Source organism: Vulpes vulpes, chromosome 4, assembly GCF_048418805.1.
Source record: "Vulpes vulpes isolate BD-2025 chromosome 4, VulVul3, whole genome shotgun sequence".
Lineage (NCBI taxonomy): Eukaryota > Metazoa > Chordata > Mammalia > Carnivora > Canidae > Vulpes > Vulpes vulpes.
Genome location: NC_132783.1, coordinates 21,716,065 through 21,771,290, shown reverse-complemented (window position 1 = coordinate 21,771,290; position 55,226 = coordinate 21,716,065). Strand labels below are relative to the sequence as shown.

The 55,226-nt window shown below is 47.6% G+C and overlaps 1 long non-coding RNA gene across 1 annotated transcript; it reads right to left on the bottom strand.

Annotated features, from left to right (window-relative positions):
- Positions 1-6,218: 6,218 nt before the first annotated feature.
- Positions 6,219-34,607, bottom strand: LOC140598437 (uncharacterized). The gene is made up of 4 exons (XR_012000868.1): positions 34,477-34,607; positions 20,887-20,963; positions 6,728-6,886; positions 6,219-6,372 (listed from the first exon to the last, which is right to left on the bottom strand). It is a non-coding gene; the product is annotated as an uncharacterized lncRNA (long non-coding RNA).
- Between the last annotated feature and the right edge of the window lie 20,619 nt (positions 34,608-55,226).

Sequence of the window (55,226 nt, the reverse complement as noted above, 5' to 3'; positions counted from 1 at the left end):
AACATCAGAAAACTGTCCCTTTGCAGATGCCACAATGGCGTACATAGATATTCTATGTAGGGGAGGAAATAACTCTAGAACAAATGAATTCCATAAGGTCACTGGATACAAGATGAACATAAAAAACGTATTTCTTGGGGCACCTGGGTGGCTCAGTCAGTTGGGCCTCTGAGTCTTGGTTTCAGCTCTGGGCATGATCTCAGGGTCCTGGGATGAAGCCTCACATTGGGCCCCCTCAAGTAATCTGCTTGAGCTTCTCCTTCTCCCTCTGCTCCTCCCCTTGCTTGTGCACTCTCATTCTCTCTCTTGAAAAAGAAGTGTATTTCTTAAACTAATAATCAGTATGTGAAGACCAAAGTTAAAATTCAGTGACATATGTACTCATGGAGAAAAACGAAGTACTAGGTACAAATCTAACACGTACACAACTTGTATGCTGAAGACTATATGATACTGATGAAAGAAATCAATGATTTCAATGAACAGAGGGACACACGTGCTCATCAATGAGAAGACATGACACAGTAAAGCTGTCGATTATCCTCATACTGATGTGCACAGGTTCTTTAAAAAAAAAAGATTTTACTTGCTTACTCATGAGAGACAGAGAAAGAGGCAGAGACCCAGGCAGAGGGACAAGCAGGCTCCATGCAGGGAGCCCAATGTGGGACTCGATCCCAGAACCCCGGGTCAGGGCCTAAGCCGAAGACAGATGCTCAAACAATGAGCCACCCAGGTGCCCCGCGGTGCATGGGTTTAATGTAATTCTTATCAAATTCCTAACAGGAAATTTTGCATAGACAGGCTTATCTTAAATATAAATGGAAAGGGAAGGGGATGAGAATAGCTCATTTTTCTCAAAATCACTCAACCCAAGGTTAAGACTGATTGTGTAGCTACCCTGGTTGGAGCAGTACAGCACTTGTGCCAGGAGAGACACAGAGATCTACAGAATAGAGAGCCCAGAAACAGCCTCACACCAGTATGGTCAATGATTTTTTACTAAATGCAAAAGCAGTTCAATGGAAGAGGATAGTCTTGTCAACAAAGGGGGCTGGATCAACTGGTCGTCCATGTGCAAAGAAGGAAATTCGACCTAAAACTCACATGTTATAAAAAGAACTTATCAAACTTAATCCCAAGAAACAAACAATCCAATCCTGAAATAGTCAAAAGACATGAATGGAAATGTCACAGAGGAAGACATAGACGTGGCCAAGAAGCACATGAGAACATGCTCCACATCACTGGCCATCAGGGAAATACAGATCAAAACCACAACGAGATCCCACCTCACCCTGGTGAGGACGGTGAACATTAGCCAGACAGAAAACCACAAATGTTGGAGAGGAGGTGGAGAAAAGGGAACCCTCCTGCACTGTTGGTGGGAATGTGAACTGGTACAGCCACTCTGGAAAACTGTGGGGAGGTTCCCCAAAGAGTTAAAAATAGACCTGCCCTACGACCCAGCAATTGCCCTGCTGGGGATTTACCCCAAAGATACAGATGCAGGGAAACGCCAGGACACCTGCACCCCGATGTTTCTAGCAGCAATGTCCACAATAGGCAAACTGTGGAAGGAGCCTCGGTGTCCATCGAAACATGATGGATAAGGAAGATGTGGTCTCTGTATACAGTGGAATATTCCTCAGCCATTAGAAATGACACATACCCACCATTTGCTTCGACGTGGATGGAACCAGCGGGTATGATGCTGAGTGAAGTAAGTCAATCGGAGAAATATGGTTTCACTTATATGGGGAGTTTAAGAAATAGTGAAAGGGAATAAAGGGGAAAGGAGAGAAAATGAATGGGAAAAACCAGACAGGGAGACAAACCACGAGCGACCCCTAACTCTGGGAAACGAATAAGGGGTGGAAGAAAAGGGGGTGGGTGGGGGGTGAGGGTGACTGGGTGATGGGCACTGAGGGGGGCACTTGACGGGATGAGCACTGGGTGTTATGCTATATGTTGGCAAATCTAACTTAAACGATGAGATAAAATATATGTATATATAAATATTAACTCAAAATGCACCATAAGTTTAACCAGAAAACATAAAAGTATAAACTTTTAGAAGAAACATGATAATCTTTAGGGTTTGGGCTACATAGAAAATTCTTAGAACACCAGAAACACAGTCCAGAAAGGAAAAAATATCAGTAAATCGGACATCTTTGAAATTTGAAACCTCTGTCGTGGGAAAGACACTGTGAACAGAACGGAAAGACAAGCCACACGTGTGACAGTAGAATCAGATCCAGGATTCATCGAGAACTCCAAAAAGTCAACAGTACCAAGAAAAAAAAACACTCCAATTACAAAGCAGACATTTTGCCAACAAAGAGAAAATATATGGGCAGAAAACAAGCACTTGAAAAGGTGGCTGGCATGACGAGCCACCTGGGAGATGCCAATAAACACAAGTCACTAAACGTGTTAGAACAGACAAAATTTTCTAAAAACAGAGACAGCACAAAGCTGGCTGGACGCAGAGAAGCTGCGTCTCTCACACGTGGCTGCCGGGAACGTGGTATGGGACGGCCTTTCTGGAAACAGTTTGGCAGTTTCTTTAAAAAAAAAACAAAAAACAAAAAACAAAAACAAGACCCATCCGCAGTACAGCTGGGCATCTGTCCCAGATAATAAGCATTTTGGTCCCCACGAAAGGGAACGCAAGCGTATTTTGCGGTTTTATTTTTAACAGTCATGGTTGGGAACAAGCTAAACATCCTTCAACGGGTCCGCCAACGGTGGCCCGCCCGCCCCGCGGAATGCCAGCAGAGCACGGTGGGACGGGGGACCCGGGGCTCCATCCCGAGTGAGGAGGAGCCAGAGTCACGGGGCGCATCCCAGGGTCCGCGTCCACGATGTCCTCAGTGCAGAAGTCAGCACGGAGAGCCGTCCATGGGGGGCCCGGCGGCTGGGGAGGGGACAGTATGGCTCAGCAGAAGGGGGATCGTGGCGTGAGGGAACGTTCCGGGCCCCGAGTGTGGCCGCCAAGACACCCCAGGGCACAGCCACAGGCACCACCCAGCGGCACCCATCACTAGCTCGGGTGCATGGGTCCTGGGGAGCTGCGACCTCGGGGAGCCCGCCGGGGGCCCCAGTGTGCACACTGTGTGGTGCCACCACAGACATGCGTGCAGCCAGGGTGGTGCATCACCACCCCACTCCGGAACGCAGCGAGAACATAGGATGGGTTGGGACAGCAGGCCCAGCTCCTTCGAGGGCAGGACCTCCGCTGCACCCCCCGCCCCCCTGCCCCGCAGCGAGGCCACGCACTCCCTCTTTGTCGTTCTTCCCTGGACTTTCCACAACAATAGTGTTTCCTCAGAAAACAAGTCAGAGCCAAGGTCACAAGGAAACATGCCCGTTTTGGTGCAGACTCTGGCCGCCTGAGCCTGTTTCTTGACCTGCCAGAGGGCAGGCTCGAGGCCTGGGTACAGAGCCCTGGGTGCGGGGCAGCCGTGAAGCCCCGAGGGCGCACCTAACATCTCTGCTCCAGCTTCCCGGTCTGCGACCCACAACAAGGGTGTCACGGCGTGCTGCCAGCAGGAAGCACCAGAGTCCATGCAGAGACCCAGGTGAGGCAGAGCCGCAGGGAGCAAGAGGCCCTCGCGGGAAGTCGGGAGGCCTGGCTGGGCTGGCTGACCCCAGGCAGGAGAGGTGACCCCGACCCGCTCTGCTCGCCACCAGGCCTTGTGGGGATGTGGGCATGACGGGGGTGGGCAGGCAGTAGAGCCAGCTTGGGAGCCAACATGGACTTCCCTGCTCTGCTTCCATCCCGCCAGCTGAAACGAGGACTCAAGGACCAGAAGCCCCAGCATCCGTGCTGGCACACGTGGCGATGACGGCAGGCAGGCCGGAACAGGGTCACGGGTCTGGCTCAAGACGATCATGAAGCTGCCACGTGGGCTCCCACCTGCCTGCTCTCTGGGTTCACTTTAAGTGTAAGAAAGCTAACCTCTCTCCTGTTCAAGCAGCCACGACCACGGATTTGTACAACTGCACGATGCCCACGCTGACTCACAGAGGCCCTGAGCGCACACACATGTGACATGAATTTGGGGGGCTCAGCGGTTGAGCGTCTGCCTTCAGCTCAGGGCATGACCCCAGGGTCCCGGGATCGAGTCCTGCATCGGGCTCCTGTGTGGAGCCTGCTTCTCCCTCTGCCTGTGCCTCTGTCTCTGTCTCTCTCTCTCTCTCTGTGTTTCTCATGAATAAATAAATAAGCCTAATAATAATAATAGTAGTAATAATAATAGTAATAATACATAGTGGAAAAGAGATGCCAAAGTCATACCTACAACCATTCGTCCAGAAAACCGAGAGAGCTAACCCTGGCCATACACGAGGGTGCCTGCGCAGGACTCAGGCATGGAAATGAACGACCGGGACACAGGGCCAGTGAGAGACCCCATCTCAATGGGGACACGGGCCCCGGGGGGCAGTGGGGACAGTGCCTGTGGGCAGAAGGGCCTGCCCAGCAGGGTCACCCAACATCCACCTCCCCAGCTGCCCAGCTGGCATCCTGGCCCAGCCTCGGTGCCTGTTCCCCGCCCTTCGGAACCACCGGCCTTGTCACTGCCCCGTCTCCACCGCGGGGGCAAACCCAAGGTGGGAGGCCAGGACCCGCTGTCCCCGGCAAACAGACAAAGGACCAGAATCGGCAGGTGTGCACGGCCCCACCTGGGAGGCATCCCGCACTGCAGACAGAGGTTCAGGGGTCAGGGGCTGGGCCAGGAATCAGGGACGCGGCCCTGTGCTCCCAGGTAGGGCAGGAATCCAGCAGGGACATCAGACAACAGGGAGGGAGGGAAGGGCTGGCGCGCACGAGCACATGCATGCGTTCTCATGCACACACGGCCATGCACACGCATGTACACTCACTCAGGGACACTTACAGATGCACAAGAACGTGGTAAGAAAGGGAAGCTGCCAGGGGCCCTCAGGACGTGGGAACCCAGGCTGGGCAGGTGGCAGATGCACCAGAGAGCTCGCGCAGCCCGTCATCCTGACTGCAGCCACGCAGGGCCTGAGAGAGATGGGCAGGAAGCTTCCCCCCAAAACCCCACCAGGAAACACGGACATGGGGAGACCCTGCCCCCCGTGGGGGGGGATGGTGAGGACCATGCCCGCAACCCCCACCTGTGCCCCCAGAACCCACCTGTGCCCTACGGCCCCCCCTTCTGTGCCCCCTGCCCCTCACCTGTGCCCCCCAACCCTCGCCTGTGCCTCCATCCCTCGCCTGCGCCCCCACCCCTCGCCTGTACCCCACGACCCCTGCCTGTGCCCTGAGACCCCGTCCTGTGACCCCAGACCCCACCTGTGCACCGTGACCCCCTCCTGTGCCCCCCGCTCCCCGCTTCTGTGCCCCTCGCCCCCCACCTGTGCCCTGCATCACCCACCTGTGCCCCCCAACCCCCACCTGTGTCCAGCGCCCCTTGCCTTTGCCCCCAGCCCCTTGCCTGTGCCCCCTGCTCCCTGCCTGTGCACCACAACCCCCACCTAGTCCCCATGAACCCCGCCTGTGCCCCACGTCCCCCACCAATGCCCCCTGCCCCTCACCTGTGCCCCGCATCCCTCACATATGCCCCACACACCTCGCCCGTGTCCCCTGCCCATGCCTATACCCCGCACCCCCCACCTGAGCCCCGCACCCCCTGCCTGTGCCCCTGCCCCTCGCCTGTGCCCCGCACCCCTCGCCTGTGCACTGTGCCCCCTGCCTGAGTCCCCCGCTCCATGCCTGTGTCCCCCGCTCCTTGCCTGTGCCCCTCACCCTACCAGCCTGTACCCCGTGCCCACCGCCTGTGCCCCGTGCCCCCTGCCTGTGCCCTGCGCCCCCTGTCTGTGCACCACACCCCTCGCATATGCCCTGAGACCCTCCTCTGTGACTTGAACCTCTTGCCTGAGCCCTGGAAGAACTAGGCCCCCTTAATCACACCCAAATCCATTTCCTTGGGCACAAAACCTTTGAGGGCCCCCATGCAGGTCACGGGCCCTCCCACATGCACAGCACCCTCAGCCCTCAGCAGCCCCACCCCTGACCTGTGCTGCTGGAGAGGAGTTGAGGCCCAGGAAGGTCAGTGGGGGGAGGGTGGTTGCAGGGGGCCCCGCCCCCGAGAGGACCCCGGGCTCTGCCTGGGGATCCAGGAGCCCGTCCATCCCAAGGGCCTGGCCCAGGCCCAAACAAGGGGGGCCCCGTCCCCCTCCCGGAGCCTACCTTCTGCCGGTGAGACGGCACGATGAAGAACGTTTCGTGCCGTGTTGTGAGTTTTCAGGAAGCTGTTCCTCTTGTGCCCGTGATCCGGCACCACCTCGTAGTCACCATTCAAACACGCCAGCGTCATCCTTGTGATGTGGACCTTCCTGCAACACAGCAGCCCCGCCATGCCCAGGGCGGCCCTCCCCGCGGGTGCATCCAGGACTCAGGCTCCCCATGTCAGTGGCAGCCCAGGCACTTGGACACACAGTGCCAGGAGGAAGCCGGCGTGCCCTCCGGACTCTGAGGCCACGGGGCCTCCCTTCCTCACGTGAGTGCAGGGGACGAGCAGAGAGAAGCGACAGCACCAGGTGGTCCGAGCCTCGGACCTCCTCTCCGTCCACTGTGGCTCCTGCAGAGGCCGGGGGTCCTTGGGCCCCCCCGCAGGCCCCTCCCAGGTGGCTCCGAGAAGCACCTGCACCAGTCCTCTGGCCCGGAGCGCATCGCCTCCCCCCGACTCACCCAGGCAGGCCAGCGGCCTCCATGACACTGGCCAGGATCTCGTCGTTGGACCACACGTCGTATTGCCACTTGCGCAGGCCGAGGACCCCGCAGAGGACCCTGCCGGTGTGCAGCCCCACACACATGTTCCTGTACACCTCAGTGGCCTCGGCCACCGACCTGCAAAAAACAGGTCATGGGCATGAGCTGGGCCCTCGTGTACACCCATGAGGAGAGGCTCTCCTGAACAGGCGGGAGCACGGGGTCCCCGCCCGGCTCTGGGACGCACGGCCACAGTCAGGTGCCGGAGGGAGTGCTGAGCCAGGTGACTAGCCCCTCTGCCGCCCTGGTCTGTCCACAGGTGGCCCCCACAGCAGGTGTGTCCAACGGGCCTTCCGCATGAGCCCTCGGCTCCTGCCTCCTACAGCCCCACCCACACCCCACGTGAGACGATGGGGTGCCCGCCCGGCCCCCTTGGGCTCCCCCGTAGACTGCGAGCTGGCCGCAGGGATGTCCAGTTCTCACCATTCAGTCTCCAGAGGACAGCGGCAGCCACCTTTTTGGACCCCTCCAGCCTCCCTGCCTCCAGAAAGGAGCTCCCGCATATCCCACGGGAAGGCCATGCTGGTGGCGGCCTGTCCTCTGCTGGTGTTGGGGAGCCGGAGCCAGATGGCTGGAGGCAGACGCCCCCACCCCGGAAGAGCCGAGGGCCGGACCCCTGGGAGTCAGCCAGCCCGCGTTCCTCAGCCACGCTTGCCAAGCCTCCAGCCAGCAGGAAGCCCTGGGCTCTCTCCCAGCTCTTCCAGAGCGCTCACCCTACTGTCCCCATCGTCCCCAGTGGGCAGGCAGGCCAGGACACCCATGCAGGCCAAGGACAGGGAGCCCTCTCCCAACGTCCCCTGTCCCCAGGCCTGGGGTCCAGGGATGGCACCAGAGGCCACTGCCAAGCCTCGCCCGTCTCCTGGGCGTCAGGGCGTCCTCCCAGAGACCAGCCCGGGGCTGCAGACCCCCACCTCCGAGGAGCCCAGGAGTGACGGCACTATTCCTGCAGCCGGCCCAGGTCCTGGTACCTCAAGGGTGATGTGTGCCCATCAGCACCTCGGCAGGGCGTGCCTGTGCCTCTGGCTGTCTCTGGACCCCAGGTGTGCGACAGCCACAAGAAGGCAGGGAGGTGCCCACGGGGAGCCCTGGGAGTGAGCACGCTGCCCGCACGCCGACCTCCAAGTAAGGGCAAAGCCACTTAGCAGGTAGCGGCCAGAGGCCACAGCCTCCTAATTACAGGCTGTCAGCGGCAGATGTGTCCTTCATGAAGGTCCCGCCGCACAGCCTCCACCCCTCCCAGCTGCCTGGCCGCGGGGCAGGGCAAGGCACAGCGCACAGCAGACTGGGCTGAAAGCAGCGAACGCCTCACCTCGTCTTCTAACCTCCAATGTCCCGGCTGCCATTCGCCAGCTCGCGAGACAGAGGAGGTGCTGCATGGACTTGAGCGTGCTCCAACCTCAAGCCCCCTGAGGGGCACCCCTGGAGCTGGAGCCAGGCCTCTGCGATGACGACGGGACAGCGGTTTCTGAGACCTCCACCCACATGTCCACGCTGGGGGACACAGCGGCCAGCGAGGCCCGAGGGGCTGCAGGAGGATCCAGGCAGGAAGGCCACACGCGGGGCCTCATGGACAAGCTCTGACCCGCCGCCCGGCGGAGTGGGCAGCCGTGGGGCCCGGACCCATGACGACAGCCAGAGCGATCGCTGGGAGGAGGTGCGGACCACCATCCACCGTGACTTCCGTTCCTCCTGAACCGTCCGCACAGAATTCCCTTTACCCAGCCCTTGAGAGCTGGCTCCCGGCTAGGATGAGGGTCCTGTGTTCCCAGAGCCTCTGCCCACCGGGGGGGGGGACCGCACAGGAGCCATGTCTGTCAAACCGCAGAGAGGCTGTCAGCCCAGCACCGACTCTGCAGGCCCAGGCAGGCCCAAGACGGCCCCGTGCCCGGTGTGGCTCTGGGCAGCAGGCGGTCATCGTGCACGTCGGCTCCTGGTACTGGTACCGAGGGGACTGCCCAAGGCAGCACGATGCCCGACCCCGTGGGCGGGGTGGCCCTCCCTCCACGCACAGGTCTTGGGGTCTCCACCGAGGAACCAAGCCATGCAAATACTATACACAGTTCAAAAAATTCAATTGAGGGACACCTGGGAGGCTCAGCTGAAGCGTCTGTCTTCAGCTTAGGTTATGATCTCAGGGTCCTGGGATCAAACCCCATATCGGGCTCCCTGGTCAGCACGGAGTCGGCTTCTCCCTCTGCCCCTCACCTTGCTTGTGTTCACGCTCTCGCCCTCTAATCAATTTTTAAAAATCAAAATAAATAAATAAATAAATAAATAAATAAATAAATAAATAAATGTCAAGCAGCGATGCTCAAAACGCAAAACCAAAATGAAATAAGCCCTAAGGGTGACACCGTCGGGTGGGCGACGGCATCGGGATGGCGACCGCATCCGGGTACGGCGACTACGCGTCCAGTGGGACGTCAGCTGCAGACAAAACAAAGAAAGGCCTCGAGGAACCCAAAACTGCACGTGGGGTCCTGTCGCACGTTTCGAGCGGGCAACATCCCTCTGAGCCTTCGATGCACAGAGACATGAAAGAGGGAAAGGCCGTCGCCAGCGCGGGGACTTCCAGCCTCGGGGAGAAGGGACGTGCAGGTGAGAATCAAAGGAGCGGAGTGACTCAGTGGTCGGAAAGAGCAACACAAACACAGAACTCGCAATTATTCTTCTAAAACACAGCCTCACCCCTGCGTCCTGAGACGCCGGAGGACAAGGAGCTGGAAAACCAGTTCCCGTGGATGGAAGCAATTGCTGCATCTGTGTGCGGGGGGGCGTCTCGCTGTCCAGGGACATGGGCTGGGGGCGGCCTCGTCCCTGGAGGCAGATGGCACCAGCGGGGAGGCCCCAGAGCAGGGGGAATGCATCCAGGCACAGCGGGCACCCACAATCCCAGGAACGCCCGGGACGGAGGGGCCAGAAGGCGGCTCCGGGGCGCCCATTCCTCAGTCGGAAAGCACATCGGTGACAAAAGCCAAGCGGGCACCGTTTTTGAGGATCACCAATCAGCTGACGTGTGAACCTTCTTCAATGTAAAGAATCACGAGCCAATAAGTGCAGGAACAATGATGGCAAAAGTTCACCGCAGTAAGTTGCCAAGCGCCCCGCTTTCCGGGCAGCTGCCACGGCCCCCCATGGGACGGACGTCATGGGAAGCAGCCGGCAGGTGGGTCGCATGCATGCAGGGACCATGGAAACCATGAGCCTTGAACCACCTGGGAGCCGGCCAAGGGGCACGCCAGGGGACGAACAGGGAGACCGGCGGCACCCAGGAAGGCTCCCCAACATGAAGGAACCAGGCAGGGTCCCAGCCCCAGAGGCCGCGACGACCAGTCCCGCTGTCTCCATGGTAGCCCAAGGGTCTGGAGCCCCCACCCCACCCCACGTGCTCTACTTGCCCTGCCACCCAGGCTGGCTGCCAGATCACAGAGGAGGGGACACCAGAGCCAGGGTCCATGTACCGACTGTCAGGCCCATCGCCCGCCTCGCCCTTCCTCTGTGGAAACCCCGTGAAGGCCCCACCACGCAGCCCAGCCCCCTCTGTGCCCCGCATGCCTTGCCCTGCCCTCTTCAGGGTCTGTGGGGCCGTGACCAGTGGCACGAGCTCCGTGCCATCGGACAATGCCAAACATACATTAAACCCAGACACGTATCCCGCCTGGAACGACGCTGCCAAGGAGAGAACACCTGACATGATGAGCAGGTGCCACAGCCCAGAGAGACCCAGAGCTTCCATGCTGGCGGTCCACTGGGTGGGTGACAAAGGCATCACGGCGGCCTCGTCATTCTCGAGGGAAGGGCTGGGGCCCAACTGTGAGCACAAGGTGCGGTGACATCTAGAACCCGGGAGGAGAGCCGCCAGCCAGAGGGGCTACAGGGGTCAGGTGGGGCCGTTGTGTCCTCCCTGCCATCATGCATAGGTGAGTCCACGCGACACGTTCCCCAGCCCCCGAAGGCAGGGCTGGACCTCTCCCTGCAGCTTCTCTGAGCGTGTCCCCAGAAGCACGCAGGCACCCCCAGGGTCGCCAGGTGCCTCCAAGCTTCCCGGGGGCCCACACCCCACAGCCCTGAGCTGCCAGGGACGAGCAGTGATCGTCTCCTCCTGAAACGAAGCTACATCTCTGCACACAGAAGCAGGCGAAGCGGGGATGACCAGGTGAGTGACCCTGGGGAGGAGGACCCCAGGCCCCTGGGGGACTATGCACTGGGGACAGCCCGGCCCCCGGCCCCCACCCCCAGGGACTGCGCACTGGGGACCGGGCACCGGGGCAGCCCCCTGGGTACCACGCAGCAGGGACGGGGGATCGTGAACCGGGGCAACCCGGACTGCGGCTGGGCTTCCACCCACGGGAAACCCCAGTGGTCGCATTCCACACACCGCCTGCTGTTTCAGGGAAGTGTTTATTTCCTGCTCATTAGGGAAGAATTAAATCGGGCTCATCATAATGCAGGAAGCTCCAAAAAATTAAAACTCAGCGAGAACCCACAGCCCTGGGGCCCTCGTCCCCGCAGCCCACCCCCGACGGCTCGTGGCTGCATGTGCACATGCTCTGCAGCCGGTTTGTGCCCCTGGCCGTCATGCACATGCCTCCACAACGTCAAGGCTCGCCAGGGGGGACAGTCCCCCAAGCTGAGGGTGGACGCCGCCTGCTCTGCCCCCTCCTCCCTTGGGACAGCCGGGCCCAGTCCTGACCACACCGCCCCATGAGGGCCCCTCTGGCTTGGGACACTCCAGGCGAGCCACCACGTGCCCCACAGCCTGCCTGCGTGCAAGCCTGACGGCACGGGCATAGCACGTCAGCACGGGGCAGCTGGGAACGCAGCTGGGGACGCAGCTGGCCGTCGCACACACTCCCTGCCCGCAGCACGCTCCGGGAGGAGGCCACCTCCGGGGATGAGGCCACCGGGGCTCCTCATATTCACTGGCCAGGAAGCCAAGGCGCGAGGAGACCCAAGGACGCCACTGAGTCTTCGCGCTGCCTGCTGAGCCCAGGGGAGCCCGGTGAGGAGGAGGGACGTGGGCACACACTGCAACGAGCTCTGGCTCCCAGACTGGCTTCTGTGGCCACACGCAGAGGATCCCCGGGCACTGGAGATGGACAACCTCACCCTCATCGGTCCTCATGGTCACCTTCCGGCGGCTCCCGGGGGAGCACAGCACCGCGGCTTTGGCCAGCCTCTCCGTGTCCTCACCGCCCCGTCTTCCCTCACAATCCCAAACAACACGCTCCCTGCATTCCTATCCAGCGGGTCGGGGGGCCAGGAAGGCTCCCCACTGCATGTGCGGCGGAGATTGCGCAGACTGGCCAAGCCCGGGGCGGGGTCCCAAGGTGAGCCCCCGCGTGGACATCATGCGCCCTGACAGGAAATGCTTCCCAGGCTTGTCCAAGCTGGCCGACTGCGCTGGACCCCACGCCAGTCTAGTCCGAGTGTATACGCCTGCTGTGTGACAGGCACAGGCCGCCTGGGGGCTGAGAACCGACCAGAGTGCACCAAGCTCCGGCCGGGAACTCCTGGGGCGCAGCCCTGACGGAGGATGGTCTCCAGCTGTCAGCCCCGAGGGGCGCGTGGGACCCAGGCCGCCTCCAAGGCTGGCACAGCCAGAGTCTGGGCCTCCGCAGGGAGCCTGCACGCTCATGGAGCAACGTCTGCTTCTCCCAGTGGGGCTGCTCTCCCCGCATCCAGAGAAGAGCCCTGTGGTCAGAGCAGATGTAAACCTAAAGTGGCTCAAGCAATAAATACTGTGTCCATCTGCGGTCCGCTGGGCACAAGGGTAAATAAACATCCGGAGACCGTGGAGACCAAGCCAACACGCTCACCCTCGGTCTCACTGCTCACAGCGACCCTGGTAAGGCGGGGTGAGTCTGGGTGACCGCATGCAGGTGCACTCATGGGGCTCATTCATCACTGGCTGGCCCGCCCTCCTCCCTGCAGAGCACCCACATGCAGACCCGCTGGTGACCCGAACAGGCTGGACCCCACTTTCCCTCTTCTAAAGGGAATGGCTCGTTTGCCCAAACATAAATGGCAACAATGCAGAACAGGGTTTATAACAAGAAGTGAAACATGCACAGCAGCAACCTCACAAAGGCCAGGAAGGGAGGCACATGAGGAGGCACATCCGCGAGATCCTCGGACGACGTCAAGGAACCTGCCGCAGACCCTGGAGCAGCCAGCCCAGTGACAGAGCCAACGGTGCACACTCATGAGCCAACAGAGGTGCAAGGGCAGAGTCACAGAACGCACCCCCTACACCCACAGAATGGCAGGAAAAGTAAAACCACGACACAGAACAGATGGGACAAACCAGGGATCCCTGGGTGGTGCAGCGGTTTGGCGCCTGCCTTTGGCCCAGGGCGCGATCCTGGAGACCCAGGATCGAATCCCACATCAGGCTCCCGGTGCATGGAGCCTGCTTCTCCCTCTGCCTGTGTCTCTGCCTCTCTCTCTCTCTCTCTCTCTCTCTGTGACTATAATACATAAATAATAAATAAAAAAAATAATTAAAAAAAAAAAAAAAGATGGGACAAACCAAACCCGGGCTGACGGCACAGCACAGCAAACGCAGACGGTCAGATTCGAGGGAGAAAAGACAAACCCAGCCCGTTAGAGAAAGACATGAACCCCTTGGGGGAAAAGAAAGGGGGATGGAAAAGACATGCTTCCCGACAATAATCAAAGGAAAGCTGGAACGGCTATGCTCACACAGGACGTTAGGTCTCCAGGTAACGAGGGTCATTTCTTCATGAAAATAGGGGATTAGGGGAGCGTGGGTGGCTCAGTAGGTTGAGCATCCGACTCTTGGTTTTAGCTCTCCCTCTGCTCCTCTCCTGGCTCACACGCACACACACACTCTGTCTCTAAAAAACCAGAATGGGACCGCTGGGTGGCTCAGTGGTTGAGCGCCTGCCTTTGGACCACGGTGTGACCCCGGGGTCCTGGAATCGAGTCCCATATCGGGCTCCCTGCAGGGAGCCTGCTTCTCCCTCTGCCTGTGTCTCTGCCTCTCTTTCTGTGTCTCTCATGAATCAATAAAATCTTAAAAAAGTTAATTCATCAAGAGGACCTAAGAACCCTAAATGTTACAAATCAAATAGCAGAGCTCGAGAACACAGGAAGCAGACAGATCTCTAAGTATGTCGCAGACTCCATACCCCTCGATCAGGAACTGAGAAACCCGGGAGCCAGGACATAAGTAATGACGCAGAGTAAGAACGTGAGCAGCCCGTCCCCAGCCAGCCTCAGCGTGTGTACACAACACCCCAGAACACAAGGATGGCACGGAAGCACAGTGCATCTTGTTGCTCAGTTACTGAGGAGACCGTGTTCTGAACCGTACACTTAAGAGGACTCAAATTTTTGATAAAATGTGTTCTCTGACCACAACAGAATTAAACGTGAAGTCAAAAACAGAAAGACCTTTAAAAAAATCCCTCACAAAACATATCTCTAAATAAGCCATGGGTGTAACCACAATTAAAAGGGAAATTAGAAAGCATCTTGAACCAAGGGGAAATGAGGACACAGTGTCACAGCAATGCGGGGATGCCACCTTAGCCAGACACCTGCCTGGTCTGCGGCACCAACTCTTCACATTTGGAGGGAAAAGATCCTGATCAGCAGTCTCAGCTTCCATCTTCCCAAACTACAAAAACAAGAGTAAAAGAAAAACAAGGAAAGCACAAGAATCACAACAATAAAATATCAGAGCAAAACAATAAAACAGAGAAATCAATGAAACCAAAAGCAAACTCTTTACAAAAATCGATATCATTGATAAACGTGCAGCCAGAATGATGGGGGAGAGAGGGAAGATACAAATTAGCACAGTCAGAAAAGGAGGAGATGATGTCACTGCTGCTTCTGCAAATATTAGAAAGCTAACAGGGAAATACCATAAACACCTTTATTCTAACAATCTCGGTGACTTAGCTCACGTGGACAGATACCTTGAAAGACTATGAAACACAAAGCTCACTCTGATATATGTACATAGGCATATCGTATATGGATATATCACATACATATAAAAAAAAAACGATTCTAGGGACCCCTGGGTGGCTTAGCAGTTTAGTGACTGCCTTCGGCCCAGGGCATGATCCCGGAGACCTGGGATCGAGTCCCACATCGGGCTCCCTGCATGGAGCCTGCTCTCCCTCTGCCTGTGTCTCTGCCTCTCTCTCTCTCTCTCTCTGTGTGTGTGTCTCATGAATGAATAAATAAAATCTTTTTTAGAAAAGCCCTGATTTTATAGATATATATATATATAATAGCCCTATTTTAAAAAATTGAACCTGTACATAAAAACTTCCAGGGGTGCCTGGGCAGCTCAGTCAGTTAAGTGTCTGCCTTCTGCTCAGGTCATAATCTCAGGGTCCTGGGAGGGAGCCCCCAGTTGGGCTCCCCGCTCAGTGGGGAGCCTGCTTCTCCCTTTCCAGCCTACTTGTGCTCTCTCATGCTCTCTCTCTAATACATAAATTTTCTTAAGAATTCTTTAAAAGTTTCAGAAAGAAAATCTCCAGAAAGTGGAACAGGAGGAAACATGCCCAAACTCTTCCAGGAGACCAGCCTGACCAAGATTCCACATGAAGACGACATAAGGAAAGCCACAGAATAGCATCCTTCAGAAACATAACAGGAAGACATCTAAAATAATTTTAGCCCACATGCACATACTCACACATGGACACCTGCACACATATACGTGAACAAGCATGTCCATATGCACATGTGTGTGCACAACTGCATACGCACATGCTCTCATGCATGTATGCACTGCACTCGCGGATATCCATACACACGTGCATTCCCCCACACACACAGCTATATGGACATGTCCCACCACGTCCCACTGCAGCCCACCCACCACGTCGCTCCCACGTGTGCAGCACCCGCTGTCTGGTGTGCGCACTTCTCTCGATAAAGGTATTTAAGCCAGAGTCCCAAACACAAGCACGTGTCCTGGTGAAAGAGCCAAGTAGTGAATAAAAAGGGACACATCTTATACACCAGCAAACCTGACAACCTAGAAGAAATGAATAAATCCCTACAAACACTCAACCGACCAAGACTGAATCATAAAGAAACAGAAAATCTGCAGACATTTCTAGTACAGAGACTGAAGCAGTGATCAAAAGCCCCCAACACAGAAAAGCCCAGGACCGGATGGCTTAACTAGTGATCTCTACCAAACGTTTGAATAAGATCACCAACAATTCTTAAGCTCTAAGAAAGCTCCCAAATTCACTCTATGGGGCCAGCATTACCCTGAACCCAAAACCACTGGACCTGACCAAAAAAAGATGATGATCTTTTTTTTAAAAATTTATTTATGATAGTCACAGAGAGAGAAAGAGAGAGAGGCAGAGACACAGGCAGAGGGAGAAGCAGGCTCCATGCACCGGGAGCCAGACGCGGGACTCGATCCCGGGTCTCCAAGATCGCGGCCTGGGCCAAAGGCAGGCGCCAAACCGCTGCACCACCCAGGGATCCCCGATGATCTTTTACTAATACCAATACCCCCAATGATCACAGATGCAGAAATCCCCCCAAACACACGAGCAAGCCACTTCCAACAGTACATTAAAGGGACTGGACACCACAACCAAGTGGGATTTGTTCCCAGGATGCTAGGATGGTTCGATATCCACAAATCGATGGATGTGATGCATAGCATTAACAGAAGAAAGGGTAGAAATACATGATCCTCTCAGCAGATGCAGAACAAGCATTTGACAGGACGCAACATCCTTTCAGGATAAAAACTCCCAACACGGTAGGTGCAGAGGGCACGTTTCTCGACACAGTGAGGGCCGGGGATGCCAAGCCCACAGCACACATCGGCCCCGACAGTGAGAACAGGAGAGCTTCTCCTGCAGGGTCAGGAGTGGACAGGGAGGCCACTCCCATCCAACAGCATAAGTCCCAGCCTCAGCAACCGGGCATGGAAAGAAAATCACACACTATCTCCTCTGCAAATGGCTTAGTATCTACAGAAAACCCTAAAGATGCCACCAAGAACTTGTCAGAACTAATAACTGAATTCAGCAAATTTTCAGGATGTGAAATTAACACACAGAAATCTGTGGTGTTTCTGCACACAAACAATGAATGCTCAGAAAAGCGGAGAAAATAATTGTATTTACAACTGCATCAAAGAGAATAAAATACCCAGGAATAAATTCAATGAACAAAAACAGGAAGGCAAGTCTAATGACTTGAGAGATGTTTGGAACACGTCCTGTCCCCAGAGTAGGCCCAGCAGATGTCCACCGCGTGAGCCCCGAGTGGGTTGCCGATGCAAAGGGATGGTGACATCGCAGCTGGGGTGCAAGCCCGGGAGGCCCCGCCTGGGCCAGGGGGAGCCCAATGTATCCTGAGCTGATGAAGAAAGAACGGGACAGGACAGCGAGCCCCCACATCACACATTTCATCCCGAGAACAAGACCCAGACCATGCATCCCTGGGACAGCCTCTCTGCCCTCCACCCTGTGGTCAGGGAGGCCCACAATGTAGCCCCCACCCCGAGCAGAAGTGGGCCAGCCAGCACACCCCTCCCTCACACTGGGGATGCCATGGTCCACACGAGAGGACACTGAGAAGTGGGCTGCACTCAGAGTCACACGCCATGTAAGTAAACTGGCGGAAGCCAGGGAGAAGACATCTGCCAACCGTGTACCCACGGAAGGACAAGCTAAGACTCTACAGACTCCTGTCATCCTGGGGTCGGGGGCTGTTGTAAGCGACCCAAGCAGGGGCGGGGGTTGGCGGTAGCCTGGTGGCACTGCTGACCACTGAGTCACTGAGGGAACACGTCCCCTCCGGGACCAGGAAAGACAGATTCGGACAGTGGGGGGAGGGCACACCCCTCACATCAGCAGCCTGTCTTCAGAGCCCCAGTGGCCAGTGAATCCTCATCCAGAAGATTCTTCGTGGAGGGGCAGGGGAAAGTCGCAGGCCCTGGAAAGCTTAGAGCAGCACCCAGAAAGCCCCGGGCCACCAGGCACCCCGGCCTCGGACAAAACACATGTTCTGACTCTAATATGGGAGGCCGTGTCCGTGAGCTCCACACGCCACACGGGACTCGTCACCCTGACTCCTCCATCAGGCTTCCCCAAAACCACAGGTGTCAGGGAGGGAGGAGGTCCCGGAGGCTCCGGAGGCCGAGCCTCAGCTGCTCCCCAGGGCACGAGGCCAGCACCCCTGCTCCCAGGCTTCCAGGGCACCTCATGGCCCGGCGCGCCCGCAATGGACAGAGCCGACCCCCCCCTTCATCCTGGTGAAAGACCCAGCAGCCTTCCCCACACGGGGTCCAGCAGAGCCCACAGCAGCGGGTGCCTCAGGAGAAAGGCCTCCAGTGCCAGCCCGGTCAGAGCAAGTGGCGAACTCCCAACTGGGCATCTCAAGATCCTGACCAGCCTCCAGGAGACTCCGGGTGGAGGGCGAGGGGCAGCGTCCAAGGGCCGCATGCCGGCCCCCTCAAGGCCCAGTGGTCAGCTCGTGCCACTTGTTCCTGAAGCCACGAGTCGGGGGCGGCGGGCAGCGTGGGTGTGGGAGGCCGCGGACAGGGTTCTGCAAGGTCAAGGTGCTTCATGTGCCCCGGGCGCAATCGTGGGCGCCTTTCCACCCCCATACGCTGACAGGTTCCCGTGCGGAACACACGTCTTTTCCAGGCCAACGCACGACCCGTCTAGCCTCTCTGTGCCCCCGCACGGTCTCGACTGCACGTTTGGCAGCAAGGGGACCGGCGAGCCACGTGCCCCCCCTTCAGCCCGGCACCCCACAGCCCCCATGCGGGCACCCCGCTCGGAGGCACAGAGTGGGAGGTCGGGACCCCACGGGCTGCCCTGCCCTGGGCCAGAGGCGGGACACGGGCCAGCGGGAGGCCAGCGGACCAGGGGAGAAGCGGACAGCAGAATGGCAGGGCCCAGGTCACTGCCCTACACGCACCTCATCACTCCTTCCCTTCCCCCCCGCCACGAGGATCCACCCTGGGAAACTGAGGCCCCCTGGCTCGTCAGCCCCGTGAGCGCTGGTGAAGCTCCCTGCGTGCAGGAGGAATCTGTGTCCAGCAGGCCGGTGGTGGGGCTCCTCTGCCTGGCGCTCTGCATGCACCCGGCCCGGGGCCTCCCCGCACCCCCACCTGCTGGCTGGCGCTCCCCTCCCTCCTGGCGTCGCCTACACCCTCTAGTCAGGCACAGCCCTGCCCGGTGGGCCGCAGGGCGCCCTCAGCGTGGGCCACGTAAACAGCCACCAGTGATGGGGGTGATGCCCGGAGGTCACCTGCTGACAGGTGGGACCAGGGGCGGGGGGGGAGTTCGCATGGGGAACTGTGGGGTTGGGGGACAATCCGAGGCCGGGGCAGGGCATATCGGGGTCCAGATGAGCACCCCAAGACCCACAGGTTGGCAGGGCCACAGGGCAGTGGGGCAGGAGCCACAGGGCCGGCCAGGGAGTGCCCGGCGTAATCTGCTGCCTCTCTCATTCGGCCTCTGGGTCCCCACCAGGAGGCCGGCCCGTGGAGGAGGGTGCCCCGAAACCCTGCTCATCCGTGCCAGCCCCCTCCCCCCGTGAGGAAACACTGCCCACTCGGGCCCCCGGTGCTGCCCTCCTCGTTGCTCCACGGCCAGGTCAGAGCAGCCATGCCCACTGCTGCCCCACCTGGCACCTGGCGCAGGCTGGGCCAGGCCACAGGAGCGGGACGTCTGCACCCCTCACGCACTAATGCTCTGGCCTCCCTTGCTGCAGCGCTCCCCCAGGGGGGCTCCAGGCAGGGGTCCCAGGGAGCGAGGCCCCGGCCCTGGCCACTTCCAGACCACTGCCCCATTCACCAACTGCAGAGCGGTGGCACCTGGCCGCTCAACCACAGGGGTTCCTGGCAGGTGACTGGTCCTCGCTGCCCCCACCGTCATCGCCACCAACGGACACAGCTGCGCTCAGGATGTGCGGCCCTGGGCTGAAGGGACTGCTGCACACTCTACAGCCCTGAGCTTCTGGCCTCTGCACACCTGCCCCACGTCCCCGGCCTCCTGTACCTGCCCTCACCCCCCGCCTCCTGTACCTGCCCCACACCCACGGCCTCCTGTACCTGCCCCACGCCTCCAACCTCCTGTACCTGCCCTATGCCCCCGGCCTCCTGTACCTGCCCCATGCCCCTGGCCTCCTGTACCTGCCCCAGGCACCCAACCTCCTGTACCTGCCCCATGTCCCCGGCCTCCTGTACCTGCCCCACACCCGTGGCCTCAGCACACTGGCTCCTCAGGACTGTCCCGCCCTCTGCTTTCCAAAGCCCACACTGCTCTGGACACAGGGCCCTGTCAGGGCCTCCAGGCTACAGGTATCCCGCCCTGGAAGCCCCAATCCGTATTCTCTCCTCCTCCCACCTACCCCCTTCCCGCCACTCTCCTACTCTGGGAGGAAAATGCAGTCCACGTGACGGGCCCTGCTCAGTCTACACCAGGGCTCTGGGTGCACCTCGTGTGGCTGGAGAGTCCTGCATTTGCCCCTCCTCCCTCGGGGCCCGCACCTGCCACCCAGGCCACAGGACTCCCTCTGCCCTCCGGGCGGGACACATGGACCCGGCTGCATCCCCTTCGGCAGCTAACACACCGAACTGTGGTTCTTCCTCTCGTCTGAGGACAACACGCTTCTCCGGGCCCCTGCTGCCCCTGCCAGTTCTGCACCATCTGCCCGCAACAAGCCAGGAAAGGCCCCCGCCCCCTAGGCCCCCCCAGCCCACCCGCCCTCGCGGCGGCCCAGGCTCTGCCCAGGTCAGGTCCCAGCACCCAGCACCCCTCCCTGCCCCTTGGGCCCATGCACATGCCTGGGGCCTCTACACCGACAGCACCCGTCCCCCTGCCCTGTGCCTCTGCACTCCACGTGGGACCCGACGCCTGGGCCAAGGAGCCACACCTCCAGTCTGGCCCCATCCCAGCCTGCTGCGCCCTTAACTCCAAAACCCAAGAACCCACCAAAAGGGAGAATCCTGGACCGACATCCCTGATGAACATGGAAGCACACCTTCTCCACAAGACACGACCCAACAGGAGGCAACGGGACATTATTAAGAAGTTACTCACCATGACCCAGTGGGGTTTATCCCCGGGCTGCAAGGCTGCTTCAGCACTCGGCGAGCACTCGATGGGCTTCATCAGATCTGCCAGAGAGAAAACAAGAACCAGATGATCCTCTCAAGAGACAAATTCAGAGGAAGCATTTGACAAAATACTGCATCCATGCCAGATCCAAACACTTCAGAGTACGGGCACACAGGGAACGTTCATCAGCCTCTTGAAAGCCATCCCCGAGAAGTCCGTGGCAAATTATCATCCTTAATGTGGAAACACTGGGAGCCTTTCTTCGAAGATCAGGAATGAGAGACAGGGATGTCCACTCTCACCACATCTATACAACATACTAAAAGATATCTCGGCCTCAGCAATCAAGCGACAGAAAGAAATAAAAGGCATTCAAATTGGCAATGAATGAGTCAAACTCTCCCTCTTCACCGATGACATGGTACTGTACCTGCAAAACCCAAGAGACTCCACCCCAAGATTGTAAAACTCATACAGCAAATTCGGCAGCGTGGCCGGATCCCAAATCAATGCCGAGCAATCATTCAACTCTTTATACGGCAATGATGAGACTGAAGAAAGAGAAATTAATGAGTCCGTCCCAGTGACAACTGCACCCAAAAGCATGAGATACGTAGGATTACACCTGACCAAAGACGTAAAGGATCTCTACCCAAAAAACCACGGAACACATCTGAAAGAAATTGAGGAGGACACTAAGAGATGGAAAACTATTCCATGCTCCTGGATTCGAAGAATTCATATATTGGGAAAATGTCAACGTGACCCAGGGCAACTTACACATTGAACGCAATCCCTATCATCAAAAATACCAAAGGCTCCCTTCAGAGAGTTGCAACATATCATCTGAAGATTAGTGTGGAATCAGAAAAGACCCCGAATGGCCAGGGCAGTATTAGAAAAGAAAACCACAGCTGGCGGCATCACAATGCCGGACTTCAGGTTGTGCTACAAAGCTGTGCTCATCAAGACAGTGTGCTACTAGCACAAAAACAGACACACGGACCAATGGGACAGAATAGAGTAATCCAGAAGTGGACCCTCAACTCTACAGTCAAGACCATATATTCAACCAAGCAGGAAAAACCATCCACTGGAAAAAAGACAGTCTCTTCACTAAAGGCTGCTGGGAACGTGGGATGGGACAGCCACATGCAAAAGAATGGTACTGAAGCATTCTCTCACACCATACACAAAGATAAAACTCAACATGGATGAAGGATGTAAATGTGAGACAAATTCCATTAAAACCCTCCAGGAGAACACAGCCAACAACAACACCCTTCTTGAACTGGGCCACAGCAACTTCGGGCAAATTACATCAGCCACCAAGGCCAGAGAAACAAGAGCGAAGATGGATCGCTGGGACTTCATCAAGATGAGCAGCTTCCGCACAGCAAAAGAAACACTCAGCAAAACTCAAAGACAACGTCCAGACTGGGAGAAGATACGTGCACATGACCTGTCACATAAAAGGCCTGCATCCAAGATCTCTGAAGAACTTCTGCAACTCCACAGCAAAGAGACCAACCATCCAATCCAGAAATGGGCACAAGACAGGAAGAGAAAAGTCACGCAGGAAGACATAGACGTACATGGCCAAAAGCACACGAGACCATTATCCGCATCACTGGCCGCCAGTGAAATACAGATCAAAACCACTATGAGATCCCACCTGACACCAGTGAGAATACTAAGAAGACAGGAAACACCAAATGTTTGGAGGCTGTGGAGAAAGGGGAACATTTTCAAAATGCAAAAATTTCAGAAGTAGCCGTACTCACCTGTAAGGGACCAAGGAGGGGGGGCGGGCTCCCGGCCAGGCTAGGGAGCTTAGGGGGGGACCTGAGAGCGGGGAGGGGGGCAGGGGCGAGGTGCGGGAGGGGGGCGGAGGAAGAGCCAAGGGCCTTGGTGGAGCTCCTGGGGCCCCGCAGCCCAGGCCCTAAAGCCACCGCCCCAAGGCCCTGCCCTGACAGTGGACGGTGCCTGCATCCTAACCCCTCTGAGCGAGTGGATGGGTTCGGGGGCACCTCCCCGAGCCCGGGGGAGGGGCCCCGCACCCTCCCTGAGCCGCCCATGTGAGACCCGGCCTGACCCATAGGAGGCCCCACCGCCACCCCCTCCGCCAACAGGTCCCACCACTCCTCCCCCGCACAGCCCTCCGCCCGGCACCCTGGCGGCCCAAAGGGTGTCGGCCCAGCTCGCCACGGGGCCGCCTGCATGCGGCCCCCGAGGCCCACTGTCCCCTCCCGACCCCTCCCTGGCACCCGCCGCGCCACCAGGGAGGGCCCGATGCCTCTCGCACAGCCACCCCGGGGTCCCTCACGCCTCCCGGGGCCCACGCTGACCTGCGCGCCAGGGGCCGAGGCCTGCAGAGCTGCTGCTGGGAGCCCGGGGCGTGGGGAACCGCGGGCCTGGAGCGGCGGCACGGCCGTGCAACCTCCTGCCAAGGCCAGGTCCGCATCTGGGCACAGCTCCTCCTGTGGCCACGCCCTGGCCCCCTTCAGGTCACTCTCGGGTCAGGCACGGGGCAAGCTCCTGGCCACGTCCCGGCCATGCCCCCCCCACAAGGCCCGCCGCAGAGCCTCTGCACAGCGACCCCCTCCACGGAGCCTACAGGGGACCCGAGACCGCCTCTGCCTCCACCCGCTAGTCTAGTTGGGGTGCCGGGGTCCGAGGCTAAGAATGCATTTAACCAAGGAGGTAAAAGACCTATACTCTGAAAACAATAAAACACTGAAGAAGGAAACTGAAAACGAAACAAATGGAAAGATATGCCCTGCTTATGGATCAGAGGAATTAATATATTTAAAATGTCCTTACTACCCAAAGCAATCTACAGATCTAACACAATCCAAATCAAAATACAAATAGTACTCTTCACAGAAGGCAAACAAATACTGCTAAAATTTATATGGGACCACAGGAGATCCCAAATAGCCAATGTAATTTTTTTTCCTGGTTTGGAAGATGCATTTTTTAATTTTTTATTTAAATTAAATTAATTGGAAGAGGCAAGATGGCAAAAGGGGAGGGATCCTCCTTTCATCTCGTCCCCTTATTTAGCTAGATAACTCTCAAATCATCCTGAAAACTATGAATTCAACCTGAGATATAAGGAAAGAATGGCTGGAACAATACAAATAGAAAAGTGAGGGGATCCCTGGGTGGCTCAGTGGTTTGGCGCCTGCCTCTGGCCCAGGGCAGGATCCTGGAGTCCCGGGATCCAGTCCCACATTGGGCTCCCGTCATGGAGCTTGCTTCTCCCTCTGCCTGTGTCTCTGCCTCGCTCTCTCTCGCTCTCTCTCTCTCATAAATAAATAAATCTTAAAAAAAATAGAAAAGTGACCATTTTTTGCAAGGAAGGAGTGTGGGGAGAAGAGAAATGGAGGGGCCATACTGGAAGACAAATGGTGTGGGGGTGTGGAGGAGCCTCTGTAAGCTGGTACTGGAAAGTGATGTGGCCCTGGAGCTCAAAATTGGGACCTTTAGAAATCTGCTCCTGTGAGAGACTTGTCTGCCTGAAAGATACTCAGGGGTGAAGTGGGGGCAGAATTAAAGGTGGGACAGTGGGGATCAATATCCCTGGAAGTGCAGAAAGAACAGGAGTGTCTCAGCTGAAGGAATTCCAAGCATTGCTGCAGGGAAATGGCTTTAAATAACTGAGCCAGGGAGGGGACCCTCAGCTTGTTTTGCCCTAAACAATGAACCAAGGCTGGCTTGGGTGACTGCTCTGGGTGTTGGGCCCCTGAAAAGGATGGGAATGCAGCAACCCTCTGTCTTCTTTCAGGAAAGGCAGAGCGGGTGCACACTCAACCAGATGAACACTCTGTGAACACTCCTGCAATGGACAGAAACAGGGTGACCCTCTCCTTCCTCTACGAGGGGGCGTGCAGTTCCATGCCCTAGTGGGGGAAGCTCTCCCTGCCAGAGCCCTGCAAATCACACAAATCAGTGTCCCTCCATCTTCCCCCTGGAGGATGTGAGTGGGTGGGCACCATAGCAGTCTGTAGAGTTTGACACACACCACGATCTTTCAGCTCTGGGGTTGGAGATGGGGGCCAGTCATTTTTATTTCCACCCTCTTAAGTGCTGTGGAAAGCCTTCAGGGAACAAAAGCCACAAACAGCAAACAGCTTAAACTGAGCCCAGCCCCCTGGCAAGGGGCGGGCAACTCTGCCCAGGCACAGACACCTGAGAACCAGCACAGCAGACCTCCCAGACCCCAGAATACTGGCTGGAAGAACACGGGAACAGCAAGTTTACTGACCAACCAGGACTGGAAAACTCCAGTGGGAGGGTAAAATAATATATATAAAGAACTCAAGGTTTTTTCTTATGGTTTGTTCGTCTTTCAGTTCAAAATTTTCCTGTGTTTTTTTTTTTCCCATTTCAACTAGTTTTTTTAATCCACTTTTTCTTTTTAAATCTTTTTTTAACTTTCATATTTTACAATTACATGTTATAGATATGTTTTTCATTTTTGGCTTCCTTTGACTCTATTCAATTTCATTTTTATAAAATATATGTAATATATATAATAAATATATTTTTATAATATATATATATATATATATATATATTTGTTTTCTTTATAACTTTAGAATTTAGGATCTTCTAACATATAGACCAATATACACTCAGGACTAAGTGGATCATCCTGTTTTGTCCACTCTGAGGTTATATTCTCTCCTCCCCTTTTTTCTTTTCTTTTCTTTTCTTTTCTTTTCTTTTCTTTTCTTTTCTTTCTTTCTTTTTTTTTTTTTTTTGGTGTGTGTGTGTGTGTGTGTGTGTGTTTCTTTGTGTTTTTTTTCTTTCCTGGTTCCTAACCTCTTCAGATTCTTCTAGTGTGTATTTTGCTTGGGTCGTTGTTGAAAATTTTAGTTCTGTTGACTCATACAGCCATTCTTCACTGGAAAAATGACTAGAAGGAGGAAATCACAACAAAAGAAATAACAGGAGAGAATATTCTCTGCCACAGATCTAATGGATATGAATTTAAGAAAATGTCAGATGGAATTCAGGATAACAATTATAAAGTGACTAGCTGGACTTCAGAAAAGCATAAAAGACTCTAAAGATTCTCTTACTGCAGAAATGAGATCTAATCAGGCCAAAATTTAAAATACTCTGAGATGCAGTCTAAACTGGATGCTCTAACAGCTAGAGTAAATAAGGCAGAAGAGAGAAAAAGCGACATAGAAGACAAGTTGATGGAAGAAAGGAAGCTGAGGAAAAAAGAGAAAAACAACTAATAGCCCATGAAAAGAGGTTCCTCATGGGCATAAATAATACTATTTAAAAAAACAAAAATCTGAATTACTGGAATTCCTGAAGGCACAGAGCGCGGGAATGAGGGGGAGGCAGGGGATATATTTGAGACAAACATAACTGAGAACTTTCCTAATCTGGGGAAGGAAACAGGCATTCATATCCAAAAGGTAGGGAGGACCCCTCCTAAAATCAATAAAAATAGATCAATACCCTGACATAGAATAATGAAGCTTGAAAATTTCAGAGATAAAGGGAAAATCCTGAAAGCAGGTCCAGAAAGAGATTCCCAACATACAGAGGGAGAAATATCAGACTGACAACAGACTTCTCCACAGATACCTGGCAGGCCAGAACGTGCTGGCATGATATATTCAGTATACTAAATGAGAAAAACATGCAGCCAAGAATACTGAATCCAGCAAGGTTGTCATTCAGAATGGATAGAGAGGTGAAGAGCTTCCAAGACAGATAGAAACTGAAAGAATATGTGACCACAAAGCCAGCCCTGAAAGTAATATTAAGGGGGATTCTGTAAGCAAAGAGATACCAAGAGTAACACAGACCACAAAGAATTGGAGATAATCCGCAGAAACAGGGATTGTACAGGTAATACAATGGCACTAAATTCATATCTTTCAATAGTTACTCTAAACATGAATGGGCTACATGCTCCAGTTAAAAGATACAGGGTATCCAGATTAGATTAAAAAAAAAGCAAGACCATCCATAAGCTCTTTAAGAGAGACTCATTTTACACCTAAATCTATCTGTAGACTGAAAATGAGGGGGTGAAGAAACATGTATCATGCAAATGGATCTCAAAAGAAAGCTGGGGTATCAATCTTCGTATCAGATAAATTAGATTTTATTTATTTATTTTTAAGATTTATCTATTTATTTACTCAGAGAGAGAGAGAGAGAGAGAGAGAGGCAGAGACACAGACAGAGGGAGAAGCAGGCGCCATGCAGGAAGCCTGACGTGGGACTCCATCCCAGGTCTCCAGGATCACACCCCAGGCTGCAGGCAGCGCTAAACCACTGCACCGCCGGGGCTCCCAATAAATTAGATTTTAAACCAAAGACTGTACGAAGAGATGAAAAGGAGCACTATATCATACTTACAGGGTCTATACAACAAGAAGATCTAACAATTGTAAATATTTATGCTCCAAATTTGGAAGCAGCCAATTATATTAACCAATTAATAACCAAAGTAAAGAAACACATGTAAGAAACATCAATGTCCTTTATCTTAAGTACTACAGCAAACACTAGTGATTTGGTTTTTGACACAGACAAGATACATTTATCTCCACTACAATAAGCAGGAAGATGCAAGGCTCATATACTAGCATAGGAACTAGGACCCTGAATATATGACTTCCTACCCATGTCTAGAAAATAAAGCCATAGCTACATAACATCTTGAGGTCCTGCGGGAAAATGAAAGCTGCAGAGATTATTAATAATCTTGGGTTTCTAAGAGGAAATGTAATAAGCTCATTTTTCCTTAATAGTTCTTCATCTAAACCATCAGAGACTCCTATTAACAAGCCAAATCCTCTGATCTGTCGCTGAGGAAAAATAACGTGTTTTTTTTTTTTTTTGAAAAATAATGTTTAAGAATTTTGCTACTCAAGCAATAGGGAAGATTATAAAGAAGAAACAAAAAGCACCTGAAACCTATAATTGTTAATATTTTGGTGACTATCCTTGCCCAAATATCCCCATTTATTCATTCATTCAGCAAATGGTTTTTGAGTGCCTACTGTGTGCCATGGGACACAAAGCCTATGTCCTCAAGATGTTTATATTCTAGTCATATGCCAGGTGGTAATAGATGCTAAAAGAAAAGTAAAGAAGGTTATTAGTATCAGAGATGTTATTTTGGGTAGCGTTGTCAGGAAAATCCTTTTTAAAGAAGTGACATTTAAGCAGAAGTATGGAGGAGAAGGCAGGAAGATGGAGATGGCAAAGGGGATTGCAAAAGCACGAAAGTTGTGAGGTGACATGGCATTCAGCACATCCGAGGAATAGTGAAGACAAGTGTAGCTGGAGTGTCCTGAGGGAAGGGAGAGAATGACCTGAGGTTAGAGAAGCTACAGGGGCCACATTCTACTCTGAGTGAGATGGAAAGTACTATCATGAACTACCATGTACTATCATGTACTCAGAGAGTACTATCATGCAGTACTCATCAGAGAAGGATCTGATTTAGCTTTTCAAATAATCACTCTGACTGTGTGCAGAGTGCTGCATGAAGGCAAGCATGGAAGAGGGAAATGAGAAAGAAGATTCTAAAGGGAATCCAGGAGAAGAGCTGATGTTTGGACTTGGGTGGGAGCGGTGGAAGTAGTATATACACAGACCTATACATAGACATATATGTCAATTATTTTTCGTGAATGGGACCATGTATATGCTGAATGTGTTCTTTAAACTTTTCTTGTGTACTCCTTTTTCTTTTATTTTCCCGCTCCCTAGTCCTGCGTCCCACGCTCCACACTCCTCCCTTCCAGTAACCAATGTAAGAAGCCAGCCATTTATGCAACCTTTCACATTTCTCTCCATTTCAAAAATCATCCATGGAGGACTGTTGTTTAATGTCTTGCTTTATGAAAACTGAACTATATTATCTTATTTTACTGTGTGAACTGCTAATACCTTTGCTTACTTTTCTATTTGGTTAGTTGTCTTTTTCTTACTTGGTAGGCACATTATAAGTATTGACTCTTTTTTGTGTTTTGTTTTCCTTTATCATGTGAATTCCATAACCCTGGCCTTCAAACTCCTATGTGATCACCTCCTCCCTAGAATGACCTAGAACCCTACATGGTAGAGGCTTCCTGGGGCTACTGATCTCTGGTTAGTCTCACGGTCCCTTCTTTGTCTTCTCAGCATTCTCATCACTGAGTAAACGAATTCCCTGCTTTAAATTTCCTATATTTTCTTGGTTCAGCCCTGATACTCTTCAATAGTATTTATCCTTGTGTCTCGATCAGAGGAAAAGCTGAAATATTTTTTTAAGCAATGATTATCATGGACGGCCTCCCACACGTCAGCAAATTAGTGGGAACTGTTCATTCTTACTTATTCAACACCCCATGCATCATAATCAACCAAACCATGTTGACTAGTATCACTCAATCACCACCTCCAAAAATACAGTGTCAAGTTTCCCCATCAACACAATGCTGCTACCATCCTCTTAGGGGCCAAAAGGCAGACCACCCCAGGACGGATAGCTTCTTTGAGTTCAAATGCAATCAAAACGTAGAAGATTCAGGAAAAGTTCATCTCCCCCACAACTGACTAAAAATACTTTAGATAGACACTCTGCTCCAGGAAGAGAGCTATCATCAGAGCTAACTACAGTACACTACAAACTAGATACGGTAGACAGGAAAGAACATAGCAGGGCCTGTTTGATCAAAGTCCTTTCTGTCCCATTGTTTCTGAGTGGTAAACAACAGTTTACCAAACATCAATCCACTTATGTCTTCCTGAGAATTGCATTCCTTCCCTTTGAAGTACCAGATCCCTATCTCTTTTTTCTTAGTTCAGAATGACATATATATACCTCCCTTGGCTTGACTATCTTTGGTATTTCCGAATGTGTGGATTTTCCATATGTAGGAAATTAAATTTTATTTCCTTTTATTAATCTGTCTCATGTCAAGTTGATTTTAACCCACCTAGAATAACCTACTAGGGAACAGAAAATTCTTGCTCCATAACACCTCATTAATAGATTCTGAGGATTCCAGATTTAGTTCAAAATTTCTCTGTCCTTCATTGCCATTCAGAAACATTTTTTCACCTAAGACTCTACTGAACGTATTGGTTATTAAGGTTTTTTTTCTCTCTTGACCTTCATGGTTTCTACCACCCAAACTCAACTGTCAACATTTATTAAGTCACCGAGCAAGTATCTAGTGAGAGTCCGATATCTGCCAAGCACTATGCAAAGCACAAGCCAGGTCCACCAAGAGATAGTACTTCAGGGATCTCAGCAATTTGGCAATTATAATGCAATGTGATAAAGGATATTTTGAGATGACTGATGTCTCAGTCATAAAGCAAAAATGGCAGAATTTTGAGATGACTCCCTAGATCCCCTACCCTTGGTATATACACACAGTATGATCCCCTCCCGCTTAAGTATGGGCAGAATTTGTGAATATGATGGGAAAGTCACTTCCATGATTATTTAATGTTACATAAGCTCCTATTTTAGCAGATTCCCTGCTGGCCCTGAAGTGCCACACTACCGTGTTGTAGAGGGCCACATGGTAAGGACTTGAGTTGAGAGTAGGTCCCAGCCTACAGCTATTAAAGAAATAGGAACCTCAGTTCTACAGCTGCAAGGAAACAAATTCTTCCAACAAGCTAAGGAAGCCTGGAAGCCTAATTTTCCCTGGTCAAGTCTCCAGATGAAGACACAGCTGGCCAACATCCTGATGTTAGCCTTAGTTCCTGAGCAGAGTGTCCAGGATACCTAAGGCACAGAAACTGTGAGAAAAGAAATTTTGTTGTTTTAAGCTGCTACATTTGTGGTGATTTGTTACAAAGCACTACATGAAGAAAACAAACTTCACAGGGGTAAGAGGAGGACATTAGTAGTACACACAGGAAAAGACCTAACCCAGTCTGTGGTCAGGGATGGCTTTTTCAGAAAGACCTAAAACTGAGACCTGAATACTGCAGGAGTTAGTTTAAGCAAACAGGAGGGGAATGGGGAGGGGAGGGATAGAGAGGTATTCCAGATAGAGAGTCCAGGAAGTGTGGTGGGGTAGAGGGAGGGGGAGACAGAGGGAAAGAGGGAGAAAGAGAAACACAGACCATAAACTCTTCTTTGAACCTCTGATAGTTTGCTAATTACCTTGAATCTAAACCATACTTAAACCACATTCTTTAGGACTCTTCACACTAGGTTTTTACCCTGCCCAACCACTCCCATCCCATTCTATGCTTTAGCCAAAAACCTTCATTGGTGCTAGGAAAGATCTGTGCGTTTATTTTGCAACTCCTATCCCAGAAACTGCCATATTAAATATCCTAGGTGCAGAGAACAGCTTCTTTGACTCAACAACAGGTCTGCCTCATGTGTTTCACATAATAAGGGCTTTATCACCTCCAGGATGCTATCATATAGTACTTCCTTAGTCTCTACCCAAGACCCCATGCCTCACTCCCAACAGCAGTGCACTTTGTAATACCCGTGTGCACCTCTGTTCACAGTATCCCTGGCTACATAGTCTCTTCTTCGACTTTTCCAAGGTTAGGGCCATGTCCGGTTGATGCTTTGTCCTGTTTTCACTTGTTTTCATATCGTAACTGCTGCCTGGCTGCTTCACTTTCATGTGAGAAAGCCTTCATGACATCTGAGCTATTCAAAGAAGAATGAAAGCTCTCACCCAGAGGCCCCAGACCCTCTTCAGATCTTCCTTTTTCATGGGGTATTTTTATGGTTTGGAGATATGGACAATGGGTGAGGAATTCATTTGTTTTGTTATCAGTCAAGTGTAAGTATAGCTAAGTTTTCCTGAGTGTGTATTACATGCCCAGCATTGTGTAAAATAGTTTCCATGGATTACCTTGTCCCGTGCTCACAGCAGACCTACAGATATGTGTAGTAATATTTTCCTCACTATAGACACAGGGTAACTAAAGCCTGGTAGGCAGCAAAGCAGGGATGCCAGCCTCAGCACACTGTTTGTCTAGAGCCCAGGGTTTCAACCACTATTCCATGATGTTTCTTCAGTCTCAACCTGATCATTACCCCCTCCCGGAGGTCTGCCATGATCACAGAGGCAACCAAATAATGTTGGGACTAGGAAGCTGTCCCCTCCCCAGAGGGTTATATATTCTGCAACAGAGCTGGGACCTGAATTGAGACTGCTTGGATTTTTCCACAGTTCTGCCATTTATCAACTCTGTGATCTTAATTCCTTAGCCTCAGTTACTTCATCTGTAAAATGGAGTCCATAATAACCATCTCACAAGGTAGCCATAAGAATTCAATAAGATGATGCACATAAAGTGTTTATTCCCAGAACTGGCAGTTTGTAAGCACTCAGGAAAAATGTGATTACTATTATTCTGGTCCTCAAGGGAAGTAAAGCAGATACAAATACTTCAGTTAATGCACTTCCTACTGGTTGAAAAAGCAAAATCCCTCGAATCAGGCATTTCTTTCTTTCTTTTTTTAAATTGATTTATTCATGAGAGACAGAGAGGAAGACAGAGGCAGAGACACAGGCAGAGGCAGAAGCAGGCTCCACACAGGAAGCCCGACACAGGACTCGATCCCAGGTCTCCAGGATCACACCCTGGGCTGAAGGTAGATGCTCAAACGCTGAGCCACCCAGGGATCCCCCTAAGCACATATGGTGAAAATTGAAATGTTCCTTTGAAACACTATCTTAACATTATTTAAATTATTAATAATAGCCAGAGGGAAGGCAGACTATAAGTGAGTATCATTATGTTTCTGATTTTGAATGGTGAACATTAAATTACATTGTTGTAAACTGAAATATTTCAGTTGATTCCCAAATTCCCAATAACTTTTCAATAAGGTAAAGAGGATGGTGTTCGAGAGAGAGGCTCAAAAAGCAGCTGCAAACCTAATATATCAGAGAGGAACAGTATATTCAGGACAGGAGGTGGGACTGGGTCTTTCCAGTCCCACTATTTTCACTGTAGCTAATGAAAGGTAAACCCCAAAATGTTCAGAGCTCTAGGAGTTTTTAGATAAACACTGGAAATGGTGAGTATGATTCATGTCCAAGATTGATTTACTGAAAAATACAGATGTGGAGACAAAATTTCAGCATTTTAATCTTTGCTAAATATGGTCTCCTTGAAATACAGTGGGGAAGGTCTCAACTGCAAGCCAAGAGATGTGGGCTCCAGTGCTGGCTCCTCCTTTACTAGCTGTGTGGCCTTGGCAAGCTGCACCATCTCACTAGGCTTAGCAACCTTATCTTTAAAAAAGAGAAGATGAGGAGCCCTGACCGCAGGACCTCACACACTCCCTCTAGCTTGAATATTCAATGGAATAAAGGACTTAGTATCTTTATTTATTTTTGGTGTTTCTTATTTTTAAAGTGGATGATCACCTTTGAAAGCATACATCTTAAATAAAATATGGATTTGAGACACCTTAGACAGGCATCTTCATGGCCACTGGCCGGAAGAAAATAGATTGCAACCAGCAGCTGGAGTCAATACAAAATTAAATGATACAGCAAGAGTATTCAAATATTTTCCTAGGCATAGAAGGCATAGAAATAGACCTTTCAGAATTATCATTTTTAAAATCATAACTATTTCAAAAGGTGCACGGTTAGTAACCATGTAAAAAAATAAGGTGTAGCATGTTATAAATAAAACATATCTTACATGGAAACCTCAATGATAGAAAGTAAAGGCTACTTATGAATTATTTTCAGACATTCAAGTTAAATTATAATTGAGAACAGCCCAAATTTCCAATTAACTTATGTTTCAAAATAGTATACAATTTTTAAAATAGGCTTCAATATAGTCATACTTCTGTAATTCCTCTGGATATTCTTGCTTCAGAAAGCTGTGCAAGTCCAGAGAAACAGATTACCCCTTCATACCCCAGTTTCACGCATGAAATGTGAATATTAACAGCAATGCCGTACACAGTCCCTCAAACCTTCACAGAAGAGTAATATGTTCCACTAAGCTAGACTGGAAGCCGGCATTGGAAGTACTTGTCAATGGTCTAGTGGAAAGTCATTTCAAAACTGGTGAAATAGCATTTCCCTTGGTAACTCAGGGGAATTTTACTGGTATCCTGCAAAATCTCTGACTCTTGGTTTATGAATCAAATTTTTATTTTCTGTTGCTGTTGACAGTGTTATGTCTTTTGTTTTACTTTTGTTTTGGTCTTCCTTCTCCCAGAAACTATGATTTATGAGCAGATGTGTTAGTTTGCAGGCATATCTTGAAGCTATAACTTTCTTACCACTTTCTTTCTGTCAGAAGATGATCTAATCCATGAGTCAATCTGTATTACAAACGCCTAATCTTATGCTGGTCCTGATGAAATCAAACACTTCGGAAATATGTCTCAAGTCCTTAGATCTGTCCTCTCTGCATTCCTCAAGATACACAAACTAAATTGCCAAACTTCTACCAAGAGAGTTGGTAATCAAGAGAAGAAAGGTAGTCATCAAGTGATAGGGTAAGCAAATCAAAGAGATTCTACACAAGGAGAACACACAGACACAAGCACATGCATATGTACACCTGGATACTTACCTATGTTTTCACCAAATGCCACATTTAGGAAATATCAGGAAATTATATATAGGTTATATCCATGGTACATATGGGATTACTATTCTGCAGTTACCCTCAGTAAATGGTAATTGTGTGTCTTCTAGGTGGTCTTGACAAAACTGATCTCTGAATGGAAGGAGCTGTCTTCCAACGTGGGTGATCTGCTGCTTTGGAGCTTTTACTTTGATTGCTCTGGGAAGTTTAATAGTCATTTAGTCAACCCTCAAGTACTCACTGAGCAAGCTCTAACTAAATACATTGTGATTTGAGTGCTGAGATTCGTGAGATATTGCTCCAGGGAAATTGATGTTTTGAGTGTTTCTAGGGCAACATTTCATCTCTCCCAGCAGCAAGTCTGTTGATAATAAAGGGATGGGAATATTGAAACCCTTTTAAATTAAAGAAACACCATATTTGAAGATTAAAGTCAATGGAGAGATGCAATCAAACATACACTAACGATACAAAGAAATACACTGTTTAAGTAATGACATAGTTACTCAGAACAAAAATTGAGAGAAATTCACTTGATTAAATGTTTGGGTAATTTTGGTTTGGTTTTGCCCATTACTTTCTGAGGTTTTTCAATAGAGTTTCATTATTGATCTGCCTATAGCTACCTAGGCTAGCTCTGTTGCTAGCTCTGATAGCATCAGAGAGGAGTCTGGGGGCAGAGCTGTAAATTATTTAAGCAAATCCATAGAACAAAGGCAACTATTTCTTTGCCTTTCTTTTTTCTGTTTCCTATCATTCCACCATTCTTCTTAGAATTACCTTTGCTCTCTATTATTTAATCTCCATTATTGGTAAGCCTAGAAAAGAGACATTCTTCTTTATTTTTTTAAATATTTTTTTCTTTATTTATGATAGTTACACAGAGAGAGAGAGAGAGAGAGAGTCAGAGACACAGACAGAGGGAGAAGCAGGCTCCATGCACCGGGAACCAGGCGTGAGATTCGATCCCAGGTCTCCAGGATCACGCCCTGGGCCAAAGGCAGGCGCCGAACCACTGCGCCACCCAGGGATCCCGACACATTCTTCTTTAAAAGAATATTCTCAATTATAGTATTTTCTCTTTTGAAGTCTGCAAAGGCTCAGATCAGGAACTAGCAATCTCTTAGAAATGAGTGTCCTTTGTCTACATTTTCCCCATATTCCTGGTGATCAGGGGGTGGAGAAGTGGAAGACACAAGTAGTTTTGATGTCATATATATATATATCTTAAAGGGAGGACAAAGGAAGTCTTTCCATCTTCAGGAATCTTGTTGCTTAATGCTAATATGAGTAGAGAGGATCAAATTGTTACCAACTTACATAATATTTCATTAATTGATGATACTTCAGAGAGAAGCAGAAATTCAAAAGGCTTTACAGAATAAAGAGGGATGCTACAGAAGGAAATCTGGGAAGAAAATTAAAGGCAACAAAATCACATAACCTATCAGCCACCAGATTAGTAATCTCCCTGGATGGGCAGTTTGTTGGTTTACTGCTTGTTTTGGTGGGAAGGGTTTAGACTATAGAGATTATAGTTTTAAGTGCCCAAGATATTCAATTCAAGTAAAAAGGATAAGCTCATTTTACACCTGCCCTTGAGCCTTCAAAGATAAGAAAGTTCTCAGGAAGTTTGTGTCCAGGAGAAAATATAGGTTCAAAGGTTTTACGGTAGGGAGAGTACTTAGTAGTTTAGTATATCAGCTTACCCTACCTTCTTTTTAACAAATTTACATTGTAGGTACATCTTGATCTCCTTCTGACATCCACCAAGAGGCAAAAGCTTTTTTTTTTTTTTTCACCAAAGTAGCTACAGATACAGAGGTGCTTTATTTTAATAGGGTAATTTGAAAAACAGTTCCCTAAAGAATCAGAGTTTAATCTTTATATACATAGAAAAAGTGAATGCAAATTTCCAAACAGTACATTCTGTGACTTGTGACCTCTGTAACATGTATATGTTTGTTTTTCTCTTTAGAACAAATGTATTATTTGAATATCTACTCACTAATGAGACCTGTCAATGTTTCTAACTGACAAACAACCAATGCAGAAGGATTAGGAAGAGCATGGATTAAGAATTTCTTTGGAGGCAGAAGGAAAAATTATTATGCATGGTGTGGTTAAAAGCAACCCTTCTGGAGCCTTAAGTTCTTGGGAAAAGGAGAGTCCCCAGGGCTTTACAAAATAAATTTAAAAAAATCAATGCCCTCCACTTGCTTTACCTATCTGAGTACCTAGACTTCTTTTTTTTTTTTAATTAATTTTTATTGGTGTTCAATTTACCAACATACAGAAAAACACCCAGTGCTCATCCCATCAAGTGTCCACCTCAGTGCCCGTCACCCATTCCCCTCCAACACCCGCCCTCCTCCCCCCTTCCACCACCCCTAGTTCGTTTCCCCGAGTTAGGAGTCTTTATGTTCTGTCTCCCTTCCTGATATTTCCCAACATTTCTTCTCCCTTCCTTTATATTCCCTTTCACTATTATTTATATTCCCCAAATGAATGAGAACATACACTGCTTGTCCTTCTCCGATTGACTTATTTCACTCAGCATAATACCCTCCAGTTCCATCCACGTTGAAGCAAATGGTGGGTATTTGTCGTTTCTAATCGCTGAGTAATATTCCATTGTATACATAAACCACATCTTCTTTATCCATTCATCTTTCGATGGACACCGAGGCTCCTTCCACAGTTTGGCTATTGTGGCCATTGCTGATAGAAACATCGGGGTGCAGGTGTCCCGACGTTTCATTGCATCTGAATCTTTGGGGTAAATCCCCAACAGTGCAATTGCTGGGTCGTAGGGCAGGTCTATTTTTAACTCTTTGAGGAACCTCCACACAGTTTTCCAGAGTGGCTGCACCAGTTCACATTCCCACCAACAGTGTAAGAGGGTTCCCTTTTCTCTGCATCCTCTCCAACATTTGTGGTTTCCTGCCTTGTTAATTTTCCCCATTCTCACTGGTGTGAGGTGGTATCTCATTGTGGTTTTGATTTGTATTTCCCTGATGGCAAGTGATGCAGAGCATTTTCTCATGTGCATGTTGGCCATGTCCATGTCTTCCTCTGTGAGATTTCTCTTCATGTCTTTTGTCCATTTCATGATTGGATTGTTTGTTTCTTTGGTGTTGAGTTTAATAAGTTCTTTATAGATTTTGGAAACTAGCCCTTTATCTGATATGTCGTTTGCAAATATCCTCTCCCATTCTGTAGGTTGTCTTTTAGTTTTTTTGACTGTATCCTTTGCTGTGCAAAAGCTTCTTATCTTGATGAAGTCCCAATAGTTCATTTTTGCTTTTGTTTCTTTTCCCTTTGTGGATGTATCTTGCAAGAAGTTACTGTGGCCGAGTTCAAAAAGGGTGTTGCCTGTGTTCTCCTCTAGGATTTTGATGGACTCTTGTCTCACATTTAGATCTCTCATCCATTTTGAGTTTATCTTTGTGTATGGTGAAAGAGAGTGGTCCAGTTTCATTCTTCTGCATGTGGATGTCCAATTTTCCCAACACCATTTATTGAAGAGACTGTCTTTCTTCCAATGGATAGTCTTTCCTTCTTTATCAAATATTAGATGACCATACATTTCAGGGTCCACTTCTGAGTTCTCTATTCTGTTCCATTGATCTATGTGTCTATTTTTGTGCCAGTACCACACTGTCTTGATGACCACAGCTTTGTAGTACAACCTGAAATCTGGCATTGTGATGCCCCCAGCTATGGTTTTCTTTTTTAAAATTCCCCTGGCTATTCGGGGTCTTTTCTGATTCCACACAAATCTTAAAATAATTTGTTCTAACTCTCTGAAGAAAGTCCATGGTATTTTGATAGGGATTGCATTAAACGTGTAAATTGCCCTGGGTAACATTGACATTTTCACAATATTAATTCTGCCAATCCATGAGCATGGAATATTTTTCCATCTCTTTGTGTCTTCCTCAATTTCTTTCAGAAGTGTTCTATAGTTTTTAGGGTATAGATCCTTCACCTCCTTGGTAAGGTTTATTCCTAGGTATCTTACGCTTTTGGGTGCAATTGTAAATGGGATTGACTCCTTAATTTCTCTTTCTTCAGTCTCATTGTTAGTGTATAGAAATGCCATTGATTTCTGGGCATTGATTTTGTATCCTGCCACGCTACCAAATTGCTGTATGAGTTCTAGCAATCTTGGGGTGGAGGCTTTTGGGTTTTCTATGTAGAGTATCATGTCATTGGCGAAGAGGGAGAGTTTGACTTCTTCTTTGCCAATTTGAATGCCTTTAATGTCTTTTTGCTGTCTGATTGCTGAGGCGAGGACTTCCAGAACTATGTTGAACAGCAGTGGTGAGAGTGGACATCCCTGTCTTGTTCCTGATCTTAGGGGAAAGGCTCCCAGTGCTTCCCCATTGAGAATGATATTTGCTGTGGGCTTTTCGTAAATGGCTTTTAAGATGTCAAGGAAAGTTCCCTCTATCCCAACACTGTGAAGTGTTTTGATCAGGAATGGATGCTGTATTTTGTCAAATGCTTTCTCTGCATCCAATGAGAGGATCATATGGTTTTTGGTTTTTCTCTTGCTGATATGATGAATCACATTGATGGTTTTACGAGTGTTGAACCAGCCTTGTGTCCCAGGGATAAATCCTACTTGGTCATGGTGAATAATTTTCTTAATGTGTTGTTGGATCCTATTGGCTAGTATCTTGTTGAGAATTTTTGCATCCATGTTCATCAGGGATATTGGTCTGTAATTCTCCTTTTTGGTGGGGTCTTTGTCTGGTTTCGGAATTAAGGTGATGCTGGCCTCATAGAACGAATTTGGCAGTACTCCATCTCTTTCTATCTTTCCAAACAGCTTTAGTAGAATAGGTATGATTTCTTCTTTAAACGTTTGATAGAATTCCCCTGGGAAGCCATCTGGCCCTGGAGTCTTGTGTCTCGGGAGGTTTTTGATGACTGCTTCAATTTCCTCCCTGGTTATTGGCCTGTTCAGGTTTTCTATTTCTTCCTGCTCCAGTTTTGGTAGTTTGTGGCTTTCCAGGAATGCATCCATTTCTTCTAGATTTCCTAATTTATTGGCATACAGCTGTTCATAATATGTTTTTAGAATCGTTTGTATTTCCTTGGTGTTGGTAGTGATCTCTCCTTTCTCATTCATGATTTTATTAATTTGAGTCTTCTCTCTCTTCTTTTTAATAAGGTTCGCTAATGGTTTATCTATCTTATTAATTCTTTCAAAGAACCAACTCCTGGTTCTGTTGATCTGTTCCACAGTTCTTTTGGTCTCGATATCATTTAGTTCTGCTCGAATTTTAATTAACTGTCTTCTTCTGCTGGGGGTGGGGTCCATTTGTTGCTTTTTCTCTAGTTCCTTTATGTGTAAGGTGAGCTTTTGAATTTGAGTTCTTTCCAGTTTTTGAATGGATGCTTGTATTGCGATGTATTTCCCCCTCAGGACTGCTTTTGCTGCGTCCCAAAGATTTTGAACGGTTGTATCTTCATTCTCATTAGTTTCCATGAATCTTCTCAATTCTTCCTTAATTTCCTGGTTGACCTTTTCATCTTTTAGCAGGATGGTCCTTAACCTCCATGTGTTTGTGGTCCTTCCAAACTTCTTGTTGTGATTAAGTTCTAATTTCAAGGCATTATGGTCTGAGAATATACAGGGGACTATCCCGATCTTTTGGTATCGGTTCAGACCCGATTTGTGACCCAGTATGTGGTCTATTCTGGAGAAAGTTCCATGTGCACTAGAAGAATGTGTATTCAGTTGAGTTTGGATGTAAAGTTCTGTAGATATCTGTGAAATCCATCTGGTCCAGTGTATCATTTAAAGCTCTCGTTTCTTTGGATATGTTGTGCTTAGAAGACCTATCTAGTATAGAAAGAGCTAGATTGAAATCACCAAGTATAAGTGTATTATTATCAAAGTATTTCTTCAGTTTGGTTATTAATTGGTTTAAATATTTGGCAGCTCCCACATTTGGGGCATATATATTGAGAATTGTTAAGTCTTCTTGTTGGATAGATCCTTTGAGTATGAGATAGTGTCCCTCTTCATCTCTCAGTATAGTCTTCAGGGTAAATTTTAATTTATCTGATATAAGGATGGCTACCCCTGCTTTCTTTTGAGGACCATTTGAATGGTAAATCGTTCTCCAACCTTTTATTTTCAGGTTGTAGGTGTCCTTCTGTCTAAAATGAGTCTCTTGTAGACAGCAAATAGATGGGTCCTGCTTTTTAATCCAGTCTGAAACCCTGCGCCTTTTGATGGGGTCATTAAGCCCATTCACGTTCAGAGTTACTATTGATAGATATGAGTTTAGTGTCATCATATCTATTCAGTCCTTGTTTTTGTGGATTGTTCCACTGAACCTCTTCTTAAAGGGGAGTTTTAAGAGTCCCCCTTAAAATTTCTTGCAGAGCTGGTTTGGAGGTTACATATTCTTTCAGTTCCTGCCTGTCTTGGAAGCTCTTTATCTCTCCTTCCATTTTGAATGAAAGCCTTGCTGGATAGAGTATTCTTGGTTGCATGTTATTCTCATTTAGGACCCTGAATATATCCTGCCAGCCCTTTCTGGCCTGCCAGGTCTCTGTGGAGAGGTCTGCTGTTACCCTAATATTCCTCCCCATAAAAGTCAGGGACTTTTTTTCTCTTGCTGCTTTAAGGATCTTCTCCTTATCTTTGGAATTTGCAAGCTTCACTATTAAATGTCGAGGTGTTGATCGGGTTTTGTTGATTTTAGGGGGGGATCTCTCTATTTCCTGGATCTGAATGCCTGTTTCCCTTCCCAGATTCGGAAAGTTTTCAGCTAGGATTTGTTCAAATACATATTCTGGCCCTCTGTCCCTTTCGGCGCCCTCGGGAACCCCAATTAAACGTAGGTTTTTCTTCCTCAGGCTGTCATTTATTTCCCTTAATCTATCCTCATGGTCTTTTAATTGCCTGTCTCTTTTTTCCTCAGTTTCCCTCTTTGCCATCAGCTTGTCTTCTATGTCACTCACTCGTTCTTCCACCTCGTCAAGCCTCGTCGTTAGGACTTCTAGCTTGGATTGTATCTCATTTAATTGATTTTTAATTTCTGCCTGATTGGATCTCAATTCTGCAGTCATGAAGTCTCTTGAGTCCTTTATGGTTTTTTCTAGAGCCACCAGTAGCTGTATAATAGTGCTTCTGAATTGGCTTTCTGACATTGAATTGTAATCCATATTTTGTAACTCTGTGGGAGAGAGGGCTGTTTCTGATTCTTTTTTTTGAGGTGAGGTTTTCCTTCTAGTCATTTTGCTCAGTGCAGAGTGGCCAAAACCAAGTTGTATTGGGAAAAGGATAAAAAGAGAGAGAAGGAAAGAAAAGAGAAAAAGAAAAAAGAGAAAGAAGAAAAAAAGGGGGGAAAAAGAGAAGAAAAAGAAAGGAGAAAAAAGAAAAAAAGGGGGGGTGGGGGACGCAATCAGAAATCAAGAAGAGAGAAAAGAAAAAAAAAAAGCACAAAACAAAACAAAACAAAACAAAAACAAAACAAAACAAAAAAAACACGGGGGAGTATCTTCCGATTCTGTGTTCTTTAAGTCCCTTGACTTCCCTTGGAACTTGTCCCTCTAGCTGGTCTTCTGGGGGAGGGGCCTGCTGTGCTGATTCTCAGGTGTTAGCACTTGGGGGAGCTGCTCTGCCCCTGCCTGGTGCAGGTCTCAGTGGGGGTTGTTCACCCCGTGAGGCCCCGGGAGGAAGCCACAGTGGCGGGGGCAGCTCTGGGACCCTGAAGTCAGCCCCCGCAGTAGCTCCGGGGCTCTCCGTCTGCAGGGCCTGGAGGCTCCCAGGCGGGGCCGCTGATCTGCTCAGTTCCAGGCAGGAGCGTCCTCGCTGTCCTGGGCCCTCCCGGCCTCTGCCTGTCCCGGGGGGAGGCCGGATCCTGGGCTGTGTCCCGGCGCCCTGTGCTCCGGGGCCTGCGCTGTTGGATTCGCGCTCCCGGCGGTGCAGCCTCCTCCGCGGAGCCGCCGCCCGAGCCCCTCCGAGCTGTTCCCAGAGTCGCGCCGCCCCCTCCGGGCTGAGGTTCTTCCTCCGCCCGAGCCGCCGCTGCCGAGCTGTTCCCGGAGCCGCGCCGCCCCCTCCGCGGAGCTTCTTCCTCCGCCCGAGCCGCCGCCGCTGAGCTGTTCCCGGAGCCGCGCAGCCCCCTCCGCGGAGCCGCCGCCCGAGCCCCTCCGAGCTGCTCCGGGTCCCGCCCGAGCGCTGCAGCCCTTAGGGAGCTCGGCGCACTCTCCGGGGCGCAGTTCCTCTGTTACTGTCCCAGGGAGCCCGAGGGCATCCCCGCCTTTCTGGGGATCCTGCTCCAATTCCCCGGGAGGCCTTTCCCCCGGGAAGGTCGGTGCAGCTCCTGCTCCTCCGGGACGGGGCTCTCCTGTCCTGGGGACACTCGCCCCGGCCTCAGCCCGGCTCCTCGCGGGGCCCCTCCCCCTTGGAGGTCTTTTGTGTCTTTATTTCTTTTTCCCCGTCTTCCTACCTTGATAGAAGCGCGAACTCTTCTCACTGTAGCGTTCCAGCTGGTCTCTCTTTAAATCTCAGGCTGAATTCGTAGATTTTCAGGATGATTTGAATGTTTTCTAGGTAATTTGTTGAGGACAAGTGACTTGGAGACCCTACTCTGCCGCCATCTTGCCCCTCCCTCCAGTACCTAGACTTCTTAAAGCCAAGGAAAGAGAAATATCATTTTCTAAGTTTTCTCTGATCCAATCACTCTTTTTAGAACCTCATTTCTTCTTCATTGTTCTAGAGCATTGCCATTATGTTTCTCCTGTATTTGAGCAAACAAGAACATATGAGAGAGGACTAGGCAAGTTAAAAACTATAAGTCTATCTATCTATCTATCATCTATCTATCTATCTATCTATCTATCTATCTATTTTTACTTAACTTTAATTTGCCAATATATATAGTACATCATTAGTTTCATATGTAGTTTTTAATAATTCACAGTTGCATATAACCCCCAGTGCTCATATAAGCCCTTTAAAAAAGGATGACAACTCAGTAAAGATTACTGGATTATGTTCTTTAGTAAATCTATTTCTTGGCTATTCCTAAAAAGAAAAGATTACACCCAAGGACCACGTTAGAATAAATTTATTTGAAAGCACTCCTTATCAGCTGCCAATTAAAAATATTCTCAAGCAGCAATGAATTTAATCCACATAGACCTTCTGAGTCCCAGGCCTGAGATGCTGAAAGGAATGAATAAAGTTAAGAAGCTTTTACTTGTAACTTTTCATTCTGGCAGATTAAACAACTAAATCTCTTTTCCCTGATTATTAATATTTCCAGGTAAGGTGGGATTATTCAGAGGTTATTTTTCATATAATTCCCAAACTCTGGCACAGGATTAGCAACATCCTTCTAATTCTTTTAATTTAAAGAATGGTGGGAAGGAGGGGGGAATAAAATAACTTAGTTATACACTGTAAACAGTCTAGCGGATAAAGAGTTTTTGTAGGGATATTTGTTTTGGTGAAATAAATTGACACTGATGCATAGAAACTAATTTGAGGGGAAAGGGATACCAAAGAAGACACAATCCAAGAATATAAATTAAAAAGTAATATAAGGAAAAGGTTTAGTGATGGCAGTAAATCATCTATTTATTCATGGCCATTTATTGATATTATACTTCCAACAACATGCTACAAATATACTAAAATCTTTATTTTCAGAGACACATTTATGTATCTCAAAGGCTTAAGGAACTATTCATTCCATTTAAGACACCTTTCCAATATATTTGGTGTAAGATTCTAAATATAGCAAATATAGCAGAATTTTCCCATTCTTATCCCTATTATGTTTTCATTTTTTCTAGGGGTATTTGGAGGATCATAAGACAGAATATTTGAGGTTCCACATCCACATTAGAGAACTGATTTGACAAACTCTTAAGCTGTGAAGATCATTTTACAGTTTTTATAAATTCATCCTTGGCCAATATGCTGGAGCAGAGTCATTATGCATTGTAAGAACTAATTATTAAGCTTTCAAGAGGTTTTCAAACCAATTGACATCCCAGGGGTAGTCTGAAACTGGCCCCATGTAGGAGTATTTACATCATGTTAATTGTCAAATGCTATGAATCAGGACTTCTCTAACCCCATATCCAGAGCTAGTTAATAAATATTTACCAGTAAGTATAAGTACACAGTTGGTCAGAGCTATTCGTTGACTTTTTCATAATATGCCAAGGAAAATAAAGCCTATCATATAATACAACTTTGACCAAAAAACCTTCTAAAATATTTTGTTTATTAATGTATTAATAATTTCAAAATTCCAGGAATTGGTATTACTAAACTTAAAAAATATGGGCTAGTCAAATCACATTAGATTAGGCTTCTCTGTTTTTATTTTAAAGTTGGAAATGATGTCCCTCAAAGATATATATTCATTTTACTCAGACACAGTAAGTTAGTGAATTTCTCCATTCACTGTAGTCTCTTCCTGCTGTCCAACCTATTCTGAGGAGTTATCTCTGCTGATACAGCAATTTGACATCCGAAGAACACATTATTTTATAAGTAACCATATAAACGAAATATGTATATTTACATAGTCATTTGACATTACTCTGCTGAAGTGAGACAAAAAAATTAGAAGGCATTGGTCAAATCAATAGAAACTAGAATAAACACCAATTAAAATGCAAAAAAAAACCTTAGGAGGAGACAGCTTCCCAGGCCCAACATTATTGGGTAACTGTGCCGGCCAGGGAGGACTTCCAAGACAGAGGAAGGACCAGATTGAGACCTAAAGCAGCACCATGCTTTACTCAATAAGACCTGAATTCTTGGCAGTTTCTAATCGGCAATGAAGACATATTTATACGGTTTGCACATCAACTTATTACACTGTTCTCCATCTAAATTGCCATAGGAAAAATAAGGTTGTTTCATTCATTTCGGCTTCAGTTTCACATCTGGGCAAAGCACAATGCTGGTAAAGACAGCTTTTATTTTCCTGGTGAAAAATGGACCCTGGGTCTCTGCATAGGAAGTATTTAGCGCCTTGGAGGCAGTGTTCAGTTTAAGCCAGACTCCAAATAAGAGAGTCATCTGTGTTTAAACATGGAAAGGGTTCACAGTAAGGGAAGAGATCTTAAACTTTTCTCTTTTCCTGGGTGTGGCTCTTGCTTAGTATCCCTGAGGAAATGAGCTGTTAAGGGATGTGCTGTTCCGTGCATCACAGCTCTGAAAGGAGATACCTTCAAACCACCAAAGTAAACCCTCCTTTGTGGATAATTTACTAGGCTGATTAGAGCACATTTCATCACTGACCAACAGAACAGAAACAACTACGAAAGTGAAGGCTCATTCCAGAAACATCTCTGACCAAAGTTTGCTCGAACTTTAACTTCATGGTTTTATACTTAATCATTTCATCATTTTGCTAGTTAAACAATTCTGATATGAAATGTGAATCCCAGGAAGTGCAGTTTCATTCCACATAGCAGGAAAATTGGTAACTCATTTTTCTCTGCCACTTGTTATCGATTCGAAAAGATCTTTCCAAATCCCCACTATTTATTCTGTTCCTTATATTGTCTTATTCCATGGTTTTTCCAGAAACTTTAATCACAGTTCTAATATCTCTTTGTAAATGTTGTCTCATTTTAAATAACTGCTTTCAACAAATATTCTAAACTCACTACCAAATTTAGGGCAGCAGATTCAGACTCGAGCCCTCCAGATCACTTGTCTACAATCCATATGACACGTACGAACAAAGTCTTCCAGGGGCACCTTGGTGGCTCAATGGCTCAGGTCATGATCCAGGGTCCCGGGATTGAGTCCCACATTGGGTTCCCCACAGGTAGCCTGCTTCTCCCTCTGCCTATGTCTCTGCCTCTCTGTCTCTCATGAATAAATAAATAGAATCTTAAAAAAGAAAAAGAACAAAGTCAGAAGACTTTGAACTAGAAAGTTCAAGCAGGAAAAGCCCTCCAGTTCGGGGAACTGTTGTTACCTCTTTAATTCACATCATCACCATTACTTACAATTTTTCTCTAAATTTGTATTAAAGAAATCAAGTATCTTTGTAAAGCTGTATAATGTAGACATTCTAACAGTACTAATTTTCTTTTTTAAAACCCCACCTCAATGACTTTAACTCTGAAAAGTTAAATGACAAATGTTTTTTCTTAGAACGTACCAGGTATCAGAGGTATTGCTGTTTCCGTGCAACAGTGATATTCATGAACTTGATCAATGTGTCATCACTTAAGAATCCATAAGAATAGGATATAAGCTGGTTGGTGTGGATCTGGCTGTGTCCACTACTTTTTATTGTCTGAAGGGCACTGGGCAAATGCTGAATTCTCTCTACAGTGAACAGCAGGTGAACAGGAGGGACAGAAATGCAAGGGTTCCCTGACCATGTCCCATTGATTCTGAATAATTTGAGGCCACGTATTATAACACTAGAACTTAAGAGTGTCAAAGGATGAGGTGGTCTAGTCCAGACTGAATCCTAATCAAGTAAATCTCTGAATGGGCCAAGCAGAACCACCCCTTTCTGTCCTTTTTCCCAGGGTGGTGTTGGAAAGCACTCCAGCTCCAGCTTTAGCTCTAGTCCTGGACTCTAGATCTATCCCTCTTATCTACGGAACCATTTTTAAACTGTAGGAAACTCTGGGTAGACCATATAGCTATATGAACTGCATATTTATATAATCACTCTCTGGATGTGTTTAGATTCTTTACTATGAAAAAGGCATTGCAAATCTCACATAGCCATCTGATTCCAGGTTGGTTCCCTGTTAGATTCCAGGAGTTTTATTAAGCAAAGGAAGAAGCCCTTCACAGTTGATCTTACCTTCACATGCTGGCATATAGTTCTAGGTATCGATATATCCCCACAGACCTAAACAACAGTTAAGTCCAGCAGAATATTATATGATGCACAGTCTTTCTTCATGTTGGCAGCAATAGTTTGGATACTGAGAATACAGTTGTGGGTTTTTTACTCCTGTTGTGTTACATATTTTATCAGCAATCTGAAAATCACTATATTAACACATTTGAACTGCTTAATCAATGCTAGTAAGTTGGCACAGTCAGCTTTTTCCCTCACTACTTATACTTAATATTCTTTTTGGGTGTGTTTTCGAATGGAACAAAGAAGGATAATGCTTCCTGTTTTTCTATTTTCCTTTTCCATCTCCCTGTCCTTTGGCTGCTATTTTACAAAACACTCTAATTTATAAAAGGATGGTCTCTTTCAAGTGATGAAGTACAGGAATTTTAAACCCCTTAATTGCACTGTATGTTTCCTTTAGTGAGACATAGCATGTATATAAATATGTCAGTTTATATGCCTAATTTTTCCTAAATTTATGATACTATACTTTTAACTTACGGGCTAAAAGTGGAAAAAGATTCACATTGTTTGTATTTGCTTTTGCCTGATTAATGGCAGTTATATCAGAAGGCCCTGGCCAACACTTGGAGAAAGCAGCCAAGTATACACAGACAAGCCAAAAGTCACTAAAGATGAGCAAGTCACAATGCACTGTCTGTGGTGGCACCGGATACCTGCATAAAATAATTCCTCAAAATAAGAGAAAATTCACTTAAGACAAATGCAGCTTGTTTTAATAAACTTTCCTCTGGTAATTGATATCTTTTTAGGAAATCCCATAAATATCCTGCTGGATATTTATGATTGTTTGGGCAGCTCATGAGGGCCATAAGTAACAGGGAGACATGGTTTTGGTTACCTCTGTCGCACACAAAGACAACTTGGGACCCTTAAATAATGCCTTGCTTTCAAATTAATGCAAAATGTTATTACATTAACCCAGTAATCAATTAAGCTATTTTTAAGAAATAATAGATTTTTTACAATAACCAGGCTTTAGTTGAATAAGCTGAAGTGTGCCTATACCTCCAATAACACTTGGATGAATTTAACCTAAAGGAGTTACAACTTAATACAAATAGATAAGGGACATCTGGGTGGCTCAGTAGTTGAGTATCTGACTTTGGATCAGGTCATGATCCTGGGGTCCTAGGATGGAGTTCCACATCAGGTTCCCCATAGGGAGCCTGCTTCTCCCTCTGCCTATGTCTCTGCCTCTCTCTGTGCGTCTCTCATGAATAAATAGATAAAATCTTTAAAAAAAATACAGATAGATGAGATTACATCAGAGCACATGGCAAAATATTTTCTGCCACTTTTATGTAGTTTGTTTTAAAATATGTTAACTCAGTCTTTGGAATTTTAAAGACATTTTTATGTCTTCTCTAATATAATCATTCATATGTGTACTAATACAACCATCACATTGGCACATACTTACTAGACTCTTTCTAAAGTTAGGTTTATGAATTAAAATTATTGTGTTTAAACACATTAGTGGAAACAGCTCTACTTTCAGCACTTGAGCCAAAAGATCAGGAATGACCACACAACAGAGGCAATGACTAAGGTTCAACACCTCACTTACCTTGACTCACAAGTATCTCTGACTTTATCGCCCCTCCGGTTCCATTGTCTCTGTTTAATTCCAACCTTCATTAATTCTAAAATGGTCCCTGACAGTAACCTCCTCTCTAGCCTCTGGGCCTCCAAACTACACTACACTCCATAGGAATGTGGCCATTTGACACCCGTCCTTACAGCTTTGGAAATTGTTCAAATGTCAATAGCCCTTAAAGTTCAAACTCTAGTAACTCAACAATTTTCTGTTGAGCAAATCAATTGATAAACCAACCTCTTCACAATTTGTCTCTAACCTATCTCTTTGGCCTTATGTCTAACTATCCATATGCACTCCCAAATACCCTAAACTGTAGTCTTTATCACAATGGCAAATTAAAGACTATGTAATCAGGCTCCCTGGGTTCTAATCTCAATAGTACCACCTTCAAGATGTGTTAGCGGGAGACCAAATACTTTATTTTTTGAAATTTCAGTTTTCCCATCTGTACAATTGGGATCAAAAGGTTGTTGTTGATTAAATGACACACACTAATACTCAATAAAGAGTAGCTAGTAATAAACACAGCAAACAAACACTTAATCCATGCCTTGACCCCAAACTTTCTGGCCGATGTGTCCTCCCATCTGGCATCCTTTTCTCAATGAACTCCTATATGTCCCTCAAAGATTAGTTCAAATGGCACCTGCCTTTGAAAGCCTTCCTTTACCATTTCACTTGGGAAAAGGTAGCTTTGCCCACTGCAATACACTTACAGCATTTTGTGAATATTGTATATTACAACCTGCATCTTCATAAATCTCTATATATGTTTTCTTCCTATACTGTAAGATCTGCATGGAAAACAATAATATCTTGACATCCCCATACTCGGTTATGGGTAAACTGTACCATCCCTCACCCAAGAAAGATGTAGTAAAGTCCTAATACCCAGTACCTCAAAATGTGACCTATTTGAAAACAGAGTTGTTGCAGATGTCATGAGTTAAGATCCTACTGGAGTAGAGTGGAGCCCTAATCCAAAACAAATGATATCCTTTTAAGAAGACAGCAATGTGAAGACACAGAGTCACAAGCACCATATGAAGCCAGAGGCAGAGATTGGAGTGATATATATCTCAAGCCAAAGAGTGCTAAGAATTGCTGGCCTTCATCAGAACCTATGAAGAGGCAAAGAATTCTGCCCCAGATCCTTCAGAAGGACTGTGGCCCTACCAATACATTGATTTCAGACTTCGAACCTCCAGAATTGCAAGACAATAAATTTCTGTTGTTTTAAGCCACCAGCTTATGGTACTTCATTATAACAGCCCTAGGAAACCAATACATATTCCCAGATTCAGGGGAAAAACTAATATATTTGTGTTAAAGAAGCAAATGACTTTAAGAATTTTACTTAATCAATTGGGACTTATATAGAAAAATAGGAGTGTACACCGACGGCTAGATTAGAACATCCTAAATTCTGGCTTTAATTATCTGTGAGTATGTGATTTCCATTTTAAGTGTCATATTTAACTTCCTTCCCCACCTAAAAATTTAAGGTTATTGATGCTTTTTCTTTTAAGATTTTTTTTTTTTATTCATGGGATCCCCGGGTGGCTCAGTGGTTGAGCATCTGCCTTTGGCCCAAGGCATGATCCTGGAGACCCGGGATCGAGTCCCACATCGGGCTCCCTGCATGGAGCCTGCTTCTCCCTCTGCCTTTGTCTCTGCCTCAAAGAGACACAGACACACACAGAGAAAGAGGTTACTGATTATTGATTCTTAATACTTAGAAAATGTTGACATATTCCTCCTTGCCCTGTACCTACACTGACTGTTCATAAAATGGAACCTATTATTATTCATCAAAGCAATGACATAAAAGTTTTTCAACATGTGATTTATAAAAAAATGGCATACTTATTCATATTTATATGATAGCTATAGTCCAAGGACATTGTGTCTGAGACTCCAGAAAGTTTTTTTCCAAAGCATTTTTATTAACATGTTGGATCTCAGGGACCTATTAATTTATTATAATGTAGTTATACTGATAGGCATCTTACCTAAAAACATTCATTTACATGGAAATAACACTGTAAAGACAGATAAAAGTAATCTTATATTCTAGGCCAGAATTAAGGTCTACTCTCTACGTTAGTAATTGCAGCTAAGAAGGAAGGGAAAAAAATCTAGAATTTGGAAGGGAAAATGTAATTTCAGTCACTGTGGTTAGAAGGGACATTTATTGTACAACTGAAAATTCCAAAGTACACAAGGAAGGCAAAATGCCATACTTATATGGTGCCTAAAATAACATGTTATTATAAAGTAAAGCAATTTCATTTTTAGAGCATGGAAAATCCAAAACTACGAAAAATGTGCTTTCTGAGATCTCGATGAGCCTTAACTTCAAAAACATGCAGTAAAGGTACTAAATCTTTCATGAAAAAGAAAGCTCTGGACTGAGTCAAACATCCAGTTTCTGACACCTACATTTAATGTTGCCTCTAAAGAAATGTCTTATCGTTTACTGTTCAGGTCCTGGAGAACCAGGCCTCACAATGAAGGACGCCAGTATAGTCACAGTTTGGTTCTCCAGCTTGTGGAACTCCTATGAGTGTACACATTTGATCCAGTCATCTAATAATCCAACGGTCATTCAATAATCACAAGTTATGCCTTACCCTAGGCCCACCACTGATTTGCTGTTGGCAGCTTTAAGGTTTTTTTTTTCTTCAGCTCACTATTGTCATCTGTAAGCAAGAATAATGATGGTATCTGCTTCCTAGGATTTGTTGTGGTAATTAAATAAGAGATGGCTCATAGGGCTTCACATAGAGCCTGGCATATGATAATTATCCAATACAAGTTAACTGCTGTCTTTATCATCATTACTGGAATATGTTATAAAACTAGTAAGCAAGTTGAGGGTAGTACTGTGTCTATTACTTAACAGACACCCACACTAAACAGCTGAGGCCAATGAATGCTAAAGTATATCTTCGTGCCAATTCCAGCCCAAAGCCTACTTCTGCAAATGTTTATTGGAACACAGCCACTCCTGCTCTTTTATAAATTCTCTATGTCTATGTGACCCAGCAGATGTACATAGTTGTAAAAAAAAAAAAAAGGACTGGATAGACTGCAGACTGTGAACCATTTATTACTTGGCTCTTTAAACAATAAGTGTGTTAATCCTGCACTAGAGCTTCGCCACTTACTATGTGGTCCTCAGTTCATTAGAAATACAGACACTGGGATCCTTGGGTGGCTCAGGGGTTTAGCGCCTGCCTTCCGCCTAGGGGGTGAGCCTGGAGGCCCGGATCGATTCCCACATCGGGCTCCCTGCATGGAGCCTGCTTCTTCCTCTGTCTGTGTCTCTGCCTCTCTGTGTCTCTCATGTATAAATAAATAAAATCTTAAAAAAAAAGAAATACAGACACTTAGGCTCCCTTGACCTACTGAATCAGAAACTATACATTTTCACAAAATCTTCAAATGATTTACAAACCTATTGGGGTTGAGAAGCAGTGGTCTAGGTCAGAGGTTAGCAAACTTTCTGAAAAGGGCTAGACAGTAAATATTTAAGCCTTTGTTTCAGGACTATTATATCTGTTCAACTCTGCTTTCCTATCTCAAAAGCAGTCACAAAAAAAAATATGTAAATAAATGGGCATGGTTCCACGCCAATAAAACCATGTATAGAACCGGAAGTTTCAATTTTATAAAATTTTCATGTATCACAAAATATTCTTTTAATTTTTTCAACCATTTTAAAATGTTGAAACCTTCCCTTAGCTTGTGTACCATACAAAAACAGGCAGCAGGGCAGACCGGGTGGTTCAGCGGTTTAGTGCTGCCTTTAGGCCAGGGCATGATCCTGGAGACCCGGGATTGAGTCCCATGTCAGGCTCCCTGCATGGGGCCTGCTTCTCCCTCTGCCTGTGTCTCTGTCTCTCTCTCTATGTCTCTCATGAATAAATAAATAAATAAAATCATTAAAAAAACAAACCAGGCAGCAGGTAGGATCTGGCCTGTAGATCAGTCAGTAGTCTTAGTCTAGGCTAATGCCACATCAAGGTTTAGCCAACATGTTACCCCTCCTCCCATACTCTTCCCAGGACTCTAAACACCTATGTCTATTTTCTGGCACATGTGACTTTAGAGAAGTTATCTTCCACTTATCTAACTCTTCTTAAAAAAACATTTCTGTTCCTCCTTTATGACTTCTAACTTGTAATATAAAGTTCCTGTCAAATGATGTGATGATGTAACTGTTTCCTTTTCATTGGCAGAATAGAACATACCAGAGAGGCTGAACTACGAAGCTATAGGTGGATAGACAGACAGGTGGACAGGTAAGATACCTGCCTCCAAAGAAATAGGAAACTGATCACAATGAAAAACTCTGCCTCTAAATTCAACCAACTATGCTGAGCATTTCTAAATATATAGTCAGGATTTGTGTCTATTTGATCCACAATATCCTTCTCCTTGACCCTTCAAGAAGGCTGAAGCTCTTGGAAAGTAACATAGGAAGTCTGCACATGTTGCCCTTCCCCTTCCAGAGGCTAGTGGATCACAAACAACTGAGAAGGAACTGACAGAGAGGGTTCTCACTCCAGAAAAAAAGAGCTTTGCCCCACTCTCAGGGCTCTGGGACACACTGGTGGGAGAGAGATGGCTAGAGGAGGGGATCCACGCCTGCCTTTTATTTAAGCCAGTATTCTTTGTTCCTGCTTATACTGAGATGATAAATCAGTTTCAGAATAGAAGCTTAGTTCACAGAAACCTTTATGTTCAAAGTTTATTGAAGCTAAGCTCAATAAATGGTAGATAAGAAGACTTTGTTAAGTAAACACATTAATAATTTAGGTTTAGCAATTTAAGAAACATGAAAGTACTCGAGATTCATCAGAAGCACAAACTATATGAACTATCTGCACAATCTTAGAGGAAACATGTACGTCTACACACTTAGGATATATATCTGATATATATATATATATATATATATATATATATATATATATAATTTTTAAACTAAATGAATGTGTTAGAATACATTCTGACTCCTGGTTGCAGCTACTATCACATCTTTTGTTGTTTAACCTTACTCTGTTTTATCTTTCTACCATCACCCAATTTTCCCTCTCCTTTCTAGGATAATTTATTCTGCGAAACAGGCTGAGATAAAAACCTTTCTACATAGCCTGGTAAACCTTTTTTTTTTTTTCCTGATAAACCTTTTAATTGTAAATCATTCACTAATGAAGTGGTTCCCCTACTGTATTAATGAGGAAGATTTCAGCTACAAGAAACAGAAAATCTTGACCTAACTAGCTGATGTCTTAAGAAATTGATCATTTCATATGAGAAATTCAGCAGTTAGGCAGCTACAGGGTTGCTTAATTCAGTGCCTCGACAACATCATCAAGGATCTTTCGATTTTTCTATATTGCATTATTCAGGATATAGGCTTATCCTTATGTTAACTACCTTACACCATATGTGACAAAATGATATCCAGTAAAAATGCTGTCTTTTTGTGTCTCTTTAATTATGACAAAGTTTTCCCTGAGCTCCCAGTATATTCCACTTCATAGCTCACTGACCAGAAATGCATCATACCTGTTTCTAAAATATGAGCAGCCAAGAAGAATGAGATTACCATAATTGTGCTGAATGGGGAAAATATGTAGCCACGAATATTTTATCCGGCAAGGCTGTCATTTAGAATAGGAAGAGAGAAAAAGAGTGTCCCAACAAACAAAAATTAAAGGAGTTCATAGACCACTAAGCGAGCCCTGCAAGAAATATTAAGAGGAACTGAGTGGAGAAAAATGATCAGAAGTAACATAGACGGGCAGCCTCGGTGGCCCATCAGTTTAGCACTGCCTGCAGCCCGGGGTGTGATCCTGGAGATCCAGGATCCAGTCCCACGTTGGGCTCCCTGCATGGAGCCTGCTTCTCCCTCTGCCTGTGTCTCTGTCTCTCTGTCGCTCTCTCTCTCTCTCTGAATAAATAAATAAATAATATTTTTTAAAAAAGCAACAAAGACTAGAAAGGAACAGCACCAGAAACACCAAATTTACAGGTAACACAATGGCATGAAATTCATATCTTTCAATAAGCAATGTGAATGTATATGGACTAAATCTCCAATCAAAAGACATAGGGTATCAGAATAGATTTTTTAAAAAGGCACATCTATATGCTACCTACAAGAGACTCATTTTAGACCTAAAGACACCCCCATATTGAAACTAAGGAGATGGAGCACCACTTAT